The sequence below is a fragment of the Mytilus californianus genome, unplaced genomic scaffold (genome assembly GCF_021869535.1).
Source record: "Mytilus californianus isolate M0D057914Y unplaced genomic scaffold, xbMytCali1.0.p SCAF_6, whole genome shotgun sequence".
Classification (NCBI taxonomy): domain Eukaryota; kingdom Metazoa; phylum Mollusca; class Bivalvia; order Mytilida; family Mytilidae; genus Mytilus; species Mytilus californianus.
In genome coordinates, this window is record NW_026262712.1 from 92843085 (window position 1) to 92915173 (window position 72089).

General features: G+C 31.5%; 3 protein-coding genes across 5 annotated transcripts; 1 reads left to right on the forward strand and 2 right to left on the reverse strand.

Annotated features, from left to right (window-relative positions):
• Window positions 1-7976: 7976 nt before the first annotated feature.
• On the forward strand, window positions 7977-23193 carry LOC127705057 (uncharacterized). Of its 3 annotated transcripts, none has more exons than XM_052209327.1 (2): window positions 7977-8131; window positions 22144-23193. In XM_052209327.1, the coding sequence occupies exon 2, from the start codon at window positions 22176-22178 to the stop codon at window positions 23016-23018; it is 843 nt and encodes a 280-aa protein (XP_052065287.1). In that variant the 5' UTR covers window positions 7977-8131; window positions 22144-22175; the 3' UTR covers window positions 23019-23193. The 3 variants fall into 3 exon arrangements, with proteins under 3 accessions (XP_052065287.1, XP_052065288.1, XP_052065289.1); XM_052209328.1 differs by lacking the exon at window positions 7977-8131 and adding an exon at window positions 19891-19971; XM_052209329.1 differs by lacking the exon at window positions 7977-8131 and adding an exon at window positions 19960-20105.
• Window positions 23194-29072: 5879 nt separating this feature from the next.
• Window positions 29073-36610, reverse strand: LOC127706316 (transforming growth factor-beta-induced protein ig-h3-like). The gene is made up of 6 exons (XM_052210840.1): window positions 36429-36610; window positions 34627-34835; window positions 32566-32752; window positions 31363-31461; window positions 30550-30666; window positions 29073-29362 (listed from the first exon to the last, which is right to left on the reverse strand). The coding sequence occupies exons 1-6, from the start codon at window positions 36565-36567 to the stop codon at window positions 29232-29234; spliced, it is 882 nt and encodes a 293-aa protein (XP_052066800.1). The 5' UTR covers window positions 36568-36610; the 3' UTR covers window positions 29073-29231.
• Window positions 36611-54931: 18321 nt separating this feature from the next.
• On the reverse strand, window positions 54932-68634 carry LOC127706665 (periostin-like). The gene is made up of 9 exons (XM_052211322.1): window positions 68489-68634; window positions 67116-67324; window positions 66632-66818; window positions 65713-65811; window positions 65336-65449; window positions 63859-63989; window positions 58228-58420; window positions 57001-57111; window positions 54932-56035 (listed from the first exon to the last, which is right to left on the reverse strand). Exons 1-9 carry the CDS (start codon window positions 68625-68627, stop codon window positions 55902-55904), a joined length of 1317 nt encoding a protein of 438 aa, XP_052067282.1. The 5' UTR covers window positions 68628-68634; the 3' UTR covers window positions 54932-55901.
• Window positions 68635-72089: the final 3455 nt, after the last annotated feature.

A 72089-nucleotide genomic window follows, 5' to 3' on the forward strand; every position in this document is an offset into this window, starting at 1 on the left:
CTCTTAAATTGAGAAAAACTGTTTTCAGTCCTGAAATGGTCAGGTAGGCTGTTCCACAGAGTAGCAGCTGTAAATTTAAAACTTTTCTTACCAAACTGTGTAGTTTTTACATGTGGTATATCCAGTATATTACTATATCTGAAAGAATATTTACAATCTTTTATATTTAATAAATCATGTAAACAGACAGGTGCTAATTTATTGACTATATTAAAAGTTTCAATTGCCATAGATCTTTGTCTTTTAATATGCAGTGAAGGCATCTTAGCCTTTTCAAGCAACTGTTGATATGAGCTTGAATGGTCTTCGTACACAAACCTTAGTGCTCTTTCTTGCACTTTTTCTAATTTTTTTGAATTTTTCTCGGTACAAAAATGCCATGCCAAAGGGCAGAAATTGAAGTTTGACAAAATAAATGTATGGAAAATAGTAAGCTTACTTAGCTTGTTCAGATAAGCTCCCAAACGTTTCAAAATATTTAGTTGCTGAGATGCCTTCCTGCATATTTTACCAATATGAATATCAAAATTTAGCTGATAATCTATGTCAATGCCAAGTAATTTGACAGTTGACTCACACGAAAGATCAGCACTTTGGATACGTATAGATGGATTTTTGTTATATGTCTTTTTCCCAACTGCTAGGACCTGAAATTGTCGGGGTTTGCCTGCATTTTATTTATTTTGAACCACTCAATAAGTTTGAGTGATTCAGATTCCAAAGTAGAAATCAAAACATCATAATCAGGACTACAGTAAGATAAAGTATTGTCATCTGCATAATTATACAAAGTTCCATTTTTTATAAATAAGAATATATCATTCATAAAAACATTGAATAGTAGGGGGCCCAGGATAGAACCCTGGGGAACCCCCTTATGAATGTCAGCCCAACTGCTAAGAATACTATTTATTTTAATTTGTTGTTTCCTGTTTGTCAAATAAGATTTAAGTAGTGAAATAGAATGAACAGAGACACCATATGCTGATAATTTATCAAGCAGAATTTCATGTGGTAGGCAATCAAAAGCCTTTGATAGGTCCATTAAAACAGCAGCTATATACTGGTTTTTATCTAATGCTGCACGCCAATCTTCTAGCAGTCGTAACAGTGTGGTCTGACACCCATGGCCACGTCTAAAAGCACACAGATAGGGATGAAAAATAATTTCAAAAAAATCACCAAGTTGAATTTCAAAAACCTTTTCATAAATTTTAGAAAAAATTGGTAGAACGCTGACAGGCCTATAATTGGCTTTGTCAAGTTGGTTGTTTTTCTTGTGCAGTGGTGTTACTTGAGCCTGCTTGAGTCTATCAGGAAAAACTCCAGTTTCTACAGATAGATTTATAAGTGTTGTTAACTGTGGCACAATTATCGGTTTACAATGTTTCACTACTTTTGCTGGTATGCCATCTACTCCAGTAGCTTTTTTAATGTTAATTTTATTAATAATTTTTGCTACTTTTTCTGTTGTTGTTTTCTGAAAATCAAATTTTGTGTTAGTGCAGTTTTGATCTTTTATTTGCAAGATACTGGCATGAGTTGGTGGGTCGTATAGCACGTCACTACCAATCTTGTCTGCAACTGTCGAAAAAAATGTGTTAAAGTGTTCTGAAACATCTTTGGTGTTGTTTATGATTTTGTTGTTCTCACATAAAACAATTTTTTGTTCCCCTGAGTGACATTTTTTTGAGAAAAACGGCTTTATAGTTGTCCAAAAGTTACTGTTTTTTGCCCCACCTGAACAACGTTCTAAAAAATAATTTTTCATGGATACTTTTTTAAGTTTTGTAACAAGGTTTCGCTGTTTTCTATATTTTTCCCATGTTTTTGAATCTTTATGCTTTGTAAATTGTGTGTACAGCATGTGTTTGCGATATACAGCTTTTCTAAGTTCACTATTCATGCACGGTAATGGTTGTTTTCTTGGTTGTCTTGTTTTGATCGGTGCATGTTTGTTTAGAATATTTGTGAATGTATCTTCAAATTCATTATATGCCTGGTTTAACTGTTCAGAATTTGTGACATTTTCTGTAAGTGGCATTTTTATTTGGTTTAGATCTGTGTTAAATTTATCTATATCAAAATTTCTATAACTTCTGTATGATATTTTTTGCTGTTTTGGGGCATGAACTTTGCCCTTGATTGTAACTGATATAAGATTATGACAATCACTAATACCTGTAGATAAATTGTGGGTGTTAAAACACATATTTTCCTTGTTTGTGAGTATAACATCAACAAGTGAGGGTTTAGACCCTTTCATAAAACAAGTTGGTTTTGATATTAATTGTGACAAGTTGAAGATATCACATATGTCATTCATAGATTGACATTTTTTACTATTTAACATGTCAAAATTTAGGTCACCAAGTAATAAAATATTATCATAGTTAATTATACATTTGTCTATATTTTTTGTAAAGTTATCTGAAAAGTTGTTGTCAGGTACTGATGGGGGTTTATAAATACCCATCATCAGCCATTTGGTGTTATTTAAGTGAACCTCTAAACTAATGTTCTCTAAACTATCAGATTCTTTGTCAGCTCTACGACTAGATGGAAAGTCAGAATTGATCAGTAACATGATGCCACCACCTTGTTTGTTTCTATCACGTCGATGAAGTTTATAGCCATCTACTTTGAACAAGTTATCATTAAACGATTGGTCAATTTTCGTTTCTGCAACTATAAGGAGATCTACGATTTTATCATATAATAGTTCTTTAATCTCATCGAACTTATACCTTATGCTGTTTATATTCATATATGCTACCACGAAGTTACTTGGGTGTTTTTTCCTGGACTCAATTAGACTCTGAAAGACCGACTCTGCATGTTGATTGTTTACATCGGAACTTGTATTATTCAATGAAGGGAGATAATCGTTTGTGGGTGCGTTTGACTTTATATTTACATCATCAAAATATGAATCATTAAAATTCGGTAAAATACAGTTTTTACAGAACCAACTGTCTGTCGATTCTGATAGTCTGTAGTACTCATCTTTCGGCAAATCTATGCATTTCAGATGAAACCAATACGAGCAGTCCTCGCATAAAATTGCATGTTGATTTTTTCTTACCGGCTTGAGGCATTTTCCGCATGGATTTTTCACTGGTCCTGGATTTCTAGACACATCTCCAGACAACAATAAAAGTCTTACAAATGATGAATGATACTGGGAACTGGTGTTAAAAAGTGTTCCTTTTGTTTTCAATTTTTGAAAATGGCGGGTCTTCTCAGGGACTCCTCTAGGGTGCAAAAGATCTAGTCCAAAATCATAAAAGGACAAGTTTGTGATAGTTTCGGAATAGAAACCAAGATCTTCAGTCTTATATCTATTAGTTAAAACCACTGGTTGCGATGTGATTGCAAAAAGACGGATAAAAATCAATGTTGTTGTTAGAGCAAGTATTATACCGTCCAGTCCCGACGCCATCTTCGACATATTTGATTGTTTGACAATGGCCGTATGTAAAATCAAACCAATCTTTGATTTAAAAATACTTAATAATGATCAGTGCAGTTTTTTAACGTCACAAGTGGCTTTTAAATATCTATGTAAGCAAATATATATTGAATATGAGTTTGAATATAAGTTCAAACAAAACTGATTTATTTGAAATGACAATGCTTGTTTACAACACCATCGGGGGTTTATTTTGTATAGTTTAATCTTAAAAATCAATGAAACAATTTAAAAACTAGTGAGAGGTGCTAAAGGGTGAGGTCTGTTGGTCACAACTTAAACATTCCAACGTCCTCCCAAAATGATACAATTGAATAATGAATTATGTCAAATCATTCTATTATATTGCTATATTTTTATTGTGTTATCTAGTATACCGATGACTTATAGTTAGAAACAAACTATCTCTAGGTGTAAACAAATGAATAAGGAAATATAGGAGTGAAACATATGGAATCGCAAGAACTCCAAGCAGTCATTCCAAATATGTCAAAAGAGTAGGTATTTTCAGGTAGCATTCATTATTTGTCATACGATTCTAAAGTCATACCCAGTATGAATTTCATGAACATAACAAAAATGATGTCACATGGACATAAATAGATTCATGGGATTTATGACAGAGTTTATGTGTATCTAGTGAATTGAGAACTGGAGTTTTAGAGTAACCTACTCCAAATCTGTCACCAAGTAATTTGCCAATTTATCTTTTATTTCAGTTTGTGCATGCTTTGAACTTTGACCTAGGAACTTCGAAATTGAATAAATTATGCCCTTGACTTTTTTCCAACAAGCATTGGGATTATTAAGTTTGACGAAGATAGTTTTCCAAATGCGCATTTACGGTTTTGATTTCTCTCTAGGTGCCATGTTGTGAAATTTATATACTGTCCATCTAGATCAGTAGAAGACAGAGGCCTTATGATCCTATCACTTTCCAACATACATTTTAATTGGTATGTTTGATAAGGACAGTTTGCAAAGCGTTAACCAACTAAAGGCCTTTATTTATCCATTATTTCATTATTAACTGGAAGATTATAAAGTTTTAAAGCAAATATCAAGAGGTTATAAAATAGCTGAATTATACATGCATATCTCATTTTAATTCAGAGCAGTTAACATTGCAGTTGTTTCATTTTAGAAGTCATCTAAGTACTAAGTACATGTATTCTCTCTAACACTCCATTACGTCATGATAAATGATTGAAATGTGAACTTTTTTTTATCAAACAAACTTTCACTTTTTAAACTGTTTTCAATGGTTTATTGATGATAAATATACATTGCGTAAATATACCGGATTGAAATTCAACTATTTCAAGTTGTTTAATGGAATATAATGTTGTTTAATGTAGTTATGAATGTGCTTTATATGGCTTTAAAACTTTAGATTTATTAGGCCATCGAACGTCAACAACATTATATAGAAATATATTTTTTTTGTTACTGAAGTTCGACCCTTCGACACACATATCAAATTCTCTTTTATTAAGGACATAGTTAAAATAAAATTGGCATTGAACTTTTTTTTTCGAAGTCGAAACATTGACATTTCAAATTCAAAATTTCGACTATAACTCGAAAATTTAACTTTTCAAATCTCGAAATTTTGACTTTTTAAAATCTTGAATTTGACTTTTTAAAAAGTCGAAATTCTGACTTTTTGATAACTTGAAATTTCTACTTTATAAAAGTCGAAATTTCGACTTTAAACTCAAAATTTCGACTTTTAAAATCTCAAAATTTCGACGTTAAAATAAAACTTTATACTTTTGAAATCTCGAAATTTCGAGGTTTTTTTTACGTATTTAAACCTTGATATTAGTATTCAAACACTGTACAGTTATTACAATTTTAAAAGGACGGTAGACATGTACGCAAATTGCTAAAGCGTCATCCACACATTTTGGCAATTTATATTCAGAAATTGGTTTTGTTCTTAAATTATGATATGGATTAGCATTTAATATTGAAGAGTTTCATTCGGAAAGAAAATGCATGTTGACAGAAAAAAACTGCTGTTTTCCCATATTCCATGTTTTAGTTTCCACGACACTGCCATAGGATCGTCAGATCTGAGGACATTTTGCATCCCATTTTTTATGGTTGTTTTTAAAGGCCTGTTTGGTTTCCCAAAAGCAAGTCTATGACTTTATAAATCAGACTTTGCCTTGTTTAAACAATGATAAATCAAGTGGTAAATATGCAAATATGATAAAGGTCAAGGAAACAGCAGCCCGACAACAGAAATAACATAAAGACATCTATATTTTATCAAACGGTTTTCAACAATAAATAGGTGTCTATACAATTTATCAAGCTTCAAACTACCCGTCTCAAATAGATAAAACGAATAAAATTAAAAGAGACTAATAGATAGATATGAATGGTTCACAATGATTGTGGTCAAAACTGATCAGAAAACCACAGTGATATACTTAAGCGTGTTGTTCAATTATTTTATATTTTAACCACAAGCCGAAATTTTATAATTCTACTAATACCATAAATTTGTGAACATTCGTTTTATCATGACTAACTGCATCACGAAGTGAATCTTGAAAGACCATTAATTTGCTTATAACTGAAGCGTTGATGTCGATATTCGATATTTCGAATGATTAAAACAAATATTATTTTCATTAGCATTCTACACTCAACAGCAAAAGTAACGCATGACCACCGTTAATTTCTTTTTAATTTATTATTCATAAATTGCTACATCTTTAACACTAAGGATAGAAATGGTCCAACATTTTGACATATTGGTTTTAAAGGAATAAATTTGGTAAATTTCAAGAATTTCGAAATAGCAATTTTTTTTCTTTGAAACTCCAATGCCGGATTAGAATGAAGTTTCCTTCATTAGCTCTAGGATTATTTCCACTCATTGCCTAAAAAAAAGAATTAATTTTCACGTAATTATAAAGTAAAACCATTCAAGAGAAAACTAGTAAAAGTTCAGGTTGCGTTTCTTATGTTGCTGAGTATATCTATAGTTTTGAAAAATCTTAAACACAGGTGATAATCAATTTCTGTATTTAAAGTTTATAGATGAGCAATTTAAATATATGTTGTGTTCATTCAAGATCAAAGATACAAAAGGTACATAAAATGTTTCTTGCTGGGCATAAAATTTAATGAAATGATAAATGTGTTTCAATAAAATCCTTTACTTTAAAAGATATTCGGAATGTCTGAGTGATTTTTATTTAATGAGAGTATTTTTTTATAACATTGTAGATAGGATCTTACGATATTTGTACAATACTTTTAAAGGATGCGCAGAAATCGTAATTGCCTAGCATTATTGCTTAGCAATGAAATATGTAGTTGGTATATGTAGGTTGTTTTTTGCAAGTTATTTTTTTTTTTAGTTACCGATTTTTTTACCGCTTTGTTTTAACAATAGCACATGCATATTAACACCACGATATCCTTTTATGTAATTGGATATCCTGCATTTTCCATGATTTACCATACAATGAAAATTATTGCTGAAAGGACCCCTCCTCACTCATTAAAATCCACCCTTTAGCATTAACCAAACTTAGGTGTAAGCTAGATTTAACCATATCTCGTGAGTGTATCTAATATTTACAGTAATTTTGGTGCTAAAACAAATTGTGTGTAGCAGAGAGTTAATAAATACAAGTGTACTTTTTGTTATTGTGGAAATAACGTTGTGACCAAGGTTACAATTCCTTCGAGCAAAGTGAATTGTACTTTTTTTGCTCTCTCGTTTATTCTAGTTTTTATAGCTATCAAACGTTTGATATTTTTGCTTCCCAATGGAGTGTACCTGGCGAAGGATATTCTGAAAACACTTGAATTTGCACATGGAAATAGGTGGCATACATTATTATAATTTATATAAGGATAAAACTACTGGTCATATAAAGGCCCAAAACGCAATAATATTTGAAGTAACCAGTCATGCTTTTCAGGAGAATCTCATTTGTTGAGGAAGACAGAGTTAGGTCCTTGTGCAGCTGGTCAATCTTTATTTTTCTATGTAGCGTTTTGTGGACTTGTTCGTCTTGTCGTCATTTGTTTTCTTTTTTTGTCATGACGTTGTCAGTTTTTCTTCGGATTATGAGTGTTCGGTAGCTTATGTGTCTTTTTTTAAAAAACAATCATTAACCATGCATTTCTATTAAGATCATATTTCATAAATTGTGCAATAGTGGATACCGACCAAGTATCCATTGGTAATTTAAATTGTAAAAAGCATATATGTAAATGATTTGACCCTTTTATCAAATTTAAAAAAACAGATTTTTTAAGCATTAATACGATTATGAAAATTTTCAAATATTCAAACATTTAATTAAAATGGTATTAAAATAAAAAGAAAAAATATTTACAAAAGAAATTATCATACACAACAACGGATCTCTGTCATATAATTTTCTCATGATTATGCATAAGGTAAACACGATTATGAGCGATTTTATTTAATACCCAAATATAATACATTGAAAAGATACAGATTGGCGTTTATATTGATATAATTATAAAAGTGTTGGAAGTTACAAGCCTTTGTGGAATGTAGACAGACCGTGGTGAATGAGATCACATATAATTTTGTTTTCATTTCAGATCTATATTATGATGTTGTCCTGTTGATATAGTAAATGGAAACATGCGAGTCAGGTACGTACGTTTACATCTAATATCCAATATTTTGATTTAAAAAGGGAAAAAATGTTTCCTGTTTCTAGGTGGGTATTTTGCCAATGTCTTTTGTTTTAGTTCACATTGTTATTTGTATATTATGTTTGCGTGTTGTCATTGCTGTTTGTTAATGCTTTTCAATAACTAATGATAATTCATCAGTTGATGACTTCTGATAAGTTAGACATATTGAGGATTAAATATAATAGTTTTGAAATAACTATAATTTACATTTTTCAAAAGTAACATTATACAGGTCGACAAAGATTATAGCAAGTGTAAATCAAAATCTTTTAACCAATACTTATTTCTACATTTTACTGTGGAAACATAGAAGATTAAAGAATCACAAAACTATATTTTATTTTGGTATTATTACTTTAAACAATGAAATGGAAAGTCAATATATTAATATAATGTCTATTGATCTTCAGTTAGACGAATAATTTATTTCAATTCAAATTGATATACGGCTTGAATTACTAGGCAAAATTGAATTATGTTAGCACTGGCTATTAGAAGCATCACCGGTTATTTTTGAATAGATAATCTGTATTCCAAAAGGTCCTTAGTGTGCGCCTTTGGTAGCTGATCCCATATTGTACTCATTTGAGCAAAACCTTACAAACGACAACAAGAAAAACAATCTACAATTTCACATCCATCTTTATTTCAGTACATGTATCTAATATACACACATGAACTTGACATCAAGAGTTACCATATAGACAAGAAAATCTGCTCCATAACTTTATGACAACTCAATACTTTGACAAACGTGATAATACAATTTTCCATCGTCACCTTCTAATTCTTGAGAAGTACATGTAGCATTACCGTTTCATCCCCCTGTCCGCCTTTATGCATCCAAATTGTAAAGATATGCCAGAACACTTTCTCATTATGGCAATCTTATTAACAGATTATATACTTGACTAGCCAACCTTCTCAACAGGGCTATGCGAAAGAGCTCCGAAATAGTTGATCGTCGCAGTGTCTGTCTCAAATTAATTGTAGCCGTTGAAAAGTAAGTTAAAACTCTTTAATTGTTCCATCATGGTCATCACGGTCCCTCTGCTATATATGAAAATAAGAAGATGTGGTATGATTGCCAATGTGTCAACTATACTTAAGAGACCAAATGGCGTAGAAATTAACAACTATAGGTCACCGTACGGCCTTAAACAATGAGCAAAACCCATACCGTATAGTAAGCTATAAAAGACCCCGAAATGACAAATGTAAAACAATTCAAACGAGAAAATTAACGGCCTGATTTACTGTGGATTCATTTGTTTTCGTGGGCACTAATGTTCGTGGATTGAGGAAAACTTGCATTTTGGTGGATACTTAATTTCGTGGTATTGCCAAAATCTGCATACAAGCCTATAGCAAATTTATAATTCGTTGAACATTTAAATTCGTGGTTCACCTTTACCCAAGAAAATTGGTACCCAACTGATATAAAATGAAACCGCAGTATGCACAAAACAATAAACAAAAATCAAATATGATATACAGCAACAAACCACAACCACTGAATTACAGGCTCCTGACTTGGGACATGCACATTCAGAATGTGGCCGGGTTAAACATGTTTGTTAGCGCCAAACTCTGTCCCTAACTTGGGATAGTGGTGTAACAGTTCATCTGTCTATTACTAGTTCCACTATGCCATGCACTGACACTTAATAAGGATCTGACTTTGGAATATGACATTATGTCAAATGATATTTGGAAAAGCGAATGCTGATGCTTATCATATGAATTTACAGAAATATCATGTTCGTATTTGGTATAACGTATCGGAAATAATTTCGACCAATGATATTTTGCAAAAAAACACTTACAACATAGTGTGCTAACATAACTAAAAAAAAAGCATATATTTGACTGAGTATAAATACGTTCACAACAATATCAGAGGATTTTTTGTTCAATTTGTTCTTTCATAGGAAAATTCAAACAGGTACCGACTTATTTTCATTGTTGAAGGCCGCACGGTTGCAATAATTGCTTACATCCACTTCCATTGGATAGTTGTCGCATAGGCAATCATATCACATCTCCTTATTTTCATTTCAAAAAGAGGATCTAATGTAAAGTTTAAGAATTGGTGTGAAACGGTTATGTCCAAATAGAAAACTTAAAGATCTAGGTTTGACTAAATATCTTTAAAATTCAGGTTAGTTTTAAAAATATTTATTCCAACAAATCTTCGCATATCAATGTAAAACACTTGAAATAAATATCTAAAATTCAGAAACAAACAAAGTCTGTCTCCTAAAAAATCATGTTAACGACCAAGAATATATATATATAATTATATGTTTACGAAATATCTACGATTTACAAACTACTGATTTACAAAGGGAAACATGTTTCCTATTAAAGGAAATGGAGAGTATATACAAGTTATTTTTAATAAACCTTATATTGTCTGGGTCAGCAATATTAGTTTGTGTATACAAATATATATTAAATGAGACATTTAAACGTTTTTAAGTGCGTCCTTCAGACTTATTTCGGTTTTCAACAATCAAACTGAAACCACACTAATGCACCAGCTAACAAAACTTATAACCATATTGTACACATCTCCAAGTAGATCTTAATTTAAGATATCATAGTGAAAGGAAATACTTTTAATTTTGAAGTATTTTCGTATTGTTTCCAATTGCTTGTAGACCTCCCTTTTAAAATCTCAGTGCATTATATACAAATGTAACCGATAATTGAGGCTTCTCTTAATTTTAAAATATGAATAGTAGGACATTGGGAAAAGACGTTAAAATCTTATATAATCAACAATGATTAATAATGCATTGTTTTGTATGATATAAATTGTATGTTACAGTGAAAACAATGTATGTATACTGTTCCCGCATGTTTGACAACCATTAAAAGTGTTACTGAAATTGTTGAACGTGCTACTGTTTGTCAATTAACGTAATAATAAGATACCGGTGCACTCTTCTGCATTTTGATATTAACGAACACATACATTTCTTTCTTTGAAAATATACATTAAATTTAACATTTATGTAATTAAAATTGACTGAAAGTATCATACGGGTTTATAGTGTATACAGAACCCGTGGTTTACAATTATTATTATTTTCATTTTTTAATATTCGCTTTAGATCTTTAGTTTGATATTTTCTTTATGATGAAGTCACAGTCGGGTACAATCTGTACCAGTTCATCAAAATGTAATACAAAATAAAAAAAATATAGACTGGTTTGTCTATCCATTATCCCGTTTTTTTCAAAGTGATCCGATTGACAAAGTAGATGCAATACTAATAATGTTTTATTTCAAACCAGGATCCGTTTGTTTCTGTTGTGTCACTGTTTATCGATAGTAAACATTTAAAAAAAATGTGTACTGAACTGCTACTACAATTGTATTTGTTAAAACAGATGTAAAAACTAGATATCATACGTTTTGTCAACTATGTTCACTGAAAACGTTGTCAAAATATACTTGTGTATTATGAAATCAAATACACTGATTGTTTGGTGGCTAAACTCCGATAAAGAGCCCATGTAGAATGGAACCAAAGCATTTCCATACATATTTGCAACGTCAATATAGGACGATAAAGAATTAACTGGTGTTCAAACAATTGCTAGAGATTATATTTGATTTTGAAATTGCAGTATGAAATAAGAATCATGTCTTCTACAACGGAGTCCATACTTATGATATCAAAATAGAACGTTCTTATTGTAACTGTAATTACCATAAAATTGAGCTTTTATACATATATGTTGAAAACAAACATAGTGCTATTAAAACTGTAATTACTTTGCATTATCTTGCATCATATTGTTTTCTTTGGAACCATTTCTAATTTCAATTGGGAAGATCACAACATGCAAGTCCTTCAGCTTTTACATTGACAGATAATATGCATTATGTAAACATTCAAAAGCTTTATTTTATTTGTAGTTTAAAATCTTTTTATTTCATACATTGATTAATTTGGACCATCGGAGATTCTTTTCTAGTTAAATTGTGTTGAAAAGAGTGTACATATATTATTTAATTACTATTACGATATCGCATCAAACACCAATAATTTATCATCAAATTTAAATGGATTCTACATGACAGCATTTTTTAAAGAAATCTTTTTGCTCATTCATTGATCGATTTTTGTTCGCTTAACGTCCAGCGACGAATATTTGATGCACATTCAGGATGTGAATTTTAAATAATTCGAAAGTAATTCCATTTAGGAATGGTAGAATTAAACAATATACACTTTACAACTAGATCAATTTGTAAAAACAATTTTGTAGCAATGAAATGTTAAAACTCATCAAATTGTTATCAATGTTTGTTTTTTTTTTTAAATCTGCCACTTCAATTGCAATAAACAAATACAAAACTGGGAAAATATATATCAAAGAATTCATGACTTTTTGGATTGTTTTCGTATTTTAGTCTTGCTTAATGTATGTTCAGTTCAGAGTATCAACATCTAGAATTATCAGTGAAATGCAGTATTGTTTGGAAATGTGAATTTATTCGTAATCTTTAAAGTTTGAATAGTTGACAATACTATCACAAATTTGAAGTGAATCGCTGTCAGAAAATATTGATAGTTTGTAAACATTGGGATAACCTATGTTGAATCTATTATTACAGTTTAAACAAAAGTGGCGATGAGAAATTTACATGAAGAATGGTATAATATTTCAATCTCTATACTGCATAGTACATTTCACCTTTTTCTTGGCCTTAATTATGAAATACAACTAAAAGATGCACGAATATATAATATATGTATAACGTGCCAGTCCATTCGTTCCGTTGGTTGATAAAGTCAAGCGTTTGGTTTTGTCCGGTTTTATGGACTTCCCCCTTTTTTAAATTCACATTGGATGTCGGTGTTATTGTTAATACTTTTTTGTATAACGGTTGCCATATTATAGTCTTTATTTGTTTTGTTATCGAGATAGTTCAGGGAAAGGCGCATCGAAAATGTCATCGTCTTTAGACGGAGCGAACAATTTTAAAGCTCTAGCCTTATTGATACGACATTGAGCGGTCACAAGTCTACTTAATCCTGAAACTGAAAAGGTCACAAAAAAAAAACGAGGCGGTTATACAGTTATTTAGTGATTGCATAAGTTCGTTCATTCAATAATTGACCCACATTTTTAAAAATTCTTTTTTAGTGTAGGAGTATGTTTACAAAATCGACATGAATAATGCATGCACATTGAAACACTAAACTAGTCTTCACAAATTAACGTCAACTTGGACAGAAATACATCAAAAATTTGAAAATCGTCTTTGGTAGATATTGACTGTAAACATCAACGTTAACATCAAAATAAACAATATCAACCTTCATAAATGTTTACTGAAATAAGTAGGCTCTTTAGGTGTGGTTCTTGTCACACAGCAGTTCTAATACTTTGCATGCAAGACAACTTGTCATTTGGATGAAATTTATACTAACTTAAGTGTCGTGTCAATGAAAAGGCGGAGAAGGTATACCGTGGACAATATCTGGTCTCTTTATTTTGAAAACTTCTAAAAACTGTCTAGATTCGGAGCAATTAAGAGTTTGACCTATGATCACATTTAAATACTTACCAGGCGAGAGTTGATATGTCTTAAAACCAGTTAAACCCAGACCCTGTCACAAATTTAACACATTGTCAGTGCTTAATATTTTTTTCTAAAAGTTTTTGCTTCTTAGGAAGTTTGTGTTCCTGACGGATCATATATGTAGATAGTCTCTTTTATTAGTTCACAATGATTCTATACTCGGCGCATTTTTTAGCCAAACATATATTGTATTCATTGTCTATTTCTTCAGTTCAAAATATTTTGGTTTTCTTTGTCTTGCAGTTGCTGTTTAACGAAATTGTCAGCAAAAATAACTTTTATTATCTTATTCATATATTGTATAGGCAATGGGAAATCTAGTGACAAAATATTACCTCCCCTGTAAATATTGAAAACTAGATCTTCTCAATGTTTGTCCCATTTTAGCAAGGACGCTATCAATTATGGATTCACGGGAAAACGATCTGGTAAATAGTGAAAGTAGAAATAAGTTGAAATAAAAACAAAACTTCCATTCAATGTTATCATTTCCCTCCTTAAGTAGCAAACGACGAGTACAGCAGGCTATAGAAGCTTGATGTAAAATTGGTTTAAAATGTTGCTATGCGAATAAATTTCTGGAGTACTAACTTCAAATTATTTTTCTACTGGATGTATACCTTTCTGGAACATGCTAATTATCCGAATATATATACAGCTAGATCAGAGAAAGTCAGGCAAAATTCCAAAGGAATCGATTGATATATGTAGCAAAGATTGGCACTTTTGAAATTAAGTTACTAAGCAAATTCAAACGGACCTTATCTCGATGTAAACATTCAATGTGAATAAATCGAGAAGACCGCAAATACATGTACAAAAAAACGAGACGACCTTTTCTTAAAATTGTATAAAAAATAGTAGAAAGATACCTATAAAAATAGTTATCTTTAATTTCTTAACCTGCACAGACAGACTTTTAAATTTTTATATTCACAAAAAGACTATATTTCTATTAAGAATGTACATGTGTGCTCGATAACTTAGGTGTGAAAAAATAAGTATAAATTGAGAACTTGTAACATGCTAAGGACTTTTTGGAACACTCCGAAAATTGGTGACCCGAAAGATCTTTAGATCTTGTATGTTCATATTTTTTTCCAATTTTTTTATCAATATGCAGCAAAGATTGGCAGTTTTTAAATCTCAGTTTCACAAGTTTCTAATGCAGTTATCTCGATGAATACTGAACATTAAACATCGTGTATTTGCATGTATATTTCTAATAACACAGTTTAACAATTAATTTATTTAAAATGAACAATTATTATTTGGAAATAATTTTTGATCAGTATCGTCCCCGGCATTGTTTTATCATTGACTTTCTCGACTCTATCATAAGAAGAGTGAATTTTCTTTTGTTTTCGTTCACTGGATATCCCACTGTAGGCAAATCTCCATTTTTGAAGATTGCATATTGACCGTTAGACTTTTGCATTTTTAAGTTTTGTTATGTTGCTGTGTGAATGGATAAAGTGTAGACTGGTTCCATGTCCTTTTTCTGTTTGGCTCTGACTCAGATACCCGTATGCTGCAGAGGAGAGAACCAGCCTAGGAAAAAGGGAATCATTCGGATACCATCTTTTAAAAATTCTCATAAATGATAATCTGTCTACCAGGTAATCCGAGAATTTATATGTAATAACCCTTCAGTATTCATCAAATCCATTCAATTTTAAAGTGTTTGTGAGCTGTTTATATTTGTCAGTTAAAACTTGAAAATTATACCTGAAAATTTTGTTTCAGTAACAACAAAGTAAAAAGCGTTTAAAATGAATTTTAAAGTTTCACAAAATAGGCAAAATTGAACACACATTAGTTAATGTAAAATTGATAATTATATGAATGTCAATAAATAGCTCAATAATGTACCAGTAATTATAGTATCTTTTCCAGGTTTGGGTCATGTTCAGATTTTTTTTATTTTAAAATTCACATTTAGATTTCAATGTTTATTCCTGGCTAAAAATCAATTCAAAATTCACAGATATATTTTACAACATGCTTTTAGACTAAATATCTCAAGGGCACACAAGGGTAAAAGTTTGGAAAATGAAATCAAATATGAGTTATTTGCTCCTTTGTTAAGGCCAAACGACAACACTAGGCTTTTAGTCTTTTTTTTTTTGTCCCAGATTTTTTAAGGTTTACTGTCTCATTGTCAACTTTATACCACATACATGTATACATAAAGAATGTAAGGTCCCATAATGCTATTAGTCCAAACCTTGATATGAAGAAAATAAAATTTTTCTATCTGCATTGCATTGTATTGCATTATCAATTCTGAGTATATTTATTTTACACTTATTTCAAAATTTTATTGCTATTTAGAGATAAAGAGAAACAAATAAAGACAAAAATGTGTCAAACATAGCTCATATCTTAACAGAGGATTTACTTCGGATACCATAAATTACTTATCATACTTTTAAGTAGACCACTTGTCGAAAACCTTAGATAATATAGAATTTATAATGTAAAATAACAATGTGATCGATGACCGAGCGAACTATTTTTTTTTTAATGAAATGGGATAAAAAGTATATAAATCTGCCATATGAAACTGTTTTGTGGGATTATATCATCAGGCGGATAGCTCCTCAGTTGTAAGTATACAATGTAATATTTCTTAATCTCGGTATATTCTAATTACAAAACGAATACGGTGACCTATAGTTGTTAATTTCTGTGTCATTTGGTCTCTTGTGGAGAGTTGTCTCATTGGCAATCATACCACATCTTCTTTTTTATATTATACCATGCTAAAAACATCAGTTCATAGTTAGACTTTACATTTTTGGATCTGAAGTAACATTGGATATACATCCGATGTTAGTACTACATCAGCTGCTGCTGTCAATATAAAGGTCTGTCATTGATACGAGAGTTCAAACACGCAATTGGTACCCAAGAGCGAACCATACTATTTTAAAATGTTACATCGGTTTCAACTGGTGTCAAGATTGATATTCCCCTTGGGTGCTCCATAGGCAGGAATGCAAAAGTAACCGCCTTGATGGTGTCTAGTGTTAGCAAATGGGCATCAAATCAATTTACAGAACTTTTCTGCAATGCTTTGTTTTATTTTGTTTCGCAGTTCTCATGTAGATCTTTAAAGTTTCGGCTAATTAGTAAAAAGTGTGATAATGATAAAAGTGGCCAACTTCTAATGGTCAATTTAAGGAATCCTAAGGAAAAGGACAAATGTGGTTACAGTTGCTTCATTGAATTGGGACACAATGTTTTAAGTGTTTACAACGTACTGACGGACTGACGGAGGAACAGACACCAAGTAATGACAAAAACTATCTTATCAATCAACATGTATTCTTCAATAAGGTTGATGTGTCATTGTATATTTGTTCCTCCTAAATGCTCTCCCTCTAGAAACTTCTGATGTAAACAGTGCTATAATATCTGTTCGTTATTGAACAACTAGTATACCCCCTTTATTCTGGCAGGAACTAATACTTTAATATATTTCTTCCAATGGAAACAATATTCCAGAATGTTTCTTCCATTTGGAATTTATAATATAAAGCAACAGATGTATCCACGGAGCATGATGTGTATGAATAAATTTTTATTTATCAAACTTTCAAAGATCGATGAATTGACATATTTGTATTGATGTGTTAATTTCTTTTTAGACTAAATTGAAAAAAAAATAAAGAAAGGCATGATATAACTACTAGTAACTTAAATGCTATGTCTGAATTACTATACAAAACCTTGTTAAGTATATTCGGAATGAAAAAGTTGTGATGAAAATACAGGTGTTAGATTTGTATAAATAAATAACAAATATCTTTTTCCTAAGTGCAGTGAAGAATGGCTAGAAGATAATCCTTTCAACATAATTCAAATAAAAAAGTAGTCTTGATCTTCACAAGTGACTATATTTATATTTGCTTGCATTTCTTAAATTATGAATTTGATCAAATGGGTCTATAGATATTTTGTTATTTGAATTTGAGCACGTGGCAACACGACGATTGCATTTGTCCCACGTTTACCATCATGACATATAAAACCAATGTCAGTATGTTTTTAATGAGAGGTTCATACTTTTTTTGTGTTTTTTTTTGTTTGATAAAGGTACTATAATCGCTGATGTGATATTTAATTCGACTTCTGATGGATACAGTGTGACATAATGACGATATATGATACTTTTTTACGGTATTTTATATCATTACAAAGTTTTCACAGGGTTAATTTCAGTGCTGGAGTCTTCTTTTTTGTGTCTATTTTCAGATACACGTATTTTGATTGTGTTTTTCTTTTGAAATGTGTGGTGTTTTCATATATCGTATAGTGACGGAATCTATTAAATACTCTTCTATGCTCTAGCTTAGTCGGGACTTCCGAGATATAAAAATCGGTATGGACTATAATATCCCAAATGGGATTTACATTTACAATGTATTGGAAAAACATTAAGTTTGGATTTGGGTGGAAATATATAAAAAATGAATTTGTTAATATCAAAGTAACAACTTTTGGTTAGAAATTTTTTCCAGAAACTTAATTTTAGAGGTCAATCCCTCTGAAAGTCTAAGTTTTGAATTTTTCAAGTAAACAATTTAACAAATAACTAACTACAACTTCAACACATTAAGGATGTATTCTCCTGACGTTTCAGTCTCGTTGAAATCTCGTTCTGGAATTATTTCCAAAACATGTGATACTAGTGGAAAATAGCAATGAATTTAATAAATATCATAATCAAACTGAACTCTGTGAAAAAAATGTGTATTTACAATAAGTAGTTTTTGAGTAATAAATTTTTCAAAATTTTATTACCAATCAAGTCAGTCTTTTTAGCCATATTTTTGAGAAAATGGGTGTGGGGTACAATAAATGATTTTACCAGAAACATGTACATCCCATATCATTTTTTTCTATTCAAATTTCTGAGACATGTATTTTTTCAATCATTCATAACAAAGAAGTTGAAATAATATGCAGTTTGTTCTTAAAACAGAGAAAAATCATATTATTATAATATTAAATTTACAAAATTGACAGCATGGTAAATTTGACACGAAAAAGCATCAAAATATGATAAAACGTTTTTATATTAACACCTACCTATAGTTTTTTAAGTTAAATTTATTCAGATTGGTCCACTTCATCTTTATTGAAAGTATGAACAAAAGTTTAATTGTAGAACTGTGATTTTTTTCACAATAATAGCCCAAAAATGGGCAAAAACTGATGAAAAATGGGAAAATCATCAAAATTGGGTACTTTCAAAGGGCTGTAGCAAAAAAAGAAGTGCACCACCATATGATTTTTTCTTCTCCAATTATTTTTTTACAGTCATAAAAACCCAAAAATCAGGTTAAGTAAAAAAGTTTAATTGTAGAAATTTTTGGCTCCTCAGAGGTGTACATCCTTTATAATATTAATTGATTGTATTTTACATCCCCAAAAAAATTTGGCACTTTGCACACATTAATATCATGTCTCATTTTACATATTATAATCTAAACGAACTACTACATGTAGTATCATACTTAATTTAAGCGATTGTTCTCAATCTGGTAATTGCCAATAATATGTTCACACATCCAAGTATCATTTCAATGGTCGTTACAAAATGACAATTACCATAGTTATCGGGTATACAAATTTGACATAAGACATCGAACCTCACTGATAGATGATTAAGACATTTATATTATTAAGTAAAATGTGTTAACTGATATATTGAAAAATAAGCCAATTAGATTATTTTATTTCTGTGATCAACAAATTCATGCATATATTAGTTCCAGTTAGTATTAAATATGAACAACTTGGCATTATTTCTATTTTAACCAATTATAGTCAGAACAGCGATTTTTGCAACTGTCAATTTAACTTAAAGAGGACTGGCATCCGAGGCAAAATACTGTATACTAGTATATTACTTTACAATCATGTTTTTTAATTTGAAATCATAAAGTGTAACAGTTTTGAATTGAGGTGTACCTCATAGCATGAATACAGATATATTTCTTATTTTGCATTCGAAAACAGAAAAGTAAAACAACTTAGTTATATTGCAATGAAGTGACACTGAGAGCAACAAAGTTCATATGACGATTTAATTCACGGAACACATAATTTAAATCTCTCATAAATAGGAAAGTAATTGAACGACACCTTCAATACATTTTAATTGCAGATCTCCTGCCTGGTTAGTATAATCGCAGTACATACTTTTTTATTAGATATTTCTGAAGAAGGATTTGATATACAAACATACGACTGTCTTTTTGGATAAATATGAGAAAATAAATGATGTAGTTTAGATAGCAACCTAGATTACAGGTAGGACAAGATAAACATTTACTATAATTTCTATGTTATAAATGTGACGGGTACATTTGTAAATGTTATTGATTGAAACTGTAAAAAAGAAACAGTGGATTAGAATTATAATGTCAATGCGTACTTTCCTTACAACTTTTATGAAGGAAAACCATGAATATGTGAGTGACCAGATAATATACGTTATATGCGTTACTTCATGGGAAATATTGTGTAATTAAAAAAAAAAAACACCAGGACAGGTATCAATTCTAACTTGTATGTACATATAATATTTCAGAATTTGTTATTAAATCGACCAGTAATTTGACTCTTACAACATTTTCATTTAAGTTGTTGGAGTTATTAAATTGTATTCATTTTTCATTTTCGATAATGTCCATTAATCTTGAGACTAAAAAAGACATATAATTCATATCAGAAATTGATATTGTTTAAACATAACAAATACAATTATTTGGGTTTCAACTCTAAGTATTCTTATATGATTATTCTCTTTTTAATAAGAAGAGTAATTGTTTTGGGTGATTGAATACGAGCTACAGTAAGGCTTTGTGAGCTCGTCCCGCCAAAATTTTGGATTGTGTCCCATTATGCAAAGATTACTACATAATTATATACCTCTGTCTAGTATATATCCATTATAACCAAACTTTCAGCTAAAAGATAGAATTGGATAAAATATCTTGCATACAAAAAATGAAAACAACACGTTATAAATTGCATGTGTCCGGAGCGCTTTTCTGGATTTACCCGTCATCAGGAACGCTCAAAGCCGAATATTTTAAAGCCAAGGATGTATAAGAACTGAAACAGTTGAAGAGCTATATAACCTAAAAGCACCTAAAAAAACCTATCTACGGTCAACTTTGCCTGAGGGAGTTGGAACCTTAGTTTCTAATAATTTTAAGATAGCAAACAATGGAATAGATGTAGATAGTTTTGTTCTCTAACATATACATGTATGTATATGAAACAAATTGTATTTCTCTGTCACGGTTGATTTAGATTTCTACGTGAATACATTTGAAACGTTATTATGATCATGTTAAACAAGTTAATATAGTAACAGATTAGATGCGAAACCCTAGATCTTATCGCCCTCATGATATTTTTTGACAATTTTTGGACCTCAAATTGTCAAAATTTCATAAGGACCATAAGAGCTACGGTTCCGTAGCTAGTAATAGATGCGAAAGAAATAAAATGTGTAAATATCAAGATGGTTTACCGTCGGTTAACCATAAAATCTGGTTGAAGTGTTCTTGATTTGTACTTATCGTGGTCAGATCTATGTACATTATATCATTTTTGACAACGTTATAAAGAAAGTAAACTGTTTTTCTCACTTTTCAAGTTTAAGTATTTCATACTTTTTAATGTAAAAAAAGATAAGATGGCAAATAATAGGGATATTAAAATCGTCCTTGGATACACATATTTAAATACACTTCCATTCAAACACACGATCTCAAGAAGATATTCTTTTTTAATTACTCTTAACTTACAATTTATATTTGTATGGAAACCTATTGTTAAAGCAGCACAAAGGTGTATTATTATACAACCTTATTAATTATTGAATATTTATTCGACATAACTTGGTTTGAGTTTAAAACACATTTAATTTCGTTTAAATACATACAACATGGATCAAATGTACGCCCACTTGTTCCTCATATAGATCGAATATTGAAAGACCATGTAATTCAAAATGCACAAATTATTATTCGACTTTTAGATAACACCCTTATTAATTCAAATCTCACTGACATTTTTAAGATGGGGTGGAAGGCCACATACTTGCCTCATTGATAAGCTATTCAACATAGAATAGTAAGTTAGTCAAAGGTTATGTACTTTTACATAATTACTGAAATTAAAAAAAAAAGATTAGATTTATGTCGGCGAAAATATACGATGAGGGTATTACAACATTGTTGTTTCTTCTTTAAAAGTCCTGGTATTGGTAACTTTTTTAACAGTTATAACATGAAGATTGGTTTGCTTTTTTATCATCTTTATTATTTTTTTGCAGAAAACAAGGATAACAATTCATAGTCAAGCAAAATGACATCGCAGCAAGCAAAAGTGAATGAAGCCGATCTGCAACAAAATGGAAAAGAATCGTCAGCCTTGTCGTACATGCATAATCCACCAAGAATCATGCCTAATTATGGGAAGAAAAAACGCAGCACTCTGCCAAAATCGAACATCTCCAGGGTGCTCTTGTATGACAACGCGACCCAACAACAACAACTGGATGTTAAACTTTCGCACATAAAACTAGAACAAAACCGTGTACGAAGAATACTAGACTTACACAAGCGTTCTTTTCTGTGGAGGCAGAAAAAACGTCAGCAGCACATGGCAGATAATAATATATCATTACCAGACATTCAGCATAATACAAAAGAAAACAGGATACTAAGTAGACTGTCTAGTGAATATTCATATAAATCTCCTAACGTACAACAACATTCTTTTAATAATAATCCAAGAACTAAAAGTGCGTTTTCTGTATCTGATCTAGAGGTGCTAAAACTTCCAGAACTACAAACAAATGGCAAACACGTTATTTTTAAACTGAAAGAGGCTAATGGACAAACGCAAATTTTTCATACAATTGATAATGATGGAATATTTTCTGAATTTGTACCAATGCATTCGTTTTATAACAGAGCATCGGAAGATCCGAGATTTCAAGGACTAGCAGATTCTTTAGCGAGAATTGATATAGAAACGGATGGGTTAAATGAATTAAGCCCTAGTTACAGAAGTCCAAGATTTTCACGGACGGTACACGTGTTACCGGTGAATAACAAAATCAATAACGCCAAAAAAGGCGAGGATATGATCGAAGTGGAAGATCATGATAATGATCATGATAATGATAATGACGAGGATGATTAATAAACTAGGATTTAAACGCATTCAAGAGTAAACATATTATTTATTCGATTCTGACCATCACAGAAAATCATCATGCCTGCTGATAACTTTATCCACTTTTCCATTGATGGAGGATAATTTTCATTGTCCATGGTTTTTACAACAGGTTAAGTTGAATAAAGAATTATTATTTCCATATAGTTATGATAGATGTATGATATGCAGTATTGTTAAACGAAAAACAATCGTACGTTTCATATGAAAAGCTCTAAATCGCTTTGAGCAGCGGCGGATCTCGGGGGAGGGGTAGAGGGCGTACTCTCCCTTTCATCGCCAAGAATTAAAAGAAATCTCATGTTTTTTCACGATATATATAAATTTTTAGCATAAAATCGTCAAAAAATGCTCGCCTTGCTCCACTCGGCAGTATATATTCAAATATTGGGCATTACGCCCCCTTTCAAAAATCCTAGATCCACCCCTGTTGAGTATAGAAAACTAATGATTCAATGAATAAGTGAGGCGTCACAAAAACATTGTTTTCGTTTTTCCTACGTCCATATTTGCCCTAAATTTTCATGCACCCGAACACATTTTGGTTAAGTATCTGTAAAGCCAAGAACATTTTCCTATATAGTCTAGGTATAATATAACAAGAATAAAATAATAAACTTAAACAACTTCGATTCCGTTTTTCTTTTTCTGTCAGGAGGCAAGAAACAAGTGTATATATATATTTTTTGTCCGATAACAAACTTAAAACACGAATGTGTCTATAGTACACGGATGCCCCACTCGCACTATCATTTTCTATGTTCAGTGGATCGTGAAATTGGGGTCAAAACTCTAATTTTGCATTAAAATTAGAAAGATCATATCATAGGGAACATGTGTATTAAGTTTCAAGTTGATTGGACTTCAACTTCATCAAAAACTACCTTGACCAAAAACTTTAACCTGAAGCGGGACAGACGGACGGACGGACGGACAAACGAACGGAAGCACAGACCGAAAAACATAATGCCCCTAGGTGGGGCATAAAAAAATATTTACAACTTCTTTCGGGTTAGCTGGCGTATCTATTGTTTTTGCTGCTTCTGTATCAAGCAGTGCAAGAGACAGTAAGAGCAAACACAAGTGTGTTCGGAATCGCGGAGTCTGAATATTATGTCCGAGAAGGTTAACATGTCAAGAATAATCTGTAGTCTGTAACCTTATCAGCTGAAATAATGCAAATATAACTTTCCGTTTTAGTACAAAGCGTTATATTTTCATGCGACATTGAAATATCATTGCCCGAGTATGTATGTAATATGATCATGTTAAAAACATCCACCTACCAACTAGTCAACTTATCCATAAATTTGAGTTGACAGGAAATTTTTTTTAATTCTGCTTACCCTTCCGGAGCACCGGAGTTCATTCCAGGTTTTTGATCAATTGATCATTTTTGTAATGTTTTGTTGTTGTTTGTCTTTTCGTCGTTTTTATTTTTGGTCATGGTGTTTTCTGTTTTTATTTTTGGTTATGGTGTTTTCTGTTTTTATTTTTGGTCATGGTGTTTTCTGTTTTTATTTTTGGTCATGGTGTTTTCTGTTTTTATTTTTGGTCATGGTGTTTTCTGTTTTTATTTGACTTTTGAATTTCGATGCCAGCATTAGTATCGCTATTATGCGTTAACTTTGTTCAAATAAATGTTTATCATGTCCCTTATTACGGATAATTTTTCATTGTGTGTGATTGTGTGTTTTATGGAAGGGATTGAGGTACATGCCTGTCCATTTCTCAAGAAACGCGCCTTGGTTCCATCAGCTATATCGCCCGTTCTAATTGCATAATAAACGCGGCGATGTACAAAACAGAACACCAAGTAAGTAAATGAGATCAGAAAACAAAACACATCGAACAGTACAAGTGATTCTAATAGGCATATATTGAGGGCGGCATAATGACCTAGTTGCTTTCGTCTACGTTATTTGGACTCGGATGGGTTGTTGTATATATCTCAAAAATATACATGTTTATGAATGTAATATTCTCATGAAAGAAGAACGAAATAGATTATATATAAATCAGCGTAAATGATTGTCACTAAGTCTGCGTGATTCCAATGCAGTGACGTATCAACTGTAAAACAAATTGTAAGCAGAGGGTCTGGGGGCGGTAGCCCCCCATAAGCTGAACGATTATAGTAAAATTCTTATTGAAAATAAAAATGTTTTATAAAATCATTTGTAAGCACATGCTTACAATGCTACACTGATGCTACGTCACTGCAATGGCATGTATGAAAATGAAGGGAAAACAATTCAAATCGGGAGATTTTTTTACGCTGCTTACTTTATTTACAAAAGTATGTGCCGAAAAAAAATAATGTTTCGTTAGTACATCTATTTTAAACATTTAGAAATACAATAATAATCCGTGTATGTGTAATGGATGCATTTGAAAATAATTTACACTCATTCATAATTTAAAGGAAATTTTGAGAAACTAAAATTAAAAGTCGTAAGTGTCTATAAAGTCTAGTTATGTGTTTCGTTGTTTCAATATTACTATTTGTCATCAAATAGAATAAGGAAAAAGAGGCCAAACAATTGTATAACGAGGAGCTAATTAACATCCAGTGGCAAATATTTCATTCGTTTCAGGACAAGCACATGTTAGTTTATGATATATGGATATTTTGAACCCTGCTTTGTACTAGACCGTAAGGCTGGTTCGGATTTATAACACGCTATTTTACAATATTACAGTCTCCGAGCCGACCATTCTCTGCTCTTATTTCTACGGCCTGACGGAGAAGCAGCAAATACAAATTTTCAAGTCTTTGGTTCGATCCGGCCGGAGATCGAACCAACAACCTCCCGCACTCGAGGCGGTCCAAATTCTGTATATGTTCTGCGATATACTTGTTTGTCTACATTAGCAAGTTTTTTAAAGAAACTACAGAGAATAACATTATATGTTACCTGTTTACCTGTCTATACCCGCCATAAACGTTAAAATACTCATATCAATGGACACATTAAGCAAATTTCAGTGAATAAATCCACTAAAACTTCAAAATTAATTGTTCGTTCAATTTTCAAAATTTTAATATGTGTATACTAAATGTATAGCTTTAGCAATGCCATATGATAAAACGATAGGATTTGTTTGAAAGTATCTGAAAAATGCAAAGATGTCACCATTATTGTGCGTTCTCGAGAGTTGGGTACTAAGCTCTATTATTATCATTCTCGTTTTTTGTGCATAAGTAGCATCGTACAAGAACACGCCTCCTCGACGCCAAATTTTAAAACTGCTAGTGAATATCACACGATTCCGACACTGAATTTGCCACCTACAATACACTAAAAACTTAATTGTATTTATCACAAACTATTACCGGCTATTCGGTATTGCAAATGCAACAGGATTACACTATCCATTCTACTGCAATAGGCTTTTAGCAATCAGAGCGGCAGACAGCAATATGTTGTACACGAGAGCAAAAAACAATTGTTTTGAATGACAATCGGGAACACAGATCATATTGTATCTACCGTAATAGGGTGTGTTTCTATTTGTGTCCTGTGTATTTTTATCTACAAATGTGAATTGTCACGAAGGGAAGGAAGATACTAAAGGGATATACTAACTCATAAGTCGAAAACAAACTGACAACGCACTGCCAAAAATTGAAAAACGTCCAAAACACAAACAACAGTGCAACAAACAAAACAGAAAACTGACGACTGAGAACACTAAACCATCAAAAACCGAGGGTTATCCCAGGTGCTTCGAAAAGGCAAGCAGATCCTGCTCCTCATGTGGCACCCTTCATGTTGCTCGTTTTATAGAAATTCGGCGATAAGTCTAATTCGGTGATGAAAAAAAGTACGAAATTGTGGTTCCATTCGTTGGATTTTCTCTTAGTATTATAACTAACAAAAATACAACAGAAGGAATTGAAATGAAATCATCAGAGTCACCAGTGTTTTCCTTCGTACTAGTAATGTTCTTTTTTAAGATGCAGTGTACCATTAAGTGATTTGAGTTTCGACGACAAATAACCGTGTTTTATTTGACTTTTTACAGATTTGCCCCTTAAATGTTATGAATCGCATATTACTAAATCAAACGTTTTAATTTGGTCTTTCAAATCTATCTTTTTGGCCAAGTACCTCTATTGACAATGGTTGATATTAATTTTCCGAAGAGTAACAACAATATACCTTCATTATCTGCATAAGAAGTATACTTGTCACAATGAACTCGCTTCTCCAGAACTGACCTTCCCACCAAGTTCGGGTGCATCGACAGGGTGACAGTGTAAGTGTCTTCTGCTTCCATATCACCTGTCATGCACACCAAAACTCAGTTTAAATTTGACGATAGGGAATAGGACACAACCGTTACATTTACAGATCAGAACTATTCTGATACATCATGCTCTAAGTCAGCTAAAACATTTTGTGCAATACAAATGGCTCCATGCTTTGATACACAAAACTAAAAAGTTAAGGACCATTTTATTCTTTCTTCGTAGTAATTTCATTGAAGCAGCATTCTGATTTTATTGAATAAAGTTTATCGTAAATGTGTTTGCTTTAGACAATTAAAGATGAACAATTTGATCTTAAAGCAAACTTAAGATATACAACTGTTTCATGCTGCATATTGACTTTTTTTATATAGAATTAGGCATTGTCAATACTCTTTGAAGTTCTGCGTATAACCTAACTACTATATACATATAAATAAATACTTAAGCATCAAAATGATTAAAAGAAAATGAGGGATTTAATGATACAACGAGACAGCAACCCAACGACAAAAACAAGCACAAGACATCTAGATGGCAACACACAGTCTTCAACAATAAACATGCGTCTATGAATTATGAAATAGGTCAAACTCTAAATCGTCTCGAATCTATTAAAGTGCGAATAATTTTAACAGAAAGATGTTATTTTTGAAAAAAAACCAACGTTTAAATGTTTCACTTCAATTACTCTAAAAGAGTAAGAGACGGTGTTATACAGTGCTGTTGTTTTGCTGTTTATCTGTATTGTTTTTGGAGTTTGTTTTATTTCCATCTTTTGAGTATTTTCTTCCGAATATTAAAATCTAATTTCTCTTTGCAACCCAATTTTGTAGCAGGGACATGTAGAATATCCAGTTTAAACACAATACACTATAATTTTGCTTTCTTTTATATATAACCGAGTCAGATTTGCAAAATCTGAAATTTCTTCCTCGTACAATTTAGTAGGCAATGCAATGTATCGAGAATGGTAAAGTGCGAAATATGTTGACAAAGAAAGCGTCTACGAATTATATGACAGGAAACCCAAAGAAAAGAAAATTTCGAGTAAAATCTATCATTCAATCAATGCATTTGTCGCATAAAAAATAATTATGATTGAAAGGTACCTCGAAAGTTTTTATTATGAATTTAATTGTGAGGCAACGGATCTTATGTGTTTGTACTGTTGTTTCAAAAACTGATTCTTAGGGAAAGGAACTTTGCTGATTCTAGCTATATAGCTATTCACGTATTTCAGTATTTATACATTTTTGCCTTTCGAATTTTGTCCAGAAAAGCGCTTTCGGAGGTTTAAATTTTATAAGGCGTAACAGTAAATTGACTGTTAGTGTTGCTCTCCATCTATTGCAACTTATTCAAAATTCTGACCAAATTGAATTTGTTTTATAAAACCAAATTGTTCAACTGGTCAGAAATTTGAACAAACTGCTGTAGAACACAGTCGTGAAAGTGTAAGGTGATAAAATAAAGCATATTTACAATCCTATAAGACTTTAATTCCACTTTAATGATATTATGAAAACTCAGTCTAACAATATAGCAGTTTGTTCCAAATTTCTGACCAGTTGAACAATTGGTTTTATAAAACAAATTGCAATTTGGTCAGAATTTTGAATAAATTGCAATAAGTGGAGAGCAACACTAACTGTCAAGTCACAGTAATTTCAATTGATGATGATTAAAAAGTAAGATACTATACCCTTATTCCTTATTTGAATAGATTTAAAGGAAATCATTACACATTTAATAAAAAAATCCGATAAGTTTATATCTATTTATATATAACCAACATAACAACAACAATGAACACAATAAAAGATGTGTTGTTTCTACATGCGAAACCAGTCTGAACAATACATTTACAATTACTTTTAACAATAATTCATAAATATTTAAATTATCAAGAAGTTTTGGTTTTTCTACTTTCCAAAGCCAAATTGAAGTCGATATCTGAATGGAATGAGTACATGGTCTATAACATGAACGACACCATTTGTTGCTGAAATGTCGGCCTTTGTCACTTTTGATGAATTCACAATGACTCTTCCATCTGAAGAAAAAAAATAGTGTACAATTATTTGTTGTTCGTTTGTTTCTAAGTGGTTATTAGTATCTGTTCTGGTCTTTGCTACTATTTTACAATCGATCTGCGGGACATGTATGATTGTCTCGGGTTAGGAGATGGGTTTAGCGCTGCTCACAAATATGTTTTTCTATTTATAAATGAACTTTTGATAATTCAAATAAAATCAGTATAGCACTGTGTCATGCTATTGTAAAATTTATTTTGATTTTATTAAATGGAAACACTCTCATTTATTTCTTGTAATAGGAAGATACCTTGTCGACTCGCCCGGTCTCGTTGCGTTTTGAAGTTCCTAATGGGTTTATTTTTGTATATAAAAAAACCAAGCTATGAACATCGGTGTACTAATTTGTCTCTTTCTTGTAGTATATTATAACTACGCATATTTAAGGAATCTGCTGAGTTTCTTCGTATGGAAAGGACCATAAAACGCTTCTTATTATCTGATTATCACTGTTATAAATGTACATAAGAGTCATTTAAATTATTTGAATGTAAATAATGAAAATAAGATTTTAAAAGATGTATCTTACTATCAACCATAAAAACGTACAGAACGTATTTTGAGAGACAGAAAAATGTAAGCTATTTCTTTAATGCATTAAGGTCGTATTGTTGGTACGTTTACTGTTATTGGCCGCATTATATACTTATTTTGATACGGATTCTGATCTTTGCATAATTGGGGTCTAAATATTGGTTTTGCCGCATTAGGATATTATTTCTGCCATTGTTACCCGGATATCAAATGACGAAGCACTAATCATTACTTTTCATTAAAAAATATTAAAAAAAAAATTAAAGGACATTTGTTTTCTTATATTTTCTTTTAATTTGAAAATATTCATATAAAATTAGGAGATGTGGTATGATTACCAATGAGACAACTATCCACCAAAGTTTAAATGACGTGGATGTAAGCAATTTTAGGCAACCGTACGGCCTTCAACAATGAGAAAACCCCATACCGCATAGTCTGCTATGAAACAATTCATTTGACCTAATTTATAACAAAACAATTTACAAAATCAAATATGACAGACATGAACCAACGACAACCACTGAACTACAGACATCTGACTTGGGACAGACACATATAGAATGTTGCATGTTCTCTTTTAAACAAATATTTGTTATGTTAATATTCTTACCACTTCGAGTGTGAATTCGGATACGGTCATGGTGTCTATCAATTGTTTGTAAAGATTCTCTGTTGTACAGACCTGCTGAGTATTCTGTATGAGGTACTACATGGTACTCTAGTATTTCTATTAAAGTATAGTACAAACTATTACTTACTATAACATAATGTTTTTTAAATCATTAAATACACCGGGCTTAAGATGTTGTACACCAGATGCACGATTCGTCTACACATCTTTTAATCTTACATATGTTGACTGAGATAATGATACAAGTATTCGAAAATAATAAAGACAGTAAAATAAGGGATCTGTAAATGATTTCGTTTCATTCATATATATTGTCATCGAATTACTAAGCAATGGATACTTTGAAACAAATATCATTAAAAAAACACACCTAAAATTACTTCCTTTAAATGTGTTGTTATATTGTTACTTCACTAAACGTTTCCTAACATGATGATCGATTGGTGTTTAACGTCCAGTAGCAAATATTACATGCATATCAGTGCGAGATCGTGTTAATATAACATAGAAAAATTAACTGCTTTGTACTAGACCGATACGTCGATTTTTAACGTACTAGTGTGCAAGGTTGTAGTCCGCAAGAAGACATGTCACCTTTCCCGAACACATAATTCTGATTCCAAACCGACCAGTTGTTTGGTCTTACTAATGAGTACTTATTGGAGAAGCAGCAAATACCAATGTTCAATTTATTTGGTTTGACCCAGCCGAGGATCGAACCAACGACCTCTCGCACTCGAGGCGAGCACGCTACCAACAGACTATATATGTCGATGTTAAATAAATATATACCTGTAAGAAGATCTTTATTTGATGCTAACTTCGCAAGAATTGATGGACCAAGACTAGCAAAGGCAGCATTCGTTGGCGCGAATACTGTCAGTGCATCACCTGCAAAGAAAACAAAGCATGATTAGAAGGACACCTCTCTTAGTTCGCACTTATCCATATTTTTTATTTTTTACGTAAACAGTATGAGAAAAGAAATATTTCTTTCTAAAAGATATCTTAACTGATGAGGGAGAAGGTAGAACTGAGATATTGGATATATACTAGTTTAACAATCGAAACGACACAAGGCAATGCAATTTCCAATATAATGATATTGGATACACGGTTCCAGTTACCCAATTTGTCTAGTTTTACATAATAGTGTTTTTTTTTTTCTTCTTATCAAAACCATTGATTTAAAACAATAACGTGACATTTTTTATTGTAATTTTATTGATTTCAAAAATCATTTTTTCAACCAAAATTTCAAAACCCGATAATACAACATAACACTTGAAATATAGACATTTTTTGATTAAAATGTTGAATACCTTCGCAGATATTTAAATACTTAATACTCAATACTGAATTCTCAACTTCGAAATTGAGTGCCTATTTTTGTCAGCATTTTCCGCAAAATAAACTTGACCTGTGTTAAAGAACACGGTTTTTTTAACTATAAAACTGCGTATGATTTTCTGAATCATATGCATTGGCTTTACATATAAAAAATTACGTTACATGTCTGTATCATTTTTATCCGTAATTTTAGTTGGCTGACACCAATCACGAGGAACCTCAATATCATATTTCATTTCCATATAAAATACAACAGCTGTGACTGCATCGAAACACAAACGAAAAACTTGATGTAACTCTTAATTTTATGGTTAAATAGCATTAAAATGAAATTATAAGAATTGAATGCTTCTTTTTATAATTTTATAGGGTTGTAAAAGCGTTGATCGTGTGCACATTTTTAATATGAATCGCTTTTGCGTAAACCCCAAAGATATTGTAGAAAGAAGCATTCAATTCTCCTAATTTCATTTAGATTTTTGAAAATTCCTCATTTAATAACTAACAGTTTTTCCTATTTGTTATATATTTCGAAAAATTGGACTTCAAACTTGTGTATTATTTCTTTTATTTTTACTAGTATGTTACTTTTACTTTAGATGAAAAGGGTCACGTTTCAACTCTATATATAGTTCAAAGATTTACCTTTCAGTGCATCAGCGAGACCAGCATTTTGAACCTGAGTCAACAATGTACTGAGATCGTTGTTTCCGACAACCAAATCTACTATGTTTCCAGTTGGGGGCATCATAACCTTGTTGATGACATGAACTACTCCATTGGATGCAGATAGGTCAAATTTTGTAATTTTTGAACCCTCAACTGTGACGGCCTAAAGAATATCATATCAGAAGATAAGAATTATTATACATGCATTGTAGAAACAGATTGATAATAACAATTGCAGTTACACAGAAAAATGTGTCTTTTTTTTATAATTATGTGCAATTGTGGCATTGCACAAAGCATTTCTTTTCTGTGATTGATAATGTCGTCTATACACTAAATTTGTTGGAGGTTTATTGAATGACATTTAAGTTTGGGAAACATTGTTTATTTAGTAGTTACAATTGGGCTTTGAACAAGTTTCAATAGCTGTAAGTACTCTTAGATCGGTACCTTGTGCCTTTTATCTTTCTGCTAGTTGGTTTGTACTTTGTACCTTTTGCCTTTATGCTAGTTAGTTTGTACTTTTGCCTTTTATCTTTCTGTTAGTTGTTTTGTAATTAGTACCGATCTGATAAGTAAAGCCCTTTCTAACAAATTTTTACATTTTTTCTTATGTTGTGATGTTACATCACTATCTAAAGTTAAGAGGAGGATTGAGCGCTCACCAACATGTTTAATCTGTCACATTCTGTGTATGCATGTACAACGCTTTAATGGTTGTTGGTTTCTGTTTGCCACACTTGTTTCTGTACATAATTCTTCTATTTACTTTAGCATAAATGAGAGTTTTCACTTTTGAATAGTTTCAAATTGTGTAAGTTTCTAGATTTTTTATAGCTTTCTACACAGGAAGGGTTTTACTCATTGTTGAAGACCTGTAAATAAAATTGAGAATGGAAATGGGGAATGTGTCAAAGAGACAACAACCCGACCATAGAGCAGACAACAGCCGAAGGCCACCAATGGGTCTTCAATGCAGCGAGAAACTCCCGCACCCAGAGGCGTCCTTCAGCTGGCCCCTAAACAAATATGTATACTAGTTCAGTAATAATGGACGTCATACTAAACTCCAAATTATACACAAGAAACTAAAACTAAAAATGATACAAGACTAACAAGGCCAGAGGCTCCTGACTTGGGACAGGCGCAAAAATGCGGCGGGTTAAACATGTTTTTTGAGATCTCAATCCTCCCCCTATACCTCTAGCCAATGTAGAAAAAAACAAACGCACAACAGTACGCACAGTAAAACTCAGTTTAAGAGAAGTCCGAGTCCGATGTCAGAATAGGAAACAAAAGAAAATAAACAAAATGACAATAATACATAAATAACAACAGACTACTAGCAGTTACTGAGTGACATGCCAGCTCCAGACCTCAATTAAACTGATTGAAAGATTATGTCTTCATTATATAAATATCAGGCACAATCCCTCCTGTTAGCGGTTTAGTATTATACCGTCATAAAATATATGAGAAGAACATAACCCGTGTCATGCAAACAACTGGTTTTAGAATAAATGTGTTAAATTCCGATGCAAAGACCCTATAAGTGAATCAATATTAAAGCCAAAATATGCAACCTTTAATGACCTGACAACAGTATCGTAACTATATCCCTTCTTAATAAGTCTGTTTAAAGGTTTTGTTAGCTTCTGAGGTGAATACTGACATTTTTGTGCTTTGTAAAGAATATTACCATAAAAGATTGGATGTGAAATACCCGAACGTATAAGATGTCTGCATGTTGAGTTATATTTACGAATGATGTCCTTATACCGATGATAAAATTTAGTAAATGTTTACATCCTCGTCATTTGGTCTCTATTGGAAACCTGTCTCATTCGCAATCACACAGCATCTCCTTATTTTTCTATCAATAAATTAGAGATTACAAATTACATTTTACAATGAAAAGTCAATATGATATTTATTCATAATCTTGAAAACGAAAGCGAAAATAAAATGGTGGTACAACAAGCAAAAAGTAAAACAAACAAACTAATTTATTGATATCTACTATAATGATATACCTACATGATTATGTGAGTAAACGTTGAATCTTATTTTTGTTCCCGCAAGTGTTTCTAGCTGAAGTTCGTTTTTAGCTGCTGAGCTTGGTATTGTACCTTTCACTACATGGTACTTTAGAATATTTCCTAAAGCTGTTGTGTCCTTAAGAAGTTCTGCTTCAGTTCCAATGGCATCAAATGCAGCATCAGTTGGGGCAAAGATTGTGTATGTTCCTGGCAAACATTAATTGTAAAAAAGGCAATGACAGTATGTGTCTAAAAGACCCGGAAAATATCAATAGGTCGCACTATAATATTTATATGAATACCAGTACTGATAATATCCAATATATTTAGTTTTTTTGTGTCAGAAAGAAGGCAACGGCAAAGTATATGTAATGAAATAACATTAATAAAATTGAGAATGGAAATGGGGAATGTGTCGAAGAGACAACAACCCTCATAGAACAGACAACAGCAGAATAATTGTCGGGAAATACATGTGAATTCTAAATTTTCCGACATTGTACGTATGTTATATTGATTTCATTGTAGAGTTACATTTTCAAAATTAGATATTACTTATAATTCAAAGTCGTTGTCGTTGTTGTTCATAAAAATCGATTTTGCTTGGTGTGAAACGCGAAGTGGACATCAAAATGACCGGTGACGTCTTTAATGACTTGAATATTACCTTTCGCGCACAACAAGAGCAGTTACATGTAATTCAGTGGTTGTCGTTTGTTGCTGTGTTACATATTTGTTTTTCGTTCATTATTGTGTACATAAATAATGCCGTTAGTTTTCTCGTTTGAATTGTTTTACATTTGTCATTTCGGGGCCTTTTATAGCTGACTTTGCGGTATGGGCTTTGCTCATTGTTGAAGGCCGCACGGTGGGCTTTAAATTATAAAAAGAAGCATTTAATTCTTATAATTTCATTTTGATGCTATTTTAACCACAATCATACCACATCTTCTTTTTTTATACATATAAGTACTAAGTAATTTGAAATCTATGTTAAAATGGTCGATTGTGGAATATTAATTTTTTTTCACGTATTCCATTACAAATGCATGATTTATTATATATCTGATTAGCTTGATATCTGAATAATTGCCTTACATAGTTAATGTTTGTTAAGTATCTTGTTAAGAATGGTCTTATATAGAGTGATTTCTTATTTACCTACTTGACCTGACGTAATGTTTTTTCCTGGTCAAGGAAAGACAATTCGAATTGTCTCTAATAAAAAAGCATTATGCTATACGTATTTCTTTCCTAGCTGATTTTTAATTTCCTCTAACGGATGATTACTTCTATTAAGAAAGCCGCAATGTTTATTTGAACGCAATTTTGACATCAAATTTTCTTCATTTTCTCTGGTTTCAATCATTTTACGTCACTAAAAAGTCAACCTTGATAACATCATAAAGAAAGAACACCATTATTCTGCAATTGAAATAGACATTTAGTTACATGTGTCCGCTGTAATAATTCCAACGATGTGATATTATTAATGTAAAACGGTTTTCTGCCAAAAGTGTCCAACTTTACCAAAACACAGTCTCACAAGTCGGTTTTTGCAAATATATTTGTTTTGTTATAATCAATAAATTATAAATTATTAGGAAACATCATTGCTAAGCAATTCAGATACCCGAAAACCATTATTTGCATGAAAACAAAATGTAGCGAATACCTGCAAGTATAGCATCTGCCAGTCCAGCAGCAGTGACATATTTAATGAGTTTACTTTCTCCGCCAGCTTGTAACACTTCAACAAGATTACCACACCAGACACTACCTACGACAAACAATACATACCTGCAAGTATAGCATCGGCCAGTCCAGCAGCTGTGACATATTTAATGAGTTTACTCTCTCCATCAGCTTGTAACACCTCAACAAGATTACCACACCAGACGCTGCCTACTACTAACAGTAGACCAAAATACTTCAACATTTTAGTCAGTTTAAAGTATCAACTGTTTAGTCCTGGTGTGAAGATAAAGGTGGTAGGCCTGACTCTTTATATTACCAATTTATAAAATTAAGTCGCACATGCTTGACATGTGTATTAACGTGGTCACCTTAACCAGAATATTCGATGAAACGTCTGACCATTCTTGATAAGACACGATTTATATTCATAATTATATTAGGTGACCAATTGCCCGAAATATATAATTCTTATGAAATATTTCCTTACATAACTAATTTGTACTTAAAACTATCTTAGTATATCTGAGTCTTTTAAAGACGAAACGCGCGTCTGGCGTAAATACAAAATTTCAATCCTGGTAACTATGATGAGTTTATTTACAACCACTGGGTCGATGCCACTACGGGTGGAGTTTTTATTCGCCGAGGGTATCACCAGCCCAGTAGCCAGCACTTCTGTGTTGACATGAATTATCATTGATATGGTCATAATTATAAGTTAACTGTTTACAAAACTTTGAACTTTTGAAATACCAAGGCTTGTCTACCTCAGGAATAGACTACCTTAGCCGCATTCGGCCAAACTTTTAGGAATTTTTGGTCCTCAGTGCTCTTCAACTTCGTACTTTATTTGGCCTTTTAAACTTATTTTGATTTCTGGCGTCACTGATGGGTCTTTTGAAGACGAAACGCACGTCTGGCGTAAATACAAAATTTCAATCCTGGTATCTATGATGAGTTTATTGGAGGTAAAAGTAAAGGCAATTCTGAGCACTCATTTAAAATGTTGTTTCTTTATCTGTTTTAGGCTTTATTTACACTTTTTTTTCGGATTGAACAAAAAGATTGCTATGTGGTATTTTGACTTTATCTTTTTTGCTTATTGTTAATATCAATGTCTTTAATGGACAAGACAAGTTTGTAATTTTGAGCGTTCCTGGTGCAGGAAATCGCTTCAGACTCACAATAGGTATCACGTGTTAATTTCATTAACTTATTTTTTCAACCGGATCTCAGATACATGTTTCGATTTTGAATGCTCTTGAACTTCGTATTTACTGTGGCCTTCCAACAGTTTAGATTTTAGCGCTACTGATGAGTCTTACGCAGACGAAAAAAAGTAAAATCTGAAAAAATACAGACATCCGAGGAAAATTTAAAACGGAAAGTCCCTAATCAAATGGCAAAATCAAAAGCTCAAACACATCAAACGAATGGATAACAACTGTCGTATTCCTGACTTGGTCAACATAGTGTTATAATCTTAATCACTAAAAATCCCAACAAATATGTAACAAAGAAGCACAAAATGACATACAGACCAAGCATATTAGCAAAAATTAAAAACAAGAATACACAAATTTACCATAGTACAATAACACAATGACGCGATGTATAAATACAGAGCCACGTCATATATGTAGCAAAGAAACACAAAAAAAAAGTTTCCAATAAAAATGGACATTGGGTTGTATCATGATGTTCAAATATCCACCAATATCATTTGTATTGTTTGTATGCCCGTGGAGACAGCATGAAAGAAATAAACATTGGAATGCAAGTATTCGCCGCATGCTGACGTAATTTAATTAAAAAATATAAATGCTTATGTAACCATGATTTTTTAATATTAAAAAATAGCTAAAGTGGACAAAAAGAGCTATTTTTTAATATTAAAAAATCATTTTCTAATATAAGAAAATCATTTTCTAATATAAGAAAATCATTTTCTAATATTAGAAAATCATTTTCTAATATTAAAAAATCATTTTCTAATATTAGAAATACATTTTCTAATATTAGAAATACATTTTCTAATATTAGAAATACATTTTCTTATATTAGAAATACATTTTCTAATATTAGAAAATCATTTCCTAATATTAGAAAATCATTTTTTAATATTAATTTAATATTAGAAAATCATTTTTTAATATTAGAAAATCATTTTTTAATATTAAAAATAGCTCTTAAAACGTCTGAATGGAAAGTAATAGCGTTTTATGACGTCAGCAAATATTTATCTTACACGGAATTTAGTATGCCAGGTGTACTAAAGGTGGTTACATAAGCATTTTTATTTTTTAATTAAATTACGTCAGCATGCGGCGAATACTTGCATTCCAATGTTTATTTCTTTGATGCTGTCTCTTGCATTCAAACAATACAAATGATATTGGTGGATATTTGAACATCATGATACACCCCAGTGTCCATTTTTATTGGAAACTTTTTAAGCGAAACAGAATGAAAGTAGAATCCGGAGTATCCACGGATCAGTCCTAGGACCTACTCCCTTTGTTTTTAGGTAAACAACCTACCTGAAGGTCTATACTCAACAGTAAGACTGTTTGCGGATGATGCTGTTGTCTATTTGACCACTTCCTCAGACAATGACTGCCACCAACTTCAAGAAGTCCTGGACAAACTGGGGAAATGGGAAAATGTTTGGAACATGGAGTTCCACCCTGAAAAATGCAGCGTCCTCACAGTAACGATAAAAAAAAATCCAATCAAGTGGTACTTCTAACTCACGGACATGCTCTGGAGCATGAAACATCTACAAAATACCTAGGCTGCACCATTGCAAATTATCTAGATGGGGAGAGCATATTAACAACATCACAGGAAAAGCCAGCCGAAACCTGGGTTTCCTTCGAAACCTCCACATTAGTTTAAGAGCATGCCTTATAAAATATAAGTAAGACCACAAATTGAATACGCCACGACAGTATGGAACCCGTACCAGCAAAACAACATTGATAAAATTGAAAAAAGTACAAAGACGAGCTGCACGATTTGTAACCAGCAGACATAGAAACAGATCAAGTGACAGCAATATGCTGTGAATTCATTTATTTTCGTGGGTACCAATTTTCGTGGATTGAGATAAACTTGTATTTTCATGGATATTAGATTTCGTGGTTTTGCCAAAGTCTGCATACATTCCTTTAGAAAATTTATAATTCGTTGAACATTTAAATTCGTGTTTCCTCTTTGCCAACGAAATCCACAAAAATTGGTATCCAACGAATATTAATGAATCCACAGTGATTACGAAATTTGGATGGAAAATCCTGCAAACAAGAAGAAAAGAAGCTAGACTCATCATGTTTTACAAAATAACAAAAGACCTTGTAGCACACACACTTGTCTCAGAAATGTTTTCCTATATACCTTTATATAACACTGTGTTATATCATAGGGGGAGGGGGGGGGATCTGAGACAAGTGCCTGTGCGGGCTGTGCCTTGTAGCCATAGACAAGAGTAAATACATACAAAAACCAACAACAAGCTCTAGCGGGACAGGACATCAGGATGAAATTTGTTAAAAATAGGCAGGACGGGGGTTTGGAGTTAAAAAACTAGAGGCTCCAAGGAGCCTGTGTCGCTCACATGATATTTTTATTTACAATTGATGCATGAAACAATGCAACCGTTATACTTTTGCTCTAGTTTCAGCCATACAAGTCAAAAACTGCATTTTCCCCCTATGTTCTATTTTTAGCCATGTCTGCCATGTTGGTTTGCAAGCAGGATCATCGGACACCTTTTTAAAAACTAAATAGATATAGGAAGATGTGGTATGAGTATCAATGAGACAATACCCTAATATAAAAAAAGAAGATGTGGTATGATTGCCAATTAATGAGACAACTCTCCACAAGAGACCAAAATGACACAGTTATTAACAACTATAGGTCACCGTACGGCCTTCAACAATGAGCAAAGCCCATACCGCATAGTCAGCTATAAAAGGCCCCGAAATGACAATGTAAAACAATTTAAACGAGAAAACTAATGGCCTTATTTATGTACAATAAATGTACGAAAAAACAAATGTGTAACACATAAACAAACGACAACCACTGAATTAAAGGCTCCTGACTTGGGACAGGCACATACATACATAATGTGGCGTGGTTAAACGTGTTAGCGAGATCCCAACCCTCCCCTAACCTGGGACAGTGGTAAAACAGTACAGCATAAGAACGAACTATAAAAATCAGTTGAAAAAGGCTTAACTCACCAGATGGACAAAAATAAAGTGGACGTGGCCGGGTACTTGTACATCCAAACAACAAAAAGACACTAGGGACAGATCTGAGAGTACTCGCAATTAACTCACAGCTAATTCAAAGCCACTAACAAATAATGAAAACATCATGCATCTAAGACTAATTTATCAATCCGTACACATCCAACATCCAATGGATTTAGTGTAAAGACGTCATAAACAGTCAGAGAAAAACATGACCTTGTGCAATGCCAAAATACAGGTATCGACAGATTGTAGATCCATGAATGTGTATATGTATATAACATACTAATAATATTTAGTTTGCTTTTAATTTATTGATAACTGATAACAAAATCAATATTTATACCAATAAAATCAATATTCAATGATCTTATTACAGTGTTGAATTGGTAACCTTTTAGAATAAGTTTATTTAAAGGATCGATAAGTTTACCAGGATCGTTTCTTAATTTCCGGGGCACGGCTAACAACATTTTCGTAAAAATGAGGATGTGCTATCCCGTTTGAAATAAGTTTTCTACAGGTACAACCAAACTTCAAAACCAAATCTTTATATCTATGGAAAAATTTAGTAAAGGTTTTAAGTAATTTATGGTAAAGAAATTCCTTTGTGGCCAAGTTTGGTTAAATTTGTCTCATTTTTTTCAGGAGAAGACTTTTGTAAAAGATTACAAAAAATTACGAAAAATTGTAAAATTTGACTTTAAAGGGCAATAACTCCTTATGGGGTCAATTGACCATTTGGGTCTTGTTGACCTTTTTGTAGATCTTACTTTGCTGAACATTATTGCTGTTTACAAATTATATCTATCTATAATTATATTCAAAATAATAACCAAAATACAACAAAATGTCCTTAAAATTACTAATTCAGGGGCATCAACCTAACAACAGAAAACATTTACATATTCAGATTCTCAAATATGGAACAGTTTACCAAATGAAATAAAAATGAGTAATACACTTGTATCTTTTAAAACAAAATGTTACAAATTTTTCATCAATTGTGCAAATTAATATGCCTTTTCATTGTTATCTAGATACAATTGTATATTGTGTATAATATATCATTTTAATACTGTATGTACTTATAAATAATGTTATTATTATTTTGAGGACTCTCAGGAAGATTAGTTTTAACTAATGGGATCATCTTCTTGAAATAAAGATTATTTATTTATTAATTTACAAGTATTATCGTTTATATAAATATACAATGTTGATTTCCATTGCTTTATGGATCTTATATATTTGTTATCGTATAGCTTTAGTGAATTAAGTATACATTTGCTGTTTCCTTAAACAAAGTTGTGCTAAACTATGATAAAAGTTCATAATTATCAGGTTAAAATCTTTTTATAAATATATATTTTTTTATTTTAATTAATTTCATTTTCTAATATTAGAAATTCATTTTCTAATATTAAGAAATAGTGTTTTTCTTTTTTAATATTAGAAAATGATTTTCTTATATTAGAAAATGATTTTTTATTATTAAAAAAATGATTTTCTAATATAAGAAAATGATTTTCTAATATAAAAAAATGATTTTGTAATATAAGAAAATGATTTTCTAATATTAGAAAATGCTCTTTTTGTCCACTTTGGCTTGCCATAGACGTCAGAATGTAAACGTCACACAGGTACAGATATAGAATAATTTTGTCGTTCAAAGTATATAGTCTATAGTTCTTTAAGCATATCATCCGCAGAATGTAAATTAGAAGTATACATTTGCTGTTTCCTTAAACAAAGTAGTGCTAAACTATGATTATCAGGTTAAAATCTTTTTATAAATATATATTTTTTTATTTTAATTGATTTCATTTTTTGTTCAAGATTTACGAAAGTCAACAATTTTAAGGTGATCTCCAACTTATATTATAGTTTATCAGATATTTTTCCTTAAATAACCAGGTCCAATTTGAATGGTTCATCAATAAAGCGCAATAAACAGATTTTTACTCTAATATGGGCCATCATTTTACTATGCTTAATATATTAAGAAAGAAAAATACTAAAAATCTGCAAGTTTGTCGGTATTGTCTAGGATGAATAATTTAATGATTTTATATTTAAAAAGAGAGTAAACGAAGAACAGATTCTGTCTTTTTCAACCTTAACTGTTTATTCGTCCAGGGAAATTTGAGAAAATGTTAATCATAATGTTAAAGATTAAGAGAAGCTACATTTTTTGTATTTGTATGGAATTCAAAAATGACTGCATTGTTAAAAACAAAAAAACTCACCATGTTTATAATTTTGCGCGTCATACCCGCTTTTCGTCTGGAAATAAGACAAATCAAATTGGTAATATGCCAAATAAATTATTAAGCTGAAGAGCATGGCGGACCCATAATTCGGAAAGGTTTTTGTCAAATACAGCCAAGGTGAACTGCTATTCCTCTCTAGTGACAATGTTTCTTTCCGGACACACATCAGAACACACCAGAACACTCTAGGCGCATAATTTGGATTTTATTGTGCGATATAGTTTTAGGTAGCACTGGAGTATTTGCATTCCAGAATTTAGGTTGCTCTTTTGTGTACCCTACTTAGGTCAATGTATCTGAACATTATGATTGGACAAAAAATACAGTATCAACTGAACATACTTTCCCAAACTGAGGGATGAATCAGGTGTAGAAAAATATGAAATAATTTTACATACGGGGGAAAATGAATTTTTGAGAATTTTTTTTTAATTTTGTATTCACTGCATGATAAAAGACCTAAAAGCACTATTAGACTTAGGTGTTTAAAGATATCAAAAAAAGTAAACGGTCATGATACATATTCAAATTCATTTCTGAATAGTATAATGAAAGTACTTCAGCTAACTGTTTATGTAGAATTCTTGGCAGTGTTAGAAAGTGGTGAAAATTCTAAAAAGGCTATCATTTTCCCTTATAGGCCAGGAAATACTACCGTGCCCCCTTTAGAGAAGCTGTATGTTTCTAGTATGGCTTTATTAAGTTCCAATGTTGTAGTCATATCTTATTTCAGTGTGGCATTCAAAATCGAAAACACTGATGTAGGATCATCCCAGTTGTTTTTAAATATGCGCGATATCTTATAAGGAAAGGCTTTCTTTATGTATTTTTCATAGTTTTGTGTTAAACAGTGTCTAGTGGTCTTGGCCATCTTGAATTTGGATTGGCTACAAACTCAAAATATGTAAACGCTATTTTAAGGGCAAGGTGAACTTATACATTGTAGGAGCATAAATTAAAATTTTATTGTGTTTCTAGAAACTATTCACATAAGCCTAGACTCCCATGGTTTGGTTGAAATTATATGAAAGATTTTTTTTCAAATACAACTTTACTCTTGATAAATTGATAAATTCAATTCATTGTTCCATGATTATAGATTTCTACGAGAGTGAGAAAAGGAAATATGAAGAATACAAATTTAACCATGACTATAGTACTTGTTGCATAATCAATTATTTTTAAACATATTTTTTATGAAGAAAGTTATAAATGATGAATCTCAGTGAAGGAAAGTGCAGAAGAGAAAAGGAGCATGTAGTTTTTATACGACCGCAAAAAAAGTTTTGCGGTCGTATATTGGTATGACGTTGGCGTCGTCGTCGTCCGGAGACACATTGGTTTTCACACAATAACTTTAGTTTAAGCGAATGGATCTCTATGAAATTTTACCATAAGGTTCAATACCACAAAAGGAAGGTTGGGATTGATTGTGGGGGTTATGGTACCAACAGTTAAGGAATTAGGGGCCAAAAAGGGGCCAAAAATTAGCATTTTTGTAACTTCCAGACAATAACTTGTGTGTTAGTGTATGGATCTCTCTGACATTATACCACAAGGTTCCATATCACATAGGAAATGCTTGGATTGATTTTTGGGGTAATTGCCTCCAAATTTTAGGAATTAGAGGCCAAAAAAGGGTAAAAACAAACATTTTTCTAGTTTCATGACAATAACTTGTGTGTAAGTGAATGGATCTTTCTGAAATTGTACTACAAGGTTCCATATCACAAAGGGAAAGCTGGCATTGAGTTTGGGGGTAATTGCCCAAAACGTTTAGGAAAAAGGGGCCAAAAAGGGGCCAAAAATAAGCATTTGTCTAGTTTCCAGACAATAACTTGTGTTAAAGTGTATGGATCTCTCTGAAATTGTACTGCAAGGTACCATACCACAAAGGGAAGGCTGGGATTGATTTTGGGGATAATTGCCTCAAAATTTTAGGAATTAGGGGAAAAAAAGGGGCAAAAAACAAGCATTTTTCTAGCTTCAGGACAATAACTTGTGTTCAAGTGTATGGATCTCTCTGAAATTGTACTGCAAGGTACCATACCACAAAAGGAAGGCTAGGATTGAGTTTGGGGGTGGTGAATCATAAGGGGGTTCACAAAATTGGGGGGGGGGGGTTTCCTTTTTTTCCTTTTTTTTTCTTTAAAATTTTTCATTTTAAGTTGGTATATTTTTGATTTATATATAAAAGCAAATAATAATGATATGGTTTGATTTCATCAAAAATTGAAATATTGGGGTTTCTTTGATATGCTGAATCTAACCGTGTATTTAGATTCTTAATTTTTGGTCCCGTTTTCAAATTGGTCTACATTAAGGTCCAAAGGGTCCAAATTTAGATTTAGTTTGATTTTAACAAAAATTGAATTCTTGGGGTTCTTTGATATGCTGAATCTAACCGTGTATGTATTTAGATTTTGGATATTGGACCATAATAGGTAAATTAGAAATTTTTCAGTTCTTAGACCACATTCATTCTGTGTCAGAAACCTATGCTGTGTCAAATATTTAATCACAATCCAAATTCAGAGCTGTATCAAGCTTGAATGTTGTGTCCATACTTGCCCCAACTGTTCAGGGTTCTTCCTCTGCGGTATCAAGCTGCGCCCAGCGGAGCATTTTATTACATTCATGGAATAAGAAAAGAGCAGGATTGCCATTATCGCAAATTTGGACGTAGTAAATAAGTAAATAACGCAATTCAATACCAGAAGTCAGTAAGGCCTTGTGAGTTTCGTCCTTTTACATAAATATTATCCATAAATGAATGACAATTTGTACTTGGTACTCTTTACAGTAGGCAGTACAGATGGTTAAAAAAAACTGACATCATACGTGTATTGCAATAAACATTCTGTGTGTATTTAATTATGCATTCCTTTGTTTAACTGTTTGTCAGACAAAGACAGGTTATGTTCTTCTCATATATTTTATTATGGTATGATACTAAATCCTGAATGGGAGGGATTGTGTTTGATTTTCATATGATGAAGACATAATCTTTCAGTCAGTTTCATTGAGGTCTAGAGCTGTCATGTCAGTAACTGCTTGTAGTCCGGGCCCTTGTTAATTTATGTCTCATTGTCATTTTGCTTAGTTTCTTTTGTTACCTATTCTGACATCGGACCTGGACTTCTTTTAAACTGAGTTTTACTGTGCGTATTGCTGTGTGTTTTTTTTTCTTCTACATTGGCTTGATGTATAAGGGAGGGTTAAGATATTTTAAGGCTCCGTGCTGAGGGCCGAACTTTGAACTATAATGGTTTACTCTTTACAAACTATGGCTTGGATGGAGAGTTGTCTCATTGGCACTCATACCACATCTTCTTATATAATTATTATATATATAGTAACTTGAACAGTAAATGAAATAATGTCAGTGAGCGTCAACCCAACAAGCCTGAGATGGACTTTGTTCCAGCCAAACAACAAATATAGGTTGTAAAGATGGCCTTTTTATGTCTTTCTTTGTACATTTACATGCTCAGCTATTTGTTTTATAGTTGCTTAATAATAAGTACTTAGTATATTGACACTTGTTAATATTTTTTTCTAGACATAGTAAATTGCATTGGAAATGAAATAACAATTTTCTTCTCAATTTGTATATCTTTTCAGACGTACAGGTAGTAAAATATATCACAGTATAGTTATGTGATTGTTGTTTTAAGCTTCAGGGTGAAATATTAGTTACTGTGTCTTTGAGATGAAGAACTGCAATAAAAGTACTATTTGTTTTCCTAAGGTTGTGTAAGATGTGTCATGATGCAGCACATCACATCCCTTAATTTTTATTTTTCATATCTCCTATATTTGTATGTGAGCAGTTTTTATCACTTGATTTCTGTTAAGCAATTGGATAAAAAGTTGGTCTCGGTTCTCTTTAAGCCCTGTTACTTAAGGTCATCTATGGTAAACTGAATCTGCCTACAAAACTAGTTGGGGTCCGATTCCTACCAGCGTAACTGTATAATTTTCCCCTAAAATGAATTTGTTGTTTCCTTTCCTTTCGGCCAATAGTTCGAGAACTTTAATACATCCATTGCTTACAAATTTTTAGGTTTAAAATGTCCTTCAAAAATGGAGATTATTTGGCCCTTCCCCCTCAGTCACGGTCTATTGACTTTGAAACTTTTGTTTATTTTACATGTATTAGCTTGTGATTAGTTTAGTTTAGGGGGAACCATTAGTGGTACATTTGTAGCTCAATGGTATTTGTTTTGCAGTTGTATAAGTTAACATATATATTAGTATGTGATTATATCAGTTTAAGATGAACTGCTAATGGGTCAATGATATTTGGTATTTAAATTTATTGTCATTTGTATCGTTTAGCAAAATCGGATTCAGTTAATTTAGACATTCGGACATTTTTTTAAATTCCGTTTGTAAACAGAGAGTGGTTATTGAATATAAAATATTATTGTAGTATTAAACCAATTTTTAAGACGTTTCGGCCATTGGCCTTCTTCAGTTTCTTCATTTTTCTTAGCAACTACATTGCAGACATTTTTCTTTTTCAATCATTAAGATGTTATAGATATAATAAATATAAAATAAACGAGTCAAAACTTTTTGATGATGAAGATTTTAATTTTTAATATTAAAAAATGAATTTCTAATATTAAAAAATCATTTATTAATATTAGAAAATGAATTTCTAATATAAGAAAATACTTTCGAATTAGTAATATTAAAAAAGGAATTTCTAATATTAATAAATGATTTTTTAATATTAGAAATTCATTTTCTAATATTAGAAATACATTTTCTAATATTAGAAATACATTTTCTAATATTAGAAATACATTTTCTAATATTTGAAATTCATTTTCTAATATTAAAAATTAATTTTCTAATATTAAGAAATCATTTTCTAATAAATAAAATTGATTTTCTAATATTAGAAATTCATTTTCTAATATTAGAAATTCATTTTCTAATATTAAGAAATAGTGTTTTTCTTTTTTAATATTAGAAAATGATTTTCTTATATTAGAAAATGTTTTTTTAATATTAAAAAATGATTTTCTAATATAAGAAAATGATTTTCTAATATAAGAAAATGATTTTCTAATAATAGAAAATAGCTTTTTGTCCACTTTGGCTTGCCATAGACGTCAGAATGTAAACGTCACACAGGTATACAGATATAGAATAATTTTGTCGTTCAAAGTATATAGTCTATAGTTCTTTAAGCATATCATCTGCAGAATGTAAATTAGAAGTTTACCTTTCCTTCTTGCCGCTTGTCTATATGCTTATTATGTATTTATTCTAAAAAAAGAGTTTATGAGATTTTAAACCGTACTTTAGTTTATTTGTCTTGTTTTCCTGGTAACTACTTCCATGAAAAATTTTGAATCATACTGCACCTTATGTTGGTGTTGAAGTCAATTCGATCGTGTTAAGGTAAGGTTTTCATTATTCCCATGCAGAAACGTCGTTATTAATGAGCTTTTGTCAGTACATATTCTAAATATTCTGACGGAAATAAGATAAGTGAATAAGAAATATATTCAATCAGAAGAATACCTGTATTACAGAATAAAGATAAGGTTAGCCAATATTGTGCGTTCTCTATACTGATGCTATTAATGTTAATAATTCCCTGAAAGAGAACATCCGATTATATCTATCCGAAAAGGCTTGAAGTGACACAACTAAGTTTCCTTGCCGATGTTTTAAACAAAATCGTCAATATTTTGAACGAATTTAAAAGTCAAATACAAAAAGTCAACATTCAAAATTCAGGATCAAAATAAAAGATGAAATCTTATAAGAGAAGCGGGATATAAAAAGTCATAAGCAGAAAACAAAGTGACAACATCCATGGCAATAAATGAAAAACGATCAAAAGAAAACAAAGTATTTAAAAAAAAACCACGATGCACGTTACGAACCCCACCAAAAACTAGGAGTAATAGCATGTACCCGAAAGGGTAAGCATATTAAAGTATGAACCATTAGAGCCACAAAGGCAACAATGCGAATAACGTATAACAATACAAAATTCTGAATCATTTTAGCATACTATAGCAATATCTCGAAGACCAATCCAAGTGAATAACTTCTTTATGAATCAATAGATTTTTTGGTCTTTAACACTAAATCTGCGTATAAATTAATGCTATCATACATCATAAAGATTTACTAAACATTTAAAAAAGGACAATAATATTGACGTGTAATGCAAAGAGGTCAAATCAAAATATACTATTTTGCTTCGGGTAATAACAAACGTAGAATTTTACTTAACAGCTGAGATATGTGATTGTACAATTGATATATTTATAAAATTTAATATTGATAAGAATGGTCTGTCTATACTTAGAACACAACGTGATTAGTCAAATGATGATTATCAAGTAAATTGAAACGTCTCACGTGTTACCTATTGTCATCAACTCCCAATGATTCTCAAACTTATTTTATGGTTTCTGGTTAATCATTTTTAATGTTACAATATATTTTTCTCAACATGGCTAACTGCTTAAAGGTATTGTTGAAAGGAAAATTGGTGTTTCAAAGAGTTTATCTGCAGACCGTATCTTGTAGGGTTCTTTATATAAACGTATTCACACTTTTAATGCACCAACAACGAATGTTCACATTTAGTCAGAATATCTATAATAAACCTAGTTTGTGATACACATATTTACTTCCATGTGATTGATATAAAAATATACTGCTTTGATTTAAAGGTAGAAATTGAAATACTGTTGTCAAAAAGAATAAACTGTTATCACAGAGATATGTCTCGCTTTTTAGTAATTTTGATTATGCAAATGTTGAAATTAAAATAGCAATACTTTAACATGTTACATAAGTTAGGCAACTATTCAAAGTCAATAGACCATGACTGATGGTACAGGACTAAACAATGTCCATGTAAATGAGATGTGCCAATGCTAATACACCGATACCAAATATCATTGACTAATTATAACTATTAAGTGTTTCATTTTAAACAAACATGAACATAAACATTAACTTGTAAACTATGTAAAAGGTTCAAAGTCAATGAACCATGAAGAGGGGTGGGGCTATATAATCTCTATGGAAACGATACAAAAAAATGTCAATAAATTTGCATACCAAATATCATTGACTTAACATTAGCAGTTTATCTTAAATTGATCTAAATTTAAATCAAAAACTAATACAAGAAAACTAAGCAAAAGTTTCAAAATCAATAGACCATGGCCATGACTGAGAGACAAGGCCAAATATTCTACATAGAAATTAGATGTGCTTATCCTTATACAACTGAATACCAATTAACTTTGGCCTACCACTTATGGTTCCCCTTGAACTGACCTAGTCACAAACTAATACATGTTAACTAAGCAAAATTTTCAAAGTCAAAAGACCATGACTAAGGGGGCGGAGTCAAACAATCTCCATAGAAATAAGATATGCTAATGCTGATACAACTGCATATCAAATATCATTGACATACCACTAGGGGTTCCTCATTAACTGACCGAATCACAAACTAATACATGTAAAATAAGCAAAAGTTTCAAAGTAAATAGACCATGACTGAGGGGCAGGACCAAATAATCTCAATCGAAATGAGATGTGCCAATGCTATTGCATCTACTTACCGAATATGATTGACCTTGTGGCTCTTCACAAACTAGACATAATCACAAACTAATACATTGTTGACGCGCTGCCGCCGGAAACAGCATACCTATGTCTCCCTTTTTGACTCCGTCAAGCGAGACAAAAATCAAAAGTTACCTCGGGTAACCTAGTAAGAAATACACATTTCACATGAGCAGCCATAACAATATGTTTTTTGTCAGTTTTACAATCTGAAACGCTCCGAAACCCGCAAAAAAAAAACAATGCAACAAAAACATATATGATATGTCTTTTTTTAATTTGCGACATGATTTTTTTCATTAGTTAAGGTAGATTAAGTGTGAACCGTCATCGTTTTTTTTTTTTAATTTACGACATGATTTTTTTTTATTAATTAAGGTAGATTAAGTGTGAACTGTCATCGTGTATTGTAAATAAAGGCAACAGTAGTATACCGCAGTTCGAAACTCATAAATCGATAGAGATAAAAATTGTAAATTATACATGTTAGCAAAGTATAAACAAATTCTATCTGAGAAAATGTATACCGATAGTCCACTTTATATGTACCATATAGAAGTAAAAAGACGTTGTTTCATAATTTGATACTCTCTTGTCTTCTCTTTAAAAGTTGTGTATTTTAACACAATTTTCAGAGTCATGTGTTAAAAAGCAATGTTACAAAGATGTTAGAATGTTTATTGCCACATTGCATACATGAATAAAATTACACTACAGTTTCTGAACGTCTTAAACAGGGTTTTAAACAAGGGAGACAGAGGTTATCATTTTGCAACGTTAATGATCTATTTGTTTGATTGTAAGTGTTTAAACATGAGTGCGCAAGCGTGAATGACAGCTTCAAGATATAATAATATATAATAAAACCAGGTTCAACCCATCATTTGTTTTTCTTAAAATGTCCAGTACCAAGTCAGGAAAATAGCTATTGTTATCTTATAGTTCGTTTCTGTGTGTGTTGCATTTTAGTGTTTCTGTTTTGTCGTTGTTCTCCTCTTATATTTGATGTGTTTCCCTCAGTTTTAGTTTGTAACCCGGATTGTTTTTTCCAAATCGATATAGGAATTTCGAACAACGGTATACTACTGTTGCCTTTATCTACAACTTGGTGCACGTTTTGCAATAGAGGTTGGCCCTTAAAACATGTTTGATTTAATCTGTTTTCTGTTAGGTTTCGTTCTACTTGGATTGCTTTCAAAAACTGTTGCGTGGATTGTAAATTATACATGTTAGCAAAGTATAAACAAATTTTATCTGAGAAAATGTATACCGATGGTCCACCTTAAATGTACCATATAGAAGTAAAAAGACGTTGTTTCATAATTTGATACTCTCTAGTCTTCTCTTTAAAAGTTGTATTTTTAAAACAATGTTTAGAGTGTTAAAAAGCAATGTTACAAAGATGTTAGAATGTTTATTGCCACATTGCATACATGAAAAAAACTACACTACAGTTTCTGAACGTCTTAAACAGGGTTTTAAACAAGGGAGACAGAGGTTATCATTCTGCAACGTTAATGATCTGTTTGTTTGATTGTTAGTGTTTTGACATGAGTGCGCAAGCGTGAATGACAGCTTTAAGATATAATAATATATAACAAAACCAGGTTCAACCCACCATTTTTTTTCTTAAAATGTCCTGTACCAAGTCAGGAAAATGGCTATTGTTATCTTATAGTTCGTTTCTGTGTGTGTTGCATTTTAGTGTTTCTGTTTTGTCGTTGTTCTCTTATATTTGATGTGTTTCCCTCAGTTTTAGTTTGTAACCCGGATTATTTTTTCCCAATCGATTTATGAATTTAGAACAGCGGTATTCTACTGTTGCCTTTATCTACAACTTGGTGTACGTTTTGCAATAGAGGTTGGCCCTTAAAACATGTTTGATCTGATCTGTTTTCTGTTAGGTTTCGTTCTACTTGGATTGCTTTCAAAAACTGTTGCATCGAGCGCACCTAATGGAGGTTATGAAATATGTGTTGTAAGCATTGCCATCGGTATCATGCATTTTAATTCCCTTACACTATAATAACTCATTAATATCATATTTGAAATGGCATCGGTACAATTTTTATTGTTGATTTTGTATCCTTAAACATATAGGATTGTAAGATAAGTAAGATAATACTTATCCATAAATATAATTTATTTAGCTTTAGTCATGTATTTCCATTGTCTATGTCATAAAAAGAAGCAAAAAAAAAAAAAACAAACACGGAATTGTTAAACTTTATTGTGCAGTTTTGTTAAGTGCAATTTCTTTAAATAAAGGCAAAAGTAGTATACATCTGACCAAAAGTCATAAATCGATTAAGAGAGAAAAATCCGGGACACAAACCAAGTCCAACGCAAATGCATCAACTATAATAAGATACAACGGAACAACAGAAACACTGATTTGCAACAAAAACAAACGCCAATGCAACATACCTAGAAACGAACTTTTAAGTAACAACTACCATAATTCTGACTTTGTACAGGACATTTTATGAAAACATGGTGGGTTGAACCCAGTTGAAACCTGCAGATGGAAACATCTACAAAAACTAAAATAGAATACATATTTATTTGAATTTTATTATGAAATAATCATGATAATGACGATATTGCATACATTGTACACGTAAGTATAAATAGAATGTATTTACATAAATTTGGAGAAGTGTCATTAGAGGGCTCTGTAGGCCCAATTATTCATTAAAAATTCATAAGCGTTATGAGTAAAAACAATGTTACAATGTTTCAGATCAAATATTTGTGTCGTCAAACATTGCGTGATATGGATATGCAATCCTCTTACAAGTGAGATTACTAAAACTTATCCGTGCATTTGTTGCCGGAATGTGTTCATATCCGGAAATATTACCATAATTTCAAACGGATTGGATTTTGCCGCATGCACGTTACAAAATAATATTTGATGGAGAGCTCTCAAATTTCATTTGGAAGATATTTGCGAAGTTTCATTCTGTAACTCGAATCCGGCCACAGCGAAAAAAAAAAATCGCTGTTTTTTGTTGTAAAAAATCCGGCTGAGTTTTGTTAATTATGTACCGGAAGTAAACAGATGACAAGCAGACAAATGACATATGACAGCAGACAACAAAAGAAATCAACACGAAAATCGATGTCGATTAAGTTGAGAAATAATGTAATTCTGGTAAACACACATGAGCTTATATGTAATTATATTTCGGTTAAAAAATTGCTTAATCATCCTGGATACAAGAATACACGCAATTAGGGATCGACCATTAAACTTTGGAAAACCTTGGAAAATTTTTATTCAGAATTTTGAAGGACAGAATAAAAAGATCTGAGAGAGTGGACATTATCTATAATTTAAAATAACATGTGAACATGTTCATGTTTTTTTCAATAAAATAATAATACAACATCAGTACTTGTAGAGCCAAGTACTGATACTGTTGTAATAACCTCTATTTAAAAGAAACAACAACAAAAATCACCTCTATAACAGTATTCATGGTCTTTTTGTTGTTGGGATGTATAAGTGCCCAGCCACTTCCATTCTGTGTTTTTGTTAGATGTATTTCTATTGGTATCCTTCTGATGCGTTAAACCTTTTTCAACTGGTTTTTATAGTTCGTTTTTATTTTGTACTGTTAGACCACTTTCCAAGGTTGGGGGAGTGTTGGGATCCCGCTAACATCGCCACATTATGTATGTATGTGCCTGTTCCAAGTCAGGAGCCTGTTATTCATTGGTTGTTGTTTGTTGTTGTGTTATATATTTATATTTGTTTTTCATTCATTTTTGTACATTAACTAGGCCGTAAGTTTTCTCGTTTAAATTGTTTTACATTTGTCGGGGACTCTTATAGCTGTCTATGCGGTATGGGCTTTGCTCGTTGTTGAAGGCAGAATGGTGACCTATAGTTGTTAATTTCTGTGTCATTTGGTCTCTTGTGAAGAGTTGTCTCAAATGGCAATCACACGACATCATCTTTTTTATAGTCCAGGATTGAATAAGACAATATAATCTTGCAGATTTAACTCACCCCCCTTTTTCCCATAAAATACATGAAACTACATTATTAAATCAAAAGTGCACTTCTCCATCATTTCAATTTCAATGATGCTTTGAAATGTAGCTATTTCAAGGAGGGAGGGGGCATATTTTCATACTTGAGGGGCTTCAAATATTTCCAAAACAACAATAAAATCTCCCAAGGAATAACGATTTAGCTTTTTAATATTTTTTTAACAATCGCCATACTTCGATACTTCTGTATTTATGTCCTTTATGTAGATACAAGCACTTACAAATAGCGTAATAGATGGCGTAAAGAATGGACTTTTTACATATTGCATCGTTGCAAATTAATGTGAGCACATCTTCCCCAATTCTCTAGCCTGACCATTATATAACCACTTGTTGCTTCATGTAAATGAAGGTTGCACACATGTGGCCAACATAAGAATAAAATAAATAATAAAAAATCCAATATTTGGTGTTAAAGCTCATCACAAATACATTTTTGTACTTGTACATGTAGCTGAATAATAAATTAAGCATTTCTTTCATTATTTAATGTTATACATGTAAGCCCTGAATTAAGTATATAGGTACATGTATTGCTTTAACAGTTCTGATAGTTTATTTCATCGGCAATTTGTACATTTCCCCTTTGATCTTACAGCCTAATATTTTTAAGATCATGGACAGGACTTGATACTCGAAAATATTAGGCAATGACGTCATGTACCAGTGCAGCAACGTCGCTTGTTCAAGTCCATCCGCATCAATTTATCAATGAAATGCACGCGACTTTATTCATACAACCGAACAACTATCCCAACGTTTTGTACGCGTAAAAGTAGTTTTTACGAACTATTCCATTTTACTTCATATTCTCAACAACAAATATATACAATAAATATCAAATTGCCGATAAACAAAATAATGGCCTTTTATTTTTGATACTGACTTCATCAGCTCGAATATCAGCTTGCCCTAGCGGGCTCGCATGATATTCTTGCTGATAAAGTCAGTATCAAATCAAAAATGCCATTATTCTGTAAATTGATCTTTCTATGTTGGAGTTGAGGAATCCAACACAAATAAGATGGTGTTACATAAAACTCAAGCATTTTTTTCATTTCAGTTTGATTAAACAGATGACCTGATTGTACTTATATATAATTGATAGTTGTTATACTATTTATAAATATGACAGTCAATGAAGAAGATTGTAAACATGTGTAAGTTTACATTTTTACAAATACAAGTGTGTGGTCATATAATTAACCCAATTTTATATACAGCTTTATTGAATTCAACTGGTCTATTCAACCTTAATGTCACACTTTTTTCATTAACAACATTTGTACGGAGCTTCCACCTACTATCAACATATGTACAGATTATAGTGTAACTAGCACACTATTGTCAGTTATAAATTATTTTCCAAAGCCAAATGAAGGCCTATGTTTGCGTGGAATAAGTACATGATCAATAACGTGAACAATACCATTTGTAGCTGGAATATCAGCGTTTATAACGTGTGCATATGAGTTTACTGATACTCCTGTTTCTGTAAAATAAAATATATATTTCGTATATAAAAGATAGCTTTTATAAATCAAAAGTTTTATACGAAAGTTTCATTTCGGCTCAAATGTCTAAAGTATCTTTTGTTGCAATATTTTCAGTTCTGTTCCTCGTTTGAATATTTAGTACCTTCTAGGTATACATGATTTAGTAAACTACTCGTTTATACAAAACTCTAATGCATAAAAATCCCGTTGTACATAGATAACTCTTAAAATAGTAAATGTAAAAAATTGAAACCATTGATATATAATATATAAATTTATAGATTCTAGTTTTCGAAGAAACTTTCGGTACACTTGACACCAATAATTTGGAAGGCCTTTGATATGTAACATTTGAGATCTTCAATTCTGAAATGTATACAATTCTTTTTTGTTATATATTTGTTATCTATTTGTGCAAAAACTATGAACGTTTTCCTTATACTATTACATTTCAAAGTCTAAAACTAATGCCTTTTAAACCTAAGATTCTATCCATATTCGATGTTAAAAAAATGTAGTTACATGTGTTTTCAATTAGAATACTTCTCAATTGAAAGCTTCTGGTTTCAGAACATGAGATATATGGAGTTTGTTACTTGTTTAAAAAAATCTTATCTAAATTGATCTCAATTCTTTTTAATATTATATGTTATTTTGGATCTTCAGAGGCGATATGGGCTCGTAAAGTGTTTTCTGATCCTCAAGGAGGAGGGGATATAGGACATTGACAGGGAATATGAGCCCGTTTCCCATGTGAAGACAGAATTACAATAATATTATACCCTAATCCTGATTTCGACAGTATCTCCATTTTTATCTTTGTTTTTTCTTTATATAGGATATGAGTTCATATCTCTCGTTTAGACAACCAATCAAATTGCAGAATTAACCGGAATATTTTACTCCAGTAAAATATATATTTGGATTTAACCCAGCTTCCAAACAATTTATTAAAGCTCACCTGACACATTTAGAGTAATATATTCCCTTCGATCTAACGTTCCTAATGATAATCTGTTATATAAACCAGATGAATATTCTGTATGTGGTACTAAATGATATTCCAAAACCTCTGTAATACAAATAGTAAGGATTTAATATTTCCTGTTGTTGATACGGTTACATCTTATATGCCTTTAATTGATATCAAACAAACACAAAACACAAAAAAAAAAGAACAAAACATTTCAGATATAAAAAGATAGAGAACAAATAATAGAAACAAACAAAAAAGCCATTACTTAAAGGTTTATATCGTCTTGTTCTTTCATCCGCCAACCCTACCATAGCATAAGAGATCATATCGCGGTTAGGTGGGGTTTACAGGGATCAGTTTGTAGTTTTCTATGCATTGTTTTGCGGGATCAATTGCATTTCGTCGGTGTTTTACCATGGCGTTTTCTAGTATGTGTGACTTAAGAGCTTTGAATTTTCTTTTAAAATTTAAGTTTGAACATCTTCAGTAGACAAGTAAACGTTTTTTGCAGTTACCTATATGTGAAGCCAAAAACTTTAAAACTTGACTCGTTAAGTGCCAAAAAATGCTAGTACGTTAGTCTAGCTTAAATTGGAAAGACTTAGGCGCTGTATATGAATTAATATATAAAGCCGTTTTAACTTGTGTCAAATTAAGTTTACAATTCTACATTCAACTTCACCAAGTTACATAAGCTATATGTATGTCTGAAATTTAGTCTCCATATTAAATCCTGTCCACAAAATTAAATAAAGAATAAATTTTTACATGGAGTTGCAAATTAACAAATACATTTATTCAACATCTACATGTATTGATATTTACCTATAAGTAGTTGTGTATCACTATTTAATCTGCTTGAAACATTTGCAGATAATCTTGAAAATGCAGCATTAGTTGGTGCAAATATTGTTAAAGGATCACCTGTGTGTAAAAAAGAAGCTGTCACTGACAGTGCAAAGCGATAATCATGATTAAAAAAATATCACGATTTATTGACAAAGAAAAGCACATATTTTCGTTTTTGCATTCCGTGCTTAAACAATATAATGCAAATACGTTTCAATCAATATAGTTTAGGACAAAACAACAAATAAAGTACGGAGGATTGAATTTTTTTTATGTGTGTTTTTTATGTACGTATCTTATTATATATAGGAAAAACGTATATTGGAAAAAAGGAAAACATTATACTAAATACAAAATACTAACGTTGAATAATTCCTGTAATATTTGCTTTCTGGAATAATGACAATAATGTGCTTAGATCTTTGTTCCCTGATACGAGATCGGCAATTCCTCCGGTAGGTGGTATCATTACTTTGTCAATGATATGGACGATTCCATTTGAAGCATCCAGGTCATAAAAAAATTTTGAAATTTTGGCGCCTCCAACTGTGACTGCCTATATGAAAGATGAAAATAAGACAAGTTTCAGATTAATCATTTGTAAAGTTATGCAATGCAGTAAAAATGTATTTGGATACGGAAAGAAGTCAAATAGAATCAAGAAGTTAATTTCTCATAATAATGATTTAAATGCGGTTTACATTTTTATTGTAAAAAGTAGAAAATGATCAGTTTATGATTGATGATTTAATGATTGATTTATTAATGATTTATTCAGAAAATGAAATTCTGTAGAAAAGACAAAGGATGACAAGGACTGACAAACGAAACCATAGCAGAAAGACGGGTAACAAGAAATTCAAACAAAGACAAACGAAAAACAAGGGATACTTATAAAAACCATAGAAGTAAGACGAACAACACGGGATACTTATAAAAACCATAGAACACAGACGGACAACAAGAGAAAATTACAAAAACCATTATAGGCAGACGGCCAACAAGAGAGATACAAATAAAATGCATAGAATAAATCTAAAGACGTACAGCAAGAGACAACAACCCAAAACCATAATAGAAAAAATGACAAGCGATACAATCAAAATGATAATCGATAAGACTTCAATACTTACGGACGACTAACTGAAAACGTAAGATTATCAATCATGAAAAGTATCCCGACAATACAACTAAAAACCAACTCATGTGATCTGGAAGGTAAGCACATTTTTGCTCCGTAATTGGCACTTTTTTTGTTTTCATTACAAACACAGTTTAGGGAAGAGTCAAATTCGGAATATCAACAAGGAATGTAAGGCGTGAGTCCGTGAAACTTTCACATTGATCACTAGATTTCAAAGTCAGTTGTTAATTAGCATCTAGCTTGTAGTAACCCTCTATTTAGGAAATGAACAAAAGCCTCAAAATATAGTGCAAATTAGGCGAAATGTATATTTGTATATATGTGCTGATAGAAAACAATAGATTAACAAAAATAAAGGTCATATATATTCTGACGGAAAAGCAATTTATATTTGGAATAAAGATTATTGACAACACACTATTTTGGTCTGAATTATTTTCTTACAAATTTAGATTTTTCTATATACAAATCATATTATGTATCTAATCAGAAATAGAAAATGTAAATGCTTATCACATATTTGTTCATATATACATTAGAAGCTATTGAAAAAACAAAACAATGAAACTTAATCAATTACTGAGATCACAAAAAGAGGTATACAAATTAAATACATAAATTCATAATGCATAAAACTGTTGTACACTTGTTGCTCAATAAATATATTCATATATATTTTAACCAATGTTAGTGAAACATAACAGGATACAACAAGAGGAGCTTAAACTCTTATCTTAATCTCAATTTAACAAGCATATTTGGTAAAAAGAAATACAAGTTAAAAAAAGTGTACTTGTTAAAATTCTTTTTTCAATCATTCATTGTATTTTCAGCTCAATTTGTTGATAGGGCATACTTATTATTTGCATAAGTCCTTAATTTTTACTGAACTATCAATTTGAATACAATGTATAAAAAATGTATTCACAAAAATATCGAATTTCAAGAAAAATTCAAGAGGCCAATAAAACAGGACAAAACCAAATCCTCGATTGTATCATCCAACGGAACGAATCGGATAAAACTATTTAACTCCTGACTTGTACATGCATTCAAATAGAAATGGTGAATTAAATGATTGGATGTATAAGATTCTTAGTTATGTCTGTATAAAAATTGAGACGAAACAAAAAAATGTTAGTAAAAAATCATGAGTAATAACATCACAAAAAGCTCATTTAAAAAAATGTTTGTCCAATTTTGTCGATTTTGGATGATTATAAATGGCATTGGAAGCGTGTACAAGAACAATCTTGCGTCTTTCAATATTGGTTATCTTCTTATGCAGTACTCTTATAAAAAAAGTACTTCCTTGCCCTCGAGATACTACTAAAAGCTATATGTTAAAAATAAAGTGTCAAATCTATTTTAAATGTTTATTGATATTCATAATATTTGACAAACCTTACAATAGAACCTGTCAATTGCTGTTCTGCAAATTCATATGAATTATTGTTACTTTATACGATGCTTCGTATACATCTTCCCACACGTCTTCCTTTTCAAATATCGCGAACACACATATTAAAACATATATTATGTAATAGTAAATTGATATATTTATCTTACCTCCTAATATGGTATCAGCTAATCCACAGGCTGTCGCATACTGGATCAGTCTTGACGCGCCATTAGCTTGGAGCACCTCAACCAGGTTACCACCTAAAACACAATGAACAGCGAGAAAGATGCAACAATACCTAAACATGTTAAAACCTTTTAATCAAAACTGCAAAATTGAAATGAAATTCGTCAATAGTTGTTGTTAAATTTATAGTAGGGTTGGCTCATTGACTACGAAGGAATATCATGGTCATTTTGAAATGATAAGATTTTGACCAGATTAAGTCAAACGTGAGACATTATTTAGACATAACTTCATTATCAAGTTTTACATAATTCAAAGGTGACTCGGTTAGTTACGATACTGTTGTCAGGTCATTAAAGATTGCATATTTTGGCGTTAATATTGATTCACTTATAGGGTCTTTGCATCGGCACTAAACACATTTATTTAAAAACCAGTTGTTGGCATGACACGGGTTATGTTCTTCTCGTATATGTTATGATGGTATGATACTAAACCCCTAACGGGAAGGATTGTGCCTGATATTCATATGATGAAGACATAATCTTTCAATCAGTTTAATTGAAGTCTGGAGCTGGCATGTCAGTTAACTGCTAGTAGTCTGTTGTTATTTATGTATTATTGTCATTTTGTTTATTTTCTTTGGTTACATCTTCTGACATCAGACTCGGACTTCTCTTGAACTGAATTTTAATGTGCGTATTGTTATGCGTTTACTTTTCTACATTGGCTAGAGGTATAGGGGGAGGGTTGAGATCTCATAAACATGTTTAACCCCGCCGCATTTTTGCGCCTGTCCCAAGTCAGGAGCCTCTAGCCTTTGTCAGTCTTGTATTATTTTTAATTTTAGTTTCTTGTGTACAATTTGGAGTTTAGTATGGCGTTCATTATCACTGAACTAGTATATATATTTGTTTAGGGGCCAGCTGAAGGACGCCTCCGGATGCGGGAATTTCTCGCTGCATTGAAGACCTGTTGGTGACCTTCTGCTGTTGTCTGTTCTATGGTCGGGTTGTTGTCTCTTTGACACATTCCCCATTTCCATTCTCAATTTTATTGTATCTTAATTTTCCTCCAATTCCTCCAAGTTGATTATAATGAAAGTACTAAGTCAAATAATACATGTAATATGTGTAATGCATGAACTTGTAGTTTTAAAGACTTAATTGTTGTCGTTTGTTTCTACAACCCTTTGGAAAGTAAAAATTATATGTAACTTTACCGTCGTCCTTTACTTTTACATGGAAGAACATTTTATTATTTTCAACAATGGTCGATCATTTGTGATTTCAAACGTGTATATGATTTACAAATATTTATGATTTAAAAAGTCAAAGAATATATGATTAATTCGTAAGGTTTTGAATACAATTTAATAAGATTTGTCAGATAACAATGTATATTATTTTTCGAGGCTGCATTCCAAAATACACAAAGCATTGAAAGGTAGTATTGATAATAACGGCAAAGAGTAGGTGTCTAGGGCATTTGTAGGAGTTGCTAAAAATATTGTTTAACCCCACAGTCAGTTCATAGAGATGGACTTGATTTCGGACAGTAGCCTTCAGTTACCTTATATAAATATCATACATTTTGAGCATGGTTATACACGGGACAGCATATCATAGTTACCACGAAAAGCATGCGTGTGTCATTGTTACATAAATCGGGTGTATTATAGTCAAAAATAGTTTCACACTGGAATACACATCCAACTTACTTGCTTCAAAATATTAAAGTGTCTTGCCTTATTGTTTATAGTAGGAAGTTTCTGGTGTCTCTTTTGTAGGATATACATACAAGATATATATTTATAATAAATTATAGAGTTGCTAGATCAACATAAAGCCCCATCTTTGCATGCATTCATGTGTTTATATACTCTTTTGAATAATAACATTGTTTTTCTTTTGGAGTGTATTTTACGAAAAAAATCTCTATGTTTAAAAGTACAGAAATTTCTAATTGAAAGAGATCATCAATCCGACTGAAAAAGTAAATGCATAGTGAAAAATAACCCTTATTCATTTATATTTAAGATTAGCCGGACACTAATTATGTACCACTTAGAAGCTTCTGACAATATATTTGTCAATACATTTTTGTCAGGAACATACCACTCTTTGCACCAACGAATGCTTCATTTGAAGCAGTTGGAACAGAACTTCTCAAGGGCACAACAGCTTTAGCGAATATTCAGAAATAACCACGTTTTCGAAGATACAATCCCTAGTTCAGTCTACAAAAACGATCTTCAGTTAGAAACCTCATTAGGAACAAAAACAAGATTTGATACATATACACATAATCAAGTAAATGTACATGTTTCAAATAGAGTATAAACATTAATTCATATTTATTGTTAATGTCAAACACTGTAATAAAATTATGTATGAACGTCAAGTATATCAGTCTATCTATTATATATTAACATCTATTTTATCAGCAATCAAATCTGGTCGTCAAAGTTATTGTGAAACTGCCTATTCTAGAGGTGTCGTGAATCAAATGTGGATACTAAAAAAATCTTATGATTTTTTAGAGCACATACAATCTTAGATTCTTTCATCATGCAATATTATTCAAACATTTGACTTTTTTACACTTTACATAAGTATTCCCTATTCCAAACTAAAAGACAAATTGAAAGAGTAGGTATTGCTTTGTTTCATAAAAAAAGAATGGCCAACGTAGAAACAAGTATCTTGTCTTAGGAAGCGATAAATCCTTCTTTGTAAAGAATCACTCTGATTCAAACAAAACATTCTCTGAAACTGACATTATCAAGATGCTTGATTTCTTCATTGACAACATATTTGTTACGTTTGGAGGACGTGTTTTTCAAAAGACTGTCGGCATTCCAATGGAAACCAATTGTGCCCCTCTTCTTGCCGACTTGTTGCTTTATTATTGTGAGGCTGACTTTATACAGGAACCTCAAGATTCCGAAATATTCTATAGAAACCAAAACTAAAACAATAATGGTGCTTTGAAATACCCAAGATATTGTTTTCGGTCTATTTTCGTATGCAACCTGATGTGACGTACAATGATTTTGTGGTATAACTTGTAGATGCACACATCTACGAAGACTAAAATAAAAAACATAATTTATTTGAATTTTATTATGAGATAATCATGATAATGACGATATTGCATACATTGTTCACGTAAGTATAGATAGAATGTATTTACATAAATTACAAATCAACATATGTAAAGATTATAGTGTAACCAACACACTATTGTCAGTTATAAATTATTTTCCAAAGCCAAACGAAAGCCAATATCGGAGTGGGATGAGAACATGATCAATTAAGTGAACAACGCCATTTGTAGCTGGAATATCAGCTTTTATAACTTGCCCATATGAGTTCACTGACACTCCCCTTTCTGTAAAATAAAATATATATATTACGTATATAAAAGATAGGTTTTATTAATCTAAAGTTTTATACGAAAGTAGTATCTCGGCTCAAATGTCTAAAGTATCTTTTTTGCAATATATCCTGTTCTGTTCCTCGTTTAAATATTTAGTAGCTACTAGGAATAAACGTGAGTCAAACTATTAGTGTATACCAAACCCTTATGCATACAAGTTTCGCTGTACATGAAGATCTCTTAAAGCAGTAAATGTAAAAAGATGTATAATATATAAATTTAAAGATTCTAGTTTTCAAAGAAGCTTCTGGTACACTTGACACCATTAATTTGGGAAGCCTATAATATGTAACACAGGAGATATTACTCCGAATAGTATTGAATTCTTTTTTGTTTTATTTTAGTTATCTGTTTGCGGCGCAAAAACTATGAAAGTTTTCCTTATACTAAGACATTTCAAAGTCTAAAACTAATGCCTTTTAGACCTCGGATTCTATCCATTTTTGATGTTAAACAAATGTAGTTTGTTTCCACTGATACTAGTTTTCAATTCAAAGCTTCTGTTTCGGAACATGAGCTATATGCAGATTGTCACCGGTTTAAGCAAATTTTGCCTTAATTGTTTTAAATTAATTTTAATTAATTAATTATATATGTTATTTTGGATCTTCACAGGGAATATTGGCTCGTATTACCTGTCATCATTTTATACCCCACGAGCCGCCAGGCAAAGGGGATATAGGACATTGGTAAGGAATATGAACACCTATTCCATTTCAACCAGAATAACAATTATATAATACTTGGGTGTCCTGATTACATTAGTGTTACAATTTTTATCTTTCCTTCTTTTACATTGAATATGGGCTCATGTCACCTGTTTAGATAACCAATAAAGTTGCAGGATTAACTGGGATATTTTCGATCAAGAAAATATATATTTGTATTTGAGGATTTCTGTAGTTGAGGTTTAGAAATTTGTGTCAGATGTTCGGACTCCTTGGTTGTTTTTCTATGATACAGGGTACACTATTTTGGCCATAACACCCATTTTTCTTTTATATAAGACTGTAATAGCTCATAGAAGGTAATTTATCAAAATGTAAGCATATTCTCGGTTAGAGACCCATATAATACCAATAAAAATATAAGGTAAAAGACCGAGTCGACCTTGTCCTGCCGTTTTTTTCTAGTTTAAATATCTGGAAAAGGAATTCCATAACCTGTCAATATTTTTAGCTTATTTTGTTTCTTGGCTAATGCTCTTTTGACTGATAATATCAATTTTGAATTTGATTTGTTAAATTGCACATAAGTACATCCTTAACCCAGCTTTCGTGATATTTAATATACCTCACCTGACACACTTAGACGAATGACGTCCCTCTCTGAATCTAACGTTCTGAGATATTCTCTGTTATATAAACCAGGTGAATATTCTGTATGTGGTACTAAATGATATTCTAAAACCTCTGTAATAAAAATCGTACGGATTCAATTATTGCTGTTGTTTGTTACGGTAACATCATTTTTGCATTTTTCTTTAATATTTACTGATTGAAAACAAACAAACACCCCCTTCCCTCCATTCAACTTCTCCAAGTTACATTAGCTATATATATGTCTAAAATTAAGTTCTAATTTTAGTTGATGTCTCCAAAATAAAACAAGGAAAAAATTGTGTTGATAATAAAAAAGATACCTTTTATCTACACCTACATACATTTATATTTACCTTTAAGAAGAGCTGTATCACTATTCAATCTACTTAAAACATTTGCAGGTAATCTTGAAAATGCAGCATTTGTTGGTGCAAATACTGTTAATGGATCACCTGTGTGTAGAATATAGCTGTCATTGACAATGCATAATGATCATTATGAGTAGTAATTGAAAACATGTGTATGTGTCTTTGCATTCCGTGCTTAAAACATATCATACACATGCATTTCAAGCTAATAGGTTTAGGACAAAAATGGAAAAAAAACAACAAACAGAGTAGGAAGGAATCAATCCTTTTTTATTTATGTTTCTTTGGTTGTTTTTATTTATTTGTTGAGGTATTTGTTTTATGAAGTAATTTAATTGTGATAACATAAATCACATAAAATACGTCACTTTTTGTGGCGTTGATCGATTCTTGTGCACGCAATTTATGCTTCGCTTAAATCATGGGAGGTGTCCGTTGTTATTCTGCGCTTTACATGTTGTAATGTACTATTATATTTTGTATTTATGTATTTCTCTGTTCTGAGTGTTCTAGCGTTTGTTTGTATTGTATTCCTGTCACGTAGTGTTGTAATTTTAGCGGTGTGTTTACATTGCCAAATTTATAAGCGGGAGGTTTTGCTAGCCATAAAACCAGGTTTAACAAATCATGTTTTCTTAAAATGTCCTGTATAAAAAAGTCAAGTTTATGGCAGTTGTTATCGAACAATTCGTTTCTATGCATGTTGACTAGTGTTTGTTGCAGTTCAGAGTATTTGGTGTTCCGTTTTTTTCCTCGGTTTTAGTTTGTAACCTGGATTTTGTCTCTCGTTTAATCAACTGATGACTTTTGAACATCGATTTACTACTGCTGTTTTTGTTTATTATATACAAGATTTATGTAAATTGTAAAAAGGAAAACATTATACTAAATACAAAATACTAACGTTGAATTATTCCTGTAATATTTGCTTTCTGGACTAATGACAATAATGTGCTAAGATCTTTGTTCCCTGATACGAGATCGACAATTCCTCCGGTAGGTGGTATCATTACTTTGTCAATGACATGGACGATTCCATTAGAAGCATTCAGGTCAAGTTTTGAAATTTTAGCACCTTCAACTGTGACTGCCTATGGTAAAAATGAAATAAGAAAAAATTCAGATTAGTCATTTATAAAGTTATACAATGGAGTAAAAATGTATTTGTATAAGAGAAAAAGTCTATAAAATCAAGAAGTTACTCGCTCATAATACGGATATGAATGCGGCTTACATTCTTTTTCAAATAGTAAAATAGAGAGAATAAATCATGTGTAGAAATAGATCAAAGTTTCATTTTTAAATACAGATAATCTTATCACACATTGCACTCACAATCTGCAAAACATTTAAAACAGATGATAACCTTATAAACGGATTGCACTTACTTTGTTATGCTGGTAAACATTAAATCTGATTTTCAGTCCAGCAACCGATTCTACTGTTAGCTCATTCCTTGCATCTGTGCTCCTTATAACTCCATTTGTCAGGTGATACAATAATATTGTGGTGAGAACAGTTTTATCAGAAAGAAGTTCTTGTTCTGTTCCAAGGGCGTCAAATGCAGCATTTGTGGGTGCAAAGATTGTGAATGTTCCTGAATGAAAAAAACAAACTTGAATAGAGTTTCTTTACAAATAATTAAGTAGCAATTTTTTTGCGTTATGCAAACAATAAAAGTTCACAATATCAACTAGACCTCTTGTACTAAGTTTTAACTAATTTAACTAATTTAGCAAGAACATGAATTTCTGTAGTAAATAAAAGGATAAAAACGAATGGCAAAACAGATCACGATAGAAAGACGGACAACAATAATCAATCAAAACCCATAGTAGAAAGAATGAAAACAAGAAATTCAAACACAAGCCATAGGTCTCAATCAAACACTTTAACAGAAAGACGGATAATAATAGTAAATATATCAAAGTAACGACAGACAACAAGAGATTAAGTCAATATTATAGTCGATAAGACTAAATTGCACACAATAGATGACAAATTGAAAACTGAATTTAAACCGAAACAAAACAATCAAACGGAAGGCAAACTTGTGTGCTCATCATTCATTCTATATATCGGAACTCTATTTGTGAATAGACAATAGGACATATCGATTTCCCGAAACTACCAAACGCAAAGGAAAATTCAAAAAGTGGTGTAGTCCACAAAACCTTACAGTACCGAACGCTCGACTATATCATTCAATGGAACTAAAATCATGTCAGAAGAAAGATTAAATTAGAATTAGCTGTATAAGATTCTTATTCGTGTCAGTATCTAAAATAAAACAAGGCAAACTAAACATTTTTATTCAAAAGTAAGTCATGGCGTCCCATTAAATAAGTTATGTCATCACAAAAGGCCCAGTAAGACATTGTTTGTTGAAATATATTAGTTTTTTTTTAATATTCTTAATTAGATTTGAAGGGCGTGGAAGAACACTCTGGCTTATTCTAATTTTGATTATGTGCTAATGCCGTACTTCTTGAAAAAAAAACTTCCTTGCGCTCGAGGTACTTCTAAAAATAAATTTTGAAAATATAACGTCAACGTCTAATTTACACTTTTATTGATATTCATAATATTTGGCGAACCTTATAGTAGTAGAACCTATTGATTGTTATAATGCAAATTTCATGTGACTTATTTTATTTTATACGATGCTTCGTAAAAATCTTCCAACACTTCTCCTTTTTCAACTCTCACAAACATATTAACACATGTATTATGTACTAGTATATTGATAAATTTATTTTACCTCCTAATATGGTATCAGCTAATCCACAGGCTGTCGCATACTTGATCAGTCTAGACTCGCCATTAGCTTGGAGCACCTCAATCAAATTACCACCTAAAACACAATGAACAGCAAGAAAGATACAACAATACCTAAACATGTTAAGACCTTTTAATCAAAACTGCAGAATTGAAATGAAATACGTGAATATTTTTGTTTAATTTATAGTAAGGTTGGTTCAATGACTACGTAGGAATTCCCTGATGATTTTAATTTGATAAGATACTGACCATACTAAGTCAAACGTGAGACATTATTGAGACATTACTTCATTGTCAAGTTTTACATAATTCAAAGGTGACTCGGTTTGTATCCAAAGTTAACATATAGAATACTTGGTCTTACTAGAAACCTGTTTCAGGGGAATGGATAAATCCCCATATTTCACCAATGCCTATGGGTATACATTTATAAACATTAACTTAAGATGTGTATCTACAATTACAGTACTAGTAATACGATATTAGAAATATAATGAGATAGGAAAAGATGATTTTATCTAACACAAATTTCGTTTTTTTCTTTTATTATTAGGGCACTACAATGTTAATATAAGACGTTGTAGGGACGATTTGAAACTAAGCTGGATTATAATGAAATTATCAAATCAAATAATGTGTTCAATGCTCGTAGGTGTGGTATTAAGGACCTAATGTGACGTTTTTTGAAAACGAAATTTATTTTTGATCTACCCATACCTTCATCCTTAACATTTGTTATTGCATGGATGACATTTGACTTATTCTCAATATAGGGATATCATAAGTGATTTCCTCGCTTGAAGTATATCAATCACGTATATGATTTACAAATATTATTGATTTACAATATCAAAGAATAGATAATGAGTTAATTCGTAGGTTTTGGATATAATTTCAGAATTTTGCAAGACAAGAAACATTGTAAATCGGAACGGTCCATATGTTACACTTTTTGCGTTTGTGTTTGAAGTGTGGTAAGATTTTCAGATAACAAAATATATTATTTATGAGGCTGCAATCCGAAATAGACATTACGCATTGAAAGGTAGTATTGGTAATGACGGTATAAAGTAGACATGTAGTGCACTTGTACTAGTTACTATAAATATTGTTTAACCTCACAGTAAGTTCATGGAGACAGATTAAATTTCTGACATTGGCCTTTAATTACCTTATATAAATAATATAGATTCTTAATTTAGTTATACACAGGAAGGCATACAATCGTTACCACGAAAATAATGCGTGTGTCATTGCTACATCAATCGCGTGTATAAACATCCAACTAACTTTCTTCAAAATGTTAAAGTGTCTTGCCTTAGTGTTTGTAGTAGGAAGTGTCTGGTGTTGTTATTTGGTTGAGGCTCTTCACGCTGACGGAGAGAGTTAAATCATAAAATATTTCATTGCTGCTGGTCTTGCAGATGACAACTTGCGAATACTGTTCCCTTTTGTTAGTGTTTATGTTTGGTTTCAGCATTTGTTTTTGAAAAAGGATATGAATCGAGATATTCAAACTTAGAAAATCTTTTCCATCCCTATAAATAGACTCTTTTGTAGGATATACATACAATAAATATATTTATAATAAGTTATAGAGTTGCTGCATCAACGTAAAGACCCATCTTTGCATGCAATCATGTGTGTATATACTCTTTTGAATATTCTTCTTTTCTTATTGTTTTTTTTTATGAAGTGTATTTTACTTTATGTTCAAAAGTACAGAAATCAGAAATTTCTAATTGAAGGGGATGATCAATGCGAAAGAAAAGGTAAATGCGTAGTGTAAAAATGATCCATATCCATATATTTAAGATTAGCCGGATACCAATTATGTACCTCTTTAAAGCTGCTGACTATATATTTTTCAATAATTTTTTGTAAGGAGCATACCAATGTTAGTCATGTATGTTTTTTAATTTTAGTTCATCTATATATTTTGGAGTTAAGTGTGACATCCATTTTCACTGAACTAGCACACAATTTCATTAAGGGGCCAGCTGAGGACCACCTCCGGGTGCGAGATTTTCTCGCTGCATTGAAGACCCATTTGTGGCCTTCGGCTGTTGTCTGCTCTTTGGTCGAGTTGTTGTCTCTTTGACATATTCCTCATTTCTATTCTCAATTTTAACCATATTACACTCAATCACCTGAATGTACATCTTTCAAATAGAGAAAAAAATTAAATCATATTTATTGTTAATGTCAAAAACTGATATAAAATCATATATAAACGTCAATTATATCAGTCTATCTATGAACAAAATATTGAGCATTTGTGTATATTTGCTATTCATGTTGAAGGATCTAAAATCTCATAATTTGACCTTTCAGCATCCAATAGCGTTCATGTCATTGAAAAGGTCATATTGCCTCCAAAATGTAACATTGCTGATCTGGTTATCAGGATCTCAATACCTTATTGACTCAAGTTAAAAATGCAACATAATGATAAACATAAACTACATCCTAAAAGACAACAAAATTATTTTGAAATAGTATTCTCATCACATTATTTTGATTATGTTTATTATTTTGATATTTTCATTTTTGGTGACTCTTTATTTTTTAGAATAAAAACTAACAAATGAGCTAAATAAAGGCAACAGTAGTATACTGCTGTTCAAAAGTCATAAACCGATTGAGAGAAAACAAATCAGGTTACAGATTAAAACCAAGGCAAACACATCAACTAATAGAGGAAAACAGCGAAACAATAGAAACACTGAAGTGCAACAAAAAACAAACGAAAATGCAACACACAGAGTAACGAACAACAGATAACAGCAGTAATTTTCCTGACTTGTTACAGACATTTAAGAAAAATGGTGGGTTGAACCTGGTTTAGTGGCTAGTCAAACTTTGCGCTTTAAATGGCAATGTTAAACATACCGCCAAAATGACAACATTACATGACAGGAACACAGCACAAATAATGGGAAGAACACTCAGGACAGAAAAACACACAAACAAACAATACAATTGTACATTTCGACATGCCAACCACAGAACAACAACAAACACGTAAAACAACCTAGGACAGCACACAAAAAACAGCACAACAGAACCACGAACTGTCCGTCACACGACTGTATCAATGCCACAAAAGTGATATCACAGGTAAATTTCTAAAAATTGGATATAATTCAATATTAGGTTTGTAATTACAATAATATGCTATTTGATGTATTTTATAAAAATAAAAAGAATATAACTATAGAATTGTGTTAGTAATTCGATTATTAATTGTATTATCTAGATATGTTGGTATTTCTTCTCAATCAAACTGTAAAACAAATAAATCGTGTACATATAATTGCTTTAAACTGAAATCATATAAATGAGTCGGTGATTAGTTATTTTTACTTTTAAATACGAATAGAAAAAAATATAGAATTACAACTACAAACGACATTTAACAATATACGATCAGAATTACATATACAACAGCACCTCAAACTATCAATGCCATCATTACCCGGGCATTTTGCTAAAAGAATTCTCCAAAAATTTGGTAAATCATGTAAACTGTCTACCTGTAGTGATAGTAGTTAGCAGTTTCTGTAACTTTCATGTTTATT

Bases quoted from the DNA above. Each gene is read 5' to 3' on its own strand.
- LOC127705057 (XM_052209327.1), top strand. From the start codon at position 22,176: ATGACATCGCAGCAAGCAAAAGTGAATGAAGCCGATCTGCAACAAAAT.
- LOC127706316 (XM_052210840.1), bottom strand. From the start codon at position 36,567: ATGTTGAAGTATTTTGGTCTACTGTTAGTAGTAGGCAGCGTCTGGTGT. The intron at 34,836-36,428 runs GTATGTATTGTT...AATGTTTGCCAG, and splicing joins GGCCGATGCTATACTTGCAG to GAACATACACAATCTTTGCC. The intron at 30,667-31,362 runs GTATATATTTAT...ATACTTTAATAG, and splicing joins AAATAAAGATCTTCTTACAG to AAATACTAGAGTACCATGTA.
- LOC127706665 (XM_052211322.1), bottom strand. From the start codon at position 68,627: ATGTTTAGGTATTGTTGTATCTTTCTTGCTGTTCATTGTGTTTTAGGT. The intron at 58,421-63,858 runs TAATTTATAACT...TCTTTCATATAG, and splicing joins TTTCGTTTGGCTTTGGAAAA to GCAGTCACAGTTGGAGGCGC. The intron at 56,036-57,000 runs GTGAGCTTTAAT...TTTATTTTACAG, and splicing joins TATTACTCTAAATGTGTCAG to AAACAGGAGTATCAGTAAAC.